Source organism: Ovis canadensis, chromosome 25, assembly GCF_042477335.2.
Source record: "Ovis canadensis isolate MfBH-ARS-UI-01 breed Bighorn chromosome 25, ARS-UI_OviCan_v2, whole genome shotgun sequence".
NCBI lineage: Eukaryota > Metazoa > Chordata > Mammalia > Artiodactyla > Bovidae > Ovis > Ovis canadensis.
The window spans coordinates 34977866-35049954 of NC_091269.1; the positions used below are offsets into that span (position 1 = coordinate 34977866).

At 37.5% G+C, this 72089-nt stretch overlaps 1 long non-coding RNA gene across 1 annotated transcript; it reads left to right on the forward strand.

The window, feature by feature from the left end:
* Positions 1 to 17160: 17160 nt before the first annotated feature.
* LOC138430044 (uncharacterized) lies at positions 17161 to 45461 on the forward strand. Its single transcript, XR_011252973.1, has 3 exons — positions 17161 to 17276; positions 28723 to 28905; positions 41287 to 45461. It is a non-coding gene; the product is annotated as an uncharacterized lncRNA (long non-coding RNA).
* The last annotated feature ends 26628 nt before the right edge of the window (positions 45462 to 72089 follow it).

A 72089-nucleotide genomic window follows, 5' to 3' on the forward strand; every position in this document is an offset into this window, starting at 1 on the left:
TACATGTCACCCTCTCCTCCCCCTCCCCTTGTCCATAAGTCTATTTTCTATGTCTGTTCCTCCATTGCAACCCTGTAGATAAATTCTTCAGTACCATTTTTCTAGATTCCGTATATATGTGTTAGAATATGGTATTTATCTTTCTCTTTCTGACTCACTTCACTCGGCATAATAGGTTCTAGGTTCATCCATCTCATTAGAATGGACTCAAATGTGTTCCTTTTTATGGCCGAGTAATATTCCACTGTGTATATATACCACAACTTCTTTATCCATTCATCTGTTGATGGACATCTAGGTTGCTTCCATGTTCTGCTGCTGCTGCTGCTAAGTCACTTCAGTCATGTCCGACTCTGTGCAACCCCATAGACCGCAGCCCACCAGGCTCCCTCTCCCTCCTCCCTGGGATTCTCCAGGCAAGAACACTGTTGTGGATTGCCATTTCCTTCTCCAATGCGTGAAAGTCAAGTCGTTCAGTCGTATCCGACTCTTCGTGACCCCATGGACTGCAGCCTACCAGGCTCCTCCTCCCATGGGGCTTCCATGTTCTAGCTATTGAAAATTGTGCTGCAGTGAACACTGACATACATGTGCCTCTTTCAGTTTTGGTTTCCTCAGGGTATATGCCTAGAAATGGGATTGCTGGGTGATATGGTGGTTTTATTCCTAGTTTTTTAAGGAATCTCCATACCGTCTTCCATAGCGGCTGTATCAGTTTACAATCCCAACAACAGAGCAAGAGTGTTCCCTTTTATCCACATCCTTTCCAGCATTTATTGTTTGTAGACTTTGTGATGATGGCCATTCTGACTGGTATGAGGTGATATCTCGTAGTTTTGATTTGCATTTCTCTAATAATGAGCGACATTGAGAATTTTTTGTTTGTTAGCCATCTGTATTATGTCTTTGGAGAAATGTCTGTTTATGTCTTTTTCCCACTTTTTGATTGGATTGTTTATTTTTCTGGGATTGAGTTGTATGAACTTCTTGTGTATTTTGGAAATTAATCCTTTGTCAGTTGTTTCAGTTGCTATTATTTTCTCTCATTCTGAGGGTTGTCTGTTCACGTTGCTTATAGTTTCCTTTGCTATGCAAAAGCTTTTAAGTTTAATCAGGTCGCACATGTTTACTTTTGTTTTTATTTCCATTACTCTAGGAGGTGGGTCGTAGAAGATTTTGCTTGGATTTATGTCATCAAGGGTTCTGCCTGTGTTTTCCTTTAAGAGTTTTATAGTTTCTGGTCTTACATTTAGATCTTTAATCCATTTTGAGTTTATCTTTGTATGTAGTGTTAGGAAGTGTTCTAATTTCATTCTTCTACATGTAGCTATCCAGTTTTCCCAGCACCATTTATTGAAGAGGCTGTCTTTGCCCCCATTGTATATTCTTGCATCTGTTGTCAAATATAAGGTAACTATAAGTGCATGGGTTTATTTCTGGGCTTTCAATCTAGTCCCATTGGTCTATATGTCTGTTTTTGTGTCAATACCATACTGTCTTGATGACTGTATCTTTGTAGTATAACCTGAAGTCAGGAAGATTGATTCATCCAGCTCCATTCTTCTTTCTTAAGACTGCTTTGGCTATTCAGGATCTTCCATATGAATTTGTGTTTCATATGTGTTTCCATATGAATTGTGAAATTTTTTTCTAATTCTGTGAAAAATGCCTTTGGTAATTTGATAGGGGTTGCATTAAATCTGTAGATTGCATTTAGTGGTATAGTCATTGTCACAATATTGATTCTTCCTACCCAAGACCATGGAGTATCTCTCCATCTGTTTATGTCATCTTTGATATCTTTCATTAATGTTTTATAATTTCCTGTGTACAGTTCTTTTGTCTCCTTAGATAAGTTTATTCCTAGATATTTAATTCTTTTTGTTGCAGTGGTGAATGTGATTGATACCTTAATTTCTCTTTCTGAATTTTCGTTGTTAGCATATAGAAATGCAAGTGATTTCTGTGTATTGATTTTGTATCCTGAAACTTTGCTAAATACACTGATTAGCTCTAGTAATTTTCTGTTACTATCTTTAGGGTTTTCTATGTACAGTATCATGTCATTTACAAACAGTGAGCACTTTACTTTTCCAATCTGGATTCATTTCTTTTTCTTCTCCGATTGTTGTAGCTAGGACTTCCACAACTCTGTTGAATAATAGTGGTGAAAGTGGACACCCTTGTCTTATTCCTAATCTTACGGGGAATGCTTTCAGTTTTTCACTATTGAGAATAAAGTTTACCATAGGCTTATCATATATGGTCTTTACTATGTTGAGGTAGGTTACTTCTATGCCTTTTTTTTTTTAAGAGTTTTAATCATAAATAGGTGCTGAATTTTGTCAGAGGCTTTTTCTGCATCTATTGAGATGATTATATTGTTTTTATCTTTCAAATTGTTAATATGGTGTATCACATTGATTGATTTCTGTATATTTAAGAATTTTTGCATCCCTGGAATAAACCTGACTTGATCACGGTGTGTGAGCTTTCTGATGTGTTGCTGAATTCTGTTTGCTAAACTTTCGTTGAGGATTTTTGCATCTACATTCATCAGTGATATTGGCCTGTAGTTTTCTTTTTTTGTGTTGTCTTTATCTGGTTTTGTTATCAGGGTGATGGTGGCCTCGTAGAGTGTGTTTGGAAGTATTCCTTCCTCTGCAATGTTTTGAAAGAGTATTAGAAGGATAGACATTAGCTCTTCTCTAAATGTTTGATAGAATTCTCCTGTGAAGCCATGTGGTCCTGGGCCTTTGTTTTTGGGGAGTTGTTTTGTTTTGTTTTGTTTTTTATCACAGCTTCCATTTCAGTGCTTGCAACTGGGTTTTTCATAACTTCTATTTCTTCCCGATTCAGTCTCAGAAGATTGAACTTTTCTAAGAATCTGTCCATTTCTTCCAGGTTATCCATTATATTGCCGTATAGTTGTTCACAATAGTCTCTTATAATCCTTTGTATTTCTGCATTGTCTGTTGTAACCTCTTCTTTTTCATTTCTAATTTCATTGATTTGATTCTTCTCTGTTTTTTTCTTGATGAGTCTGGCTAAAGGTTTGTCAATTTTGCTTATCTTGTCAAATAACCAGGTTTTAGTTTTATTAATCTTTACTATTGTTTCTTTCATTTCTTTTTCACTTATTTCTGCTTGGATCTTTATGATTTTTTCCTTTTACTATTTTTTTTCCTTCTTGTAAAGTTAGTCTGTCTATTCAATGTTTTTCTTGTTTCTTGTGATAGGATTATATTGCTCTAAACTTCTCTTTTAGAACTGCTTTTGCAGCATCCCATAGATTTTGAGTTGTCATGTTTTCATTGTCATTTGTTTCCAGAAATCTTTTGATTTCTTCAGTTACCTGTTGGTTATTTAGAAACATATTGTTTAATCTCCATGTATTTGTGTTTCTTATAGTATTTCTCTTGTAATTGATATCTAGTCTCATAGCATTGTGGTTGGAGAAGATGCTTAATACAATTTCAATTTTCTTAAATTTACTGAAGTGTGACTTGTGACCCAAGATGTGGTCTATCCTGGAGAATGTCCCATGTGCACTTGAGAAGAAGGTGGTTTCTTCTGCATTTGGATGGAATGTCCTGAGGATGTCAGTGAGATCCATCTCATCTAGTGTATTATTTAAGACTTGTGTTTCCTTATTAATTTTCTGTTTTAATGATCTGTCCATTGGTGTGAGTGGGGTGTTAAAGTTACTACTATTAATTATTGTGTTGCTGTCTATTTCTCCTTTTATATCTGTTAGTGTTTGTCTTATGTATTGAGGTGCTCCTATGTTGGGTGCATAGATATTTATAATTGTTATGTCTTCCTCTTTGATTGATCCCTTGATCATTATGTAGTGTCCTTCCTTATCTCTTGTAACCTTTTTTATTTTAAGGTCTATTTTTTCTATTATAAGGATTGTTATTCTAGCTTTTTTTTGGTTCCCATTTGCATGGAATATATTTTTCCATCCTCTCACTTTCAGTCTATATGTGTCTTAAGGTCTGAAGTGGGTTTCTTCAGACCTTATATAGACAGAATACACATGGGTCTTGTTTTTGTATCCATTCAGCCAGTCTGTGTCTTTTGGATAGAGCATTTAATCCATTTACATTTAAAGTAATTATTAATATATATGTTGCTGAACTGAACTGAACTGAACTGATGTTGCTATTGTCATTTTCTAATTGTTTGGGTTAGATTTTGTAGATATTTTTTCTTCTCTTGTATTTCTTGACTATATAAGTCTATTTAACATTTGTTGTAAAGCTGGTTTGGTGGTACTGAGTTCTGTTAACTTTTGCTTGTCTGAAAAGCTTTTTATTTCTCCATCAATTTTAAATGAGTTCCTTGCCAGGTAGAGTAATCTTGGTTGTAGATTGTTCCCTTCCAGTACTTTAAATATACCCTGCCATTCCCTTCTGGCCTGCAGAGTTTCTGCTGAAAGATCAGCTGTTAAGCGTATGGGGTTTCCCTTGTATGCTACTTGTTGCTTCTCCCTTGATGCTTTTAATATTCTTTCTTTGTGTTTAGTCTTTGTTAGTTTGATTAGTTTGTGTCTTGGCATGTTTCTCCTTGGGTTTATCCTTGGGTTATGGGACTCTTCATGCCTCTTGGACTTGATTGGCTATTTCCTTTTCCATGTTGAGGAAATTTTCAACTATAATCTCTTCAAAATTTTCTCATACACTTTCTTTTTCTCTTCTCCTCTGGGGTACCTATAATTTGAATGTTCGTGCTTTTGATATAGCCCCAGAGGTCTTTAAGACTGTCCTCAGCTTTTTTTTCATTCTTTTTACTTTATTCTGATCTTCAGAATTTATTCCCACCATTTTATCTTCCAGCTCACTGATTCGTTCTTCTGCTTCATATAGTCTGCTATTGATTCCTTCTAGAGTATTTTTAATTTCAATAATTGTGTTGTTTGTCTCTGAATGCTTATTCTTTCATTCTTCTAGGTCTTTGTTAATTGATTCTTGCATTTTCTCCATTTTGTTTTCAAGGATTTTGACCATCTTTACTATCATTATTCTGAATTCTTTTTCAGGTTGTTTGCCTATTTCCTCTTCATTTATTTTGACTTCTGTGTTTCTAGTTTGTTCCTTTCTTCATGCAGTCTTTTCATTTTCTTTCCTTTCATGTTTTTAAGTTATTGTGTTTGGGGTCTCCTTTTCCAAGGCTTCAAGGAAAGTTGAATTCTCTCCTTGAAGAAGGTTGGATTCTGTCTTCCTTTTGCTTTCTGCCCTCCTAAGGTTGGTCCAGTGGTTTGTGTGACCTTTGTATAGGGTGAGATTTGTGCTGAGTTTTTGTTTGTTTGTTTGTTTTTCCTCTGATAGGCAAGGCTGAGTTAGGTGGTAATCCTGTCTTCTGATGATTCAGTTTGTATTTTCGTTTGTTTGCTATTTAGATGAAGCATCCTGCACAGAGAACTACTTGTGGTTGGGTGATTCTGGGCCTTGTATTCAAGTGGATTTTTTGTGTGTGTGAGTTCTTACTATTTGATACTCCCTATGCTGGGAGGGATTGGGGGCAGGAGGAGAAGGGGACGACAGAGGATGAGATGGCTGGATGGCATCACTGACTCGATAGACGTGAGTCTGAGTGAACTCTGGGAGTTGGTGATGGACAGGGAGGCCTGGCATGCTGCAGTTCATGGGGTCACAAAGAGTCGGACAAGACTGAGCAATTGAACTGAACTAATTGTTAGTTCTCTGGTCGTCTAGGGTCTTGGAGTCAATGATCCCACTCCAAAGGCTGAGGGTTTGATCTCTGGTCAGGAAAGAAGATTCCACAAGTGGTTTGTTATGGCATTAAGGGAGAGTAAAACACATATCCAAAATCACTGCAGATGGTGATTTCAGCCATGAAATTAAAAGATGCTTACTCCTTGGAAGAAAAGTTTTGACCAACCTAGATAGTATATTCAAAAGCAGAGACATTACTTTGCTGACTAAGGTCCATCTAGTCAAGGCTATGGTTTTTCCTGTGGTCATGTATGGATGTGAGAGTTGGACTGTGAAGAAGGCTGAGTGCCAAAGAATTGATGCTTTTGAACTGTGGTGTTGGAGAAGACTCTTGAGAGTCCCTTGGACTGCAAGGAGATCAAACCAATCCATTCTGAAGGAGATCAGCCCTGGGATTTCTTTGGAAGGAATGATGCTAAAGCTGAAAGTCCAGTACTTTGGCCACCTCATGCGAAGAGTTGACTCATTGGAAAAGACTCTGATGCTGGGAGGGATTGGGGGCAGGAGGAGAAGGGGACGACAGAGGATGAGATGGCAGGATGGCATCACTGACTCTATGGACATGAGTCTGAGTGAACTCTGGGAGTTGGTGATGGACAGGGAGGCCTGGCATGCTGCGATTCATGGGGTCGCAAAGAGTTGGACACGACTGAGCAACTGAACTGAACTAAACTGAAAACACATATCCAAAAATGAGAAACCAAAGGTGAACTCCAGATAAATGGCAGTTACAAAATCAGGCAAATAATAATTAAAATAATGAAATATCAGTTCAGTTCAGTTCAGTCACTCAGTTGTGTCCAACTCTTTGTGACCCCATGAACTGCAGCACGCCGTACTTCCCTCTCCATCACCAACTCTCAGAGCTTGCTCAAACTCATGTCCATCGAGTTGGTGATGCCATCAAACCATCTCATCCTCTGTCATCCCCTGTCCTCCCACCTTCAGTCTTTCCCAACATCAGGGTTTTTTCAAATGAGTCAACAAATATGTTGAGAGGAAAGGAAAGAAAGAGAAGGAAGTAAGAATAGATATGCAAAGTTAAATAGAGGAAGATGAAGATTTATATAAACATTAAAGATTAGCTGCAAGGGGAATAGAACAGTAGAAAAGGAAAACTAAGGAATAAATGTTAAAAAAAAGTAGGTTTAAAAAGTTAAAATTATAAAAAAGAGAAAAGAGAAAAAATGGAAGAAGAAACAAAAAAGGAGGAAAAAAAGGAAAACTCCACAGAACTGCATAAGCCCCACGTAGAGGCAGAGGTTTATAACAACAATAGAAAGTGTGACTGAATATACACATATACATATATACCCATAAGCAAAATCAAAACAGTCCAGCAAAATTAAGTACAGTAGATTGACCTGGCAAACAAAGGAAACCAAAGTTTATATCTACCAGAACAAAACTAATTAAAGCAGAAACTGGAAAACAAAACTAAAGCAAGGTGCCAATTGGGGAACAAAGCAATGAAAATAAAACTAAGAAATATGTTGAGAGGAAGGGAGAGACAGAAAAGAATGAAAGAATAGATATGAAAACTTAAATAGAGGTAGATAAAAAATATTTATATATGTTAAAGATCAACTGCAAGGCGGAAAGAACAGTAGAAAAAGCATACAAAGGAATAAATGCAGAAGAAATAATAATAGGTTTAAAAATTTAAAATTAAAAAAAAAAAGAAAAGAAAAAAAAAAACAGGAAAACTCCATAGAGCTGCAAATGCCCAATGTAAAGGCAGAGGTTTATGACAACAATAAAAAATGTGACTGAGGAAAAAGAAAAAAAAAAAAAGCTCAAAATCATAATTAAATTTCCTAGTGCCAATAAAATCAACAACTACAACAGAGGGAGAGAAGGGAAAAGAAAAAGAAAAAAATCCAAAATAATCTGTAAAACAAGTCAAAAAATAAGAATAGTAAATATTTTTCTTGAGTCACTGCTGTCAGAGTCGTTTCTTGCACTGGGAATCACAGTCCACCTTACCTACCTAGGATGCTCTCCAACACTGTACTTATCTCTGGACCTACTGTGGGGGCTGCTCAGATTCTAATCTGGTCCTACTCCTGTGTGTTTCTGCAGATTTTCACTTTTTATTTGGTATACGCCAAACTAAAATGGTAGTGGTGTTGCTGGTACTGGTAATGATACTACTAGTATTACTTTAGAGTTATTTAAATGACCTTGCATTATTACCTCTGATTCATTATACTGTTTAATGGAAATAAAAGAAACTATAGAGAAAATAGCCGTTAACTTCATAAAATAATTTTTATTCTATAAATGAAAGAAAACATAATCTAAATTAAAATACGAAAATACCCTGGAAGCAATGTTATAAGTATGAAAGTGGGTTGAGATAATTTTTACATAAAACATCAAATAAATTATTCAGGTTTGTATGAGGGTTTCCATACTGACCAGCAATTCACAAAAGAAAAATTAGAAATATTTTCCTAGTGTTATTGTGATATAATTGACATATTTTTTTCACAGCTATTTGTAAGGCCTCTCCAGACAGCCATTTTGCTTCCTTGCATTTCTTTTCCATGTGGATGGTCTTGATCCCTGTCTCCTGTACAATGTCACAAATCTCATTCCATAGTTTATCAGGCAGTCTATCTATCAGATCTAGGCCCTTAAATCTATTTCTCACTTCCACTGTATAATCATCAGGTTAGTTCAGTCGCTCAGTCGTGTCCGACACTTTGCGACCCCATGAATCGCAGCATGCCAGGCCTCCCTGTTCATCACCATCTCCCAGAGTTCACTCAGATCACGTCCATAGAGTCAGTGATGCCATCAAGCCATCTCATCCTCGGTCATCCCCTTCTCCTCCTGCCCCCAATCCCTCCCAGCATCAGAGTCTTTTCCAATGAGTCAACCCTTCACATGAGGTGGCCAAGGTACTGGAGTTTCAGCTTCAGCATCATTCCTTCCAAAGAAATCCCAGGGCTGATCACCTTCAGAATGGACTGGTTGGATCTCCTTGCAGTCCAAGGGACTCTCAAGAGTCTTCTCCAACACCACAGTTCAAAAGCATCAATTCTTCGGCGCTCAGCCTTCTTCACAGTCCAACTCTCACATCCATACATGACCACAGGAAAAACCATAGCCTTGACTGGATGAACCTTAGTCGGCAAAGTAATGTCTCTGCTTTTGAATATACTATCTAGGTTGGTCATAACTATTCTTCCAAGGAGTAAGCGTCTTTTAATTTCATGGCTGCAGTCACCATCTGCAGTGATTTTGGAGCCCAAAAATATAAAGTCTGACACTGTTTCCACTGCTTCCCCATCTATTTCCCATGAAGTGATGGGACCAGATGCCATGATCTTCGTTTTCTGAATGTTGAGCTTTTAGCCAACTTTTTCACTCTCCTCTTTCACTTTCATCAGGAGGCTTTTTAGCTCCTCTTCACTTTCTGCCATAAGGGTGGTGTCATCTGCATATCTGAGGTTATTGATATTCCTCCTGGCAATCTTGATTCCAGCTTGTGTTTCTTCCAGTCCAGCATTTCTCATGATGTACTCTGCATATCAGTTAAATAAGCAGGGTGACAATATTCAGCCTTGACATACTCCTTTTCCTACTTGGAACCAGTCTGTTGTTCCATGTCCAGTTCAAACTGTTGCTTCCTGACCTGCACACAGATTTCTCAAGAGGCAGGTTAGGTGGTCTGGTATTCCCATCTCTTTCAGAATTTTCCACAGTTTATTGTGATCCACACAATCAAAGGCTTTGGCATAGTCAATAAAGCAGAAATAGATGTTTTTCTGGAACTCTCTTGCTTTCTTCATGATCCAGCGGATGTTGGCAATTTGATCTCTGCTTCCTCTGCCTTTTCTAATACCAGCTTGAACATCAGGGAGTTCACGGTTCATGCATTGCTGAAGCCTGGCTTGGAGGATTTTGAGCATTACTTTACTAGCATGTGAGATGAGTGCAATTGTGCGGTAGTTTGAGCATTCTTTGGCATTGCCTTTCTTTGTGATTGGAATGAAAACTGACCTTTTCCAGTCCTGTGGCCACTGCTGAGTTTTCCAAATTTGCTGGCATATTTAGTGCAGCACTTTCACAGCATCATCTTTGAGGATCTGAAACAGCTCCACTGCAATTCCATCATCTCCACTAGCTTTGTTTGTAGTGATGCTTTCTAAGGCCGACTGGACTTCACGTTCCAAGATGTCTGGCTCTAGATTAGTGATCACATCATCATGATTATCTGGGTCGTGAAGATCTTTTTTGTACTGTATAATCATAAGGAATTTGATTTAGGTCATATCTGAATGGTCTAGCGGTTTTCCCTACTTTCTTCAATTTAAGTCTGAATTTGGTAATAAGGAGTTCATGATCTGAGCCACAGTCGGCTCCTGGTCTTGTTTTTGTTGACTATGTAGATCTTCTCCATCTTTGGCTGCAAAGAATAGAATCAATCTGACTTTGGTGTTGACCATCTGGTGATCTCCATGTGTAGAGTCTTCTCTTATGTTGTTGCAAGAGGGTGTTTGCTATGACCAGTGTGTTCTCTTGGCAAAACTCTATTAGTCTTTGCCCTGCTTCATTCCGCATTCCAAGGCCAAATTTGTCTGTTACTCCAGGTGTTTCTTGACTTCCTAATTTGGTATTCCAGTCCCCTATAATGAAAAGAACATCTTTTTTGGGTGTTATTTCTAAAAGGTCCCATCACTTCATGGGAAATAGATGGGGAAACAGTGGAAACAGTGTCAGACTTTATTTTTGGGGGCTCCAAAATCACTGCAGATGGTGACTGTAGCCATGAAATTAAAAGACTGTATGATATCACATATATGTGGATTCAAAATCCACATATACGTGATATCATACAGTCCCTTTTTTTGAGTTTTTCCACTTAGCATGATGCCCTCATGGTCTGTTAATGTTGCGGCAAATGTTAGCATGTTCTTTCTCATGGTTGAATAATATTCCTTTGTGTGTGTATATATATATATGTGTGTGTGTTTATACGTATATATTTGACATAACTTTTCCTTGGAAGAAAAGTTATAACCAACCTAGATAGCATATTCAAAAGCAGAGACAATACTTTGCCGACTAAGGTCTGTCTAGTCAAGGCTATGGTTTTTCCAGTGGTCATGTATGGATGTGAGAGTTGGACTGTGAAGAAGGCTGAGCGCCGAAGAATTGATGCTTTTGAACTGTGGTGTTGGAGAAGACTCTTGAGAGTCCCTTGGACAGCAAGGAGATCCATCCAGTCCATTCTGAAGGAGATCCACCCTGGGATTTCTTTGGAAGGAATGATGCTGAAGCTGAAACTCCAATACTTTGACCACCTCATGCGAAGATTGACTCATTGGAAAAGACTCTGATGCTGGGAGGGATTGGGGGCAGGAGGAGAAGGGGACGACTGAGGATGAGATGGCTGGATGGCATCACTGACTCGATGGCCGTGAGTCTGAGTGAACTCCAGGAGTTGGTGATGGACTGGGAGGCCTGTAGTGCTGTGATTCATGGGGTCACAAAGAGTCGGACACGACTGAATGACTGAAGTGAACTGAACTGAATTGACATATAATGTGTTGATTTGATACATTTAAGTATTAAAAATGATTATTACCATAATATTAGGTAATACCTGCAGCATGTCACATAAATACCACTGTTTTTTTGTGATGAGGACATTTAAGATATATTCTCTTAGCAAGTATATTATACAATAGTATTAACTATAGTCACTCTGCTGTACATTAGATCCTCAGAACTCATTTATCTTATAATTGGACATTTATATCCTTTCACCAACATCTTCCCTTTTCCTCCACCCTCTAGCCTCTTGTAACTCCCCTTTTAGTCTCTATTTCTTAGCTTTGCTTTTTTTAAAAAAATCCACATATATGTGATATCATACAGTCCTTTTTTTGAATTTTTCCACTTAGCATAAAGCCCTCATGGTCTGTTAATGTTGTGGCAAATGTTAGCATGTTCCGTCTCATGGTTGAATAATATAGATCTGATAGATAGAGTGCCTGATGAACTATGGAATGAGGTTCATGACATTGTACAGGATACAGGGATCAGGACCATCCCCATGGAAAAAAAATGCAAAAAAGCAAAATGCTGTCTGGGGAGGCCATACAAATACCTGTGAAAAGAACAGAGGCAAAAAGCAAAGGAGAAAAGGAAAGATATAAGCATCTGAATGCAGAGTTCCATAGAATAGCAAGAAGAGATAAGAAAGCCTTCTTCAGCGATCAATGCAAAGAAATAGAGGAAAACAACAGAATGGGAAAGATGAGAGATCTCTTCAAGAAAATTAGAGATACCAAGGGAATATTTCATGCAAAGATGGGCTCGATAAAGGACAGAAATGGTATGAACCTAACAGAAGCAGAAGATATTAAGAAGAGGTGGCAAGAACACACAGAAGAACTGTACAAAAAAGATCTTCACGACCCAGATAATCATGATGATGTGATCACTAATCTAGAGCCAGACATCTTGGAACATGAAGTCAAGTGGGCCTTAGAAAAGATCACTACGAACAAAGCTAGTGGAGGTGATGAAATTCCAGTGAAGCTGTTTCAAATCCTGAAAGATGATGCTGTGAAAGTGCTGCACTAAATATGCCAGCAAATTTGGAAAACTCAGCAGTGGCCACAGGACTGGAAAAGGTCAGTTTTCATTCCAATCACAAAGAAAGGCAATGCCAAAGAATGCTCAAACTACCGCACAATTGCACTCATCTCACATGCTAGTAAAGTAATGCTCAAAATCCTCCAAGCCAGGCTTCAGCAATGCGTGAATGGTAAACTTCCTGATGTTCAAGCTGGTTTTAGAAAAGGCAGAGGAACCAGAGATCAAATTGCCAACATCCGCTGGATCATGGAGAAAGCAAGAGAGTTCCAGAAAAACATCTATTTCTGCTTTATTGACTATGCCAAAGCCTTTGTGTGGATCACAATAAACTGTGGAAAATTCTGAAAGAGATGGGAATACCAGACCACCTAACCTGCCTCTTGAGAAATCTGTGTGCAGGTCAGGAAGCAACAGTTTGAACTGGACATGGAACATCAGACTGGTTCCAAACAGGAAAAGGAGTACGTTAAAACTGTATATTGTCACCCTGCTTATTTAACTGATATGCAGAGTACATCATGAGAAATGCTGGACTGGAAGAAACACAAGCTGGAATCAAGATTGCCAGGAGAAATATCAATAACCTCAGATATGCAGATGACACCACCCTTATGGCAGAAAGTGAAGAGGAGCTAAAAAGCCTCCTGATGAAAGTGAAAGAGGAGAGTGAAAAAGTTGGCTTAAAGCTCAACATTCAGAAAACGAAGATCATGGCATCTGGTCCCATCACTTCATGGGAAATAGATGGGGAAACAGTGTCAGACTTTATATTTTTGGGCTCCAAAATCACTGCAGATGGTGACTGCAGCCATGAAATTAAAAGACGCTTACTCCTTGGAAGAATAGTTATGACCAACCTAGATAGTATATTCAAAAGCAGAGACATTACTTTGCCGACTAAGGTTCATCCAGTCAAGGCTATGGTTTTTCCTGTGGTCATGTATGGATGTGAGAGTTGGACTGTGAAGAAGGCTGAGCGCCGAAGAATTGATGCGTTTGAACTGTGGTGTTGGAGAAGACTGGAGAGTCCCTTGGACTGCAAGGAGATCCATCCAGTCCATTCTGAAGGAGATCAGCCCTAAGATTTCTTTGGAATGAATGATGCTAAAGCTGAAACTCCAGTACTCTGGCCACCTCATGTGAAGATTGACTCATAGGAAAAGACTCTGATGCTGGGAGGGATTGGGGGCAGGAGGAGAAGGGGACAACTGAGGATGAGATGGCTAGATGGCATCTTGGACTCGATGGCCGTGAGTCTGAGTGAACTCCGCGGGTTGGTGATGGACAGGGAGGCCTGGTGTGCTGCGATTCATGGGGTTACAAAGAGTCGGTCACGACTGAGCGACTGAACTGAACTGAACTGAACTGTGTGTGTGTGTGTGTGTGTGTGTATACATATATATTTGACATGGGTTTGATCCCTGAGTTGGGAAGATCCCCTGGAGAAGGAAGTGGTAACCCCATTCCAGTATTCTTGCCTGGGAAATTCCATGGACAGAAGAGCCTGGTGAACTATAGTCCATGTAATCACAAAAGAATTGGACACAACTTAGCAACTAAACAACAATGATAATAATATATATATGTTCAACTTCTTTATCAATTTTTCTTTCAATCTAGGCTGATAGACACTTAGGTCATTTTTGTATCTTGGCTATTGTGAATAATAGTCAAGTGTGCAATGAACACAGGGGTATAGATAATATTTTTGATATACTGTTCTAATTTCCTTCGGATATATACTCAGAATTGAGATTTCTGAATCATATGGTAGTTCTTTTTAAAAATTTTGAGGAAATTCCATATTGTTTTTCTAGTAGCTGCGCCAATGTATGTTCCTACCAATGATACAGAAGGGTTTTCTTTTTCCTACATCCTATACCCTGGTTGTTATTTCCACTCTATTACAGCTGTGAAGAGATATCCCATTGTGGTTTTCATTTGAATTTCTCAGATAATTAATGATGTTGAATATCTTCATGTACCTATTGATGAACCATTTCATGTACCATGGACCCTGATGGTTACTGATATTGACCACGTTTTCACGTATCTGCCATTTGTGTGTCTTCTATTCAGTTCCCTCTGCCCATTCTTATTCATATTGTTTTTTGGGGAGGAGGGTTGTTTGCTTTTTGTTTTGCTGCTTATTTGTATCAGTTCTTTGTGTATTTTGGATATTAACCAAATCAAGAGTGAGGAGTCAGCAGGGAGGTGGAGAAATCAGCGAGATGGGTCGTTTCAAAGCATCCATGCTGTAAGTTAAATTGTTATGAATTGTTATGTATTGTTATATTATGGTTGTTAGGCGATATTGTATGTAGCTATTACAGTTTTCTTATTCTTTGACTTGAACTTTTACCTCAAGGACTCTAATGAAATGAGCACAAATATTTGCTCAATGAGCACAAATATATGGGTAAAAAAGTGATTTTACACATTCCATAGCCATTATTCATAATACAACACAGAGGCATTATAACATACAGCAGTAGTAAATGGTATATCCATGGTTATCATATAGTCATTTGAATTTATATGGAGAAATGCTGAAGCTATAATTTTAAAAGAAAGCATGTTTTATGTATGCTTGATACCTTACTCATCTATGACCCTCGCCTTGTAACCTTAGTCCTGCCAGTATCAGCAATCAGATTTGACCTCAATGTAGCATTTCCACTTCAACCTTGAATAATCTTTGGCAAGCTCATTTACATTGCTGTCTACTTATCTCATTTCTCAGATCTCCAGCCACTACATTTAGGATGGGTGGAAATCATTGTTTTAAGGAAACCTGTAATAAAATTGAGGTACATTTGAATGCTGTAGTCAAATTGACCTTATATATGTAATAAGGAACACATTCCAGAGGAAATAAACTGTAAAGTTGGAACTGTAAGATAATCTTAAAATCTATGAAAAATAAAAAGAGAGATGCTATAAAGGTGAATGAAGATAGAAAAGAAAAACAGTCTGCAAGAAGCTAAGCAAAAAATAGAACTGAAAATTTGTACTTGTCAGTATATATAATACTCTGTCCTGTGTGTAACAGGCACTCAAAATCTGTCTGTCAGCGACAACGTTTAAGTTAGTTTTGTCTTCAAAAGCAGAGCATTTGAAGGCCCTTACCTACTAACTTACTTGTGGAGAAACTTACCTAGTATGGAACATTTTGCATTCAAATTGGGTATCCTCTATGCCTAAAACACCTAGCCTTGAGGCCAGCAGACTGAAAAAACAGACTGAAACGTGAAATGGGATTGGGGGAGAATAAAACAAGACAGTCACTCTTCCACGTCTTCAAATACTTCACTTTTTATAAGAAAACTCTGTATCATTTTTTGATAATTTTTTGTAATTGATATGCATTAATTATATTAAAAATAAATACACAAAAGCATATTACTACATCCTCCATGGTCTTTTGTTATGTAGCATATGAGAGGACCCCAGTGGCTCAGAGGTAAAGAACCTGCCTGCCAATGCAGAAGAGTCGAGAGGCTCGGGTTTCATCCCTATCCACTGGAACAGGGAATGGCAACTGGCTCCAGTATTTTTGCCAGGAATATTCTGTGGACAGAGGGTCCTGGCAAGCTACAGTCAATGGGGTCGCAAAGAGTCGGACACGACTGAGCACACAGGCACAAGAGGTATGTATGCACCTGGTTTATCTATGTGTTAATCATATGCAAACCCAGGATGAGAAATACCTGCCTGAAGCAAATCCAAGAGAAGAATAATGCTGTTCGTGGTGGGGGTAGCAATAATAGCAGCAGCAGTAGTAGTAGAAATAGTAGTAGTTGAGCCTTACATATGTGTGTTACAGCCCTTGTGAGTTCTAAACGACCTTCATTATCACCTTTGTTCAATGAAACAGCAGTGTAAAATCATTCCCATTTAACTAAAGGGAAAAATGGGGCTCAGTGTTTTTGCCTAACAAATAGTATACAGCTAACAAATGATAGAACTAATATAAAATTCTGTCATTTGACTCCTAGACCTTTGTTAGTTTCACTGTTTTTCTAGGCATTTTATATTCAACCATCCCAAATCAATATAGACAACAAGTTGGCACAAATATTTAGGCCAGTGGCATATTATAATTTCAAGTGTTGTATTTCTCAGTATGAAAAATATAATCAAATAATTTTTCATTATTTAATCGATTTATCCTAATCATTGAGCCTAATAATAGCAGGGATGACTCACCGGATCTTCTGATTTTATTTATCTCATTGTCAATGACCTTTTTCACAGAGAAAGTAAAACTAGGCAGGTATAAAAATAAAGTTCAGTGTGTCCTTGGGACACATTATAATTCTGAAGTAGTTCTGAGTAGGAAATGAAATGATTTACTGTAGTGGCTAAAATGAAAATTACTTGCAAGGTCATCTGGATTTCAGAAATTAATCTAAAGAACCCTAAGCTTAATATAAACTTTATGTGAGTTATCAACTTATAGTCTTTTGTGCTAACAAATGTCATCCCTAAACAATATTATTTAGTGACAACTAATAAACCTTACTGAAGTTTTGTTCCTAAGCAAGTCACCTCCTCCTAAAGAAACTGTAAATCTACACTTTACAGTTTCTGCTGAGACACACACTTCCGGAGTTACATTGATGACCATTTTAGAATTGTGAGTTTTTGCATCCATGAAGTGTGCCAGTTTGTTATGTTCATCTTGCTGTGAATCACTTCTGAACTGTCATTTCCTCTTACTTTTCCCGGCATTCCTAAAGATTTGCAATAATCTAATACTCACTGGGGTACTTAACATGCTGTTTTTTCTCTAGTGGCTACATCCTGTTTTCTGTGATATGGGAACTTGTCCACGACTCTATCATCATCACCACCACCAGCACCGCCATCAGACGAGAGACTCTTACCCAGCACTTTCTTTGGAGCACAGTCTGGGTAAGACCTTCTTCTTTCCTCGTACTGGGGTCCAGACCTCTTCTTTGAATGCTCAAATATCTTATTTTTCTTTAAACTATTTCAATAGCAGCTATACATTTCTTTTTTGCATCAATGGACTATACTTTCCAGTTAGATTTTTAGCTCATGGAGATACAGGAAAAGGTGAAACTAAGACTTACTGATGATTTTGAGATGCTAATATTGTATACCGAGTATTTTACCAGGACTAAACATTTACCCTGTGTGTTTAATTTGAGCAGAAAAATGAGAAATTGAAGTATCAAGACAGAATGCCAGGAACAAGAATTCTTAAAGTCTGGAAACAACTTCCAGCATAAGGCCTTTCAGAAGGGAAAATTTGAGATGCAATAATATCTTCCTCCTTAATTAATTCAGATATAAAGCTCTGTCTTGGATAGTTGACACCAGTGGTAAAGAATCTGCCTGCCAATGCAGGAGACACAGGTTCAATCCTTGGATCAGGAAGATCCCCTGGAGAAACAAATGACAACCCACTCAAGTATTCTTGCCTGGGAAATTCTATGGTCAGAGGAGCCTGACAAGCTACAGTCCATGGGGTCGGAGAGTCGGACACATCTGAGCACACGTGCATGCCTGGTTTGGATAGTATATTTTTTTTAATCTAGCATTTTGAGAGGGGATATACCAAGAACACTTCCCAATATTTTACATTCGATGTCTCTTATAAATGTCACAATAACTTTAAAGATAGATACTGTTATGCATATTTTATAGGTTAGACACAAAGGCTTAAAGAATTTAAATAACTTAGGCAAATCAAATCGCTATTAAGAAACAAGAGCCAAGACTTAGTTACAGATCTTTCTCTAAAGAGAATCCAAATCTTTAGTCAAGTGTGGAAAAAGGTACCAGAAACTTCTACTAGATTCAATAAAATTTTTTTGATGGGACATATTGCCTAAATCATGTTTGAGTTATTTCATCAGTAAACAGATCTTCACCACCTGTTTTGTACTGGACACTGCGTAGGTATTGGGTTAAAGTCCCAGCACTCCGGGTACAGAGAAAAAGTAAACAGAAAGAAAATTACATAAGGTCAACCCTAAGGGGTTTCCCTGGTGGCTCAGTGGTAAAGAATCCACCTACAATGCAGGAGACACAGGTTCGATCCCTGGGTTGGGAAGATCTCCTGGAGAAGAAAATGGCAGCCCACTCCAGTGTTTTTTCCTGGGAAATCCCATGGACAGAGGAGCCTAGTGGGCTACAATCCATAGGATTGCAGAGAGTAAGACATAACTTAGTGACTAAGCATGCAGGCATGCATACCATACTACTACTACTATTAACTGTAAGGCAGTAAAAATCACAAAATATGTCATGAGAATAAGGCAAAAAACTGGCTACACAGAAAAACAATGGAAATGACATGGGGCTTGGGGCAGATTGCAGGTTAACGTATCAGTCAGAATTGCAGTGCCATTTGACAGTCACACAGAGACATAACATGCAGTAACTGCAAATAATCTTCTGGCTATATTTAGTTTTGGCTGAGCTTTCACAAGGACAAGTCATTCCACTGTGACCACATTCTAAGCAAGATGTGGGAAACTTGGAGAGGGTCCAAGAGGTCGCTAATGAAAATAATTAAAATTTAAGAAGAAAAGAAGTCCTTGAAGAAATACTGAAGGATGAGGGGTTATTTGGTCTGAAGAGAGGGAAGATGTGAGCAAGGTGAGTCTTAGTAACTATTTCAGAATACAAAAAAAGGTTTTTTTCCAACGATGGGAAACAGCTGTTCCCCTTGTACACTGAAGAAAGAGCGAAGAAACTGTGTGATCCTCGGAGGATAATACCATAAAAGTGATAAAGAGGTCATTTTTTATCCTGTTTAAGAAGAGTCATCTTAATTCTCCCTCTTGGGACTTGTAAGTAGGCAAAAACAACAACTTGAAGATGGTCAGAGGACAAAAATTTCTCTTGGCAAACTTTGCGTGAGACACACAAAGCCAGGGAGTGTCCGTCTACCAACTAAAGACATAAACAAATCCATAAGCAGCGTAGATGTTGCATATTCATGGGGTTTCCAGGAAGAATGTACAGCATAAGCCAAAGGTCTGAAACTCTTTTGGCTGGCCACACATTTTATAAATAAAATTACTAAAATTAAACTGGGGGATTGGGATTGACATATATACACTGTTGATCCTGTGTATGAAACAGATAACTAACGAGAACCTACTGTATAGCACAGGGATCTCTACTTATTGCTCTGTGGTGACCTAAAGGGGAAGGAAATCCAAAGAAAGTATATATGTGTACATACAGCTAATTCACTTTGCTGTACAGTAGAAACTAACATAACATTGTAAAGCAACTATGCCCCAATAAAAAAATTTTGAATAGTTTATTTTATTTTTTTAGGTTTATTTATTTATTTATTTTTTTAAATTTTAATTTTTTTAATTTTAACTTTATTTTACTTTACAACACTGTATAGGTTTTGCCATACATTGACATGAATCCAGCACAGGTGTATATGCGTTTTAGATAATAATAGAAACCCTTATGTCTCTAATTTTAAAAAAAAATCAGAATACCTGGCAAATCTGGACCCATTCTTACTGGACTGGAGGTGTGTAGTGCAACCCATATTCACTAGTACACGGGCCTGCATTCCAAGAATTTCCTACCTGGCCTAGTTCACTCTTTCTTGCCGCCTGCTTTGTCCCTTTAGACATTTGAGTGCAACTATGGGCTTAAATTAAAAGCATCAATGAAAGAGAGACTGTTCAATCGCTTGGCCATATCTATCACACTTACAGAGTTTTTCCCCACCCCAACCCTCTTACTGTCATATTATTTTAGAGCTGTGTAACCAAGATTGTACCTGTATAGGGTCCCTAGGTAAAAGTGCAGGAAGAAGAGGTACAAAAAGGAGATAATCCTCCAGAGCCTTCCAAAAGTATTCTCTGGAGCCAGGCTTCTCTAGGATTGGGACAGTGTGGTAGGAACCATTTCAAGACACAAAGAACTTCAGTGACTGGGTCTTCTTGGAGCATCATTTTTTTTTTCAATGAGGAGTAATTTGAAATACAGTTTCTGTATTAAAATATAGTTTATAGTTTGTAAAATTCAAGAACCTTGACATGATAAAGCATGGAATTTCAGACATTTGTCACTAGGACCAGGAACCAGGGTTCTCATACTCCTGCTATTGGTGGGTTTTTTGTTGGCAGAATTTGAGGGGCATTACCAGATTTCTTGGAAGAAAAGCTTTGACAAACCTAGACAGAGTATTAAAAAGCAGAGACATCACTTTGCTGACAAAGGTCTGTATAATCAAAGCTATGATTTTTCCAGTAGTCATGTATGAATGTGAGAGTTGGACCATTAGAAGGCTGAGTGCTGAAGAATAGATGCTTTCAAATTGTGGTGCTGGAGAAGACTCTTGAAAATTCCCTGTACTGCAAAGAGATCAAACCAGACAATCCTAAAGGAAATCAACCCTGAAAATGTATTGGAAGGACTGAAACTGAAGCTGCAATACTTTGGCCACCAGATGTGAAGAGCTGACTCATTAGAAAAGACCTTGATTCTGGGAAAAATTGAAGGAAGGAGGAGAAGTGGGCAACAGAGGATGAGATGGTTGGATGCCATCACTGACTCAGTGGACATGAGTTTGAGCAAACTCTTGGGGTAGTGAAGGACAGGGAAGCCTGGCATGCAGCAGTACATGGAGTTGCTAAGAGTCAGACACTACTGAGTGAACAACTAGATTTCTGCCAGCTCAAAATCACTGCAGTTTCTATCCCCTGTATCTTAGTCTTTCCAGAATCTTTTCTCAGAAGTTTTATAAGGATAAGAGTATTTGTTCAAAGCTCAAGTAAATTCTAACTAAGATTGTCCACCAAAATTAAGTAACGGTTCAATTGAAATATTATTTTTAAAATTATCTCCTTAGCAATATTTCAGCATACTGTCCTGGTTAATGACACATCTCTGGAGTCAGATTGTCTGGACTGTCTAACATGCAAGAGCTGTGTGACCTTGAACAAGTAGCTTAACCTCTATGTTCTTCAATTTCATTGGCCCATCATATGATCATTACAAGACTTACACGGGTCAGCATTTGTGAAACATCAAGACAAATACTTGGATATAATAAGTGGACAAACCTTGTTGTGCAGAGCCCTAAAGTTTTATTTTTCTAAAGCTTTATTTTCAGAGGAGCAATATGCCTATTTATGTAAGGAGTTTCATAATCTCATCTTGAGGTGAATAGCCATGGGTAGAATATATATATCAGTCAACTTTCTAGTGATCCAACCTTTAGTAACATTAGAAAGGAAGGCAAAGTGCCAGAGAGAGAGAGAGAAGCTTCTAACTCCAGAACTATTTAAGGGTATTTTGACATCCCAAAAAGCAATAGAAAAACTAGGACAAATGGAAGCCCTGCCAAATAGCATTTATTTCAGAAAAGTGAGAGACTTGATCTCTAAATTTTATTTTGAAGAATCACATATTAAACAAAGGCACAAACATTAATGCAACGTTCTAGTCAGTGGCATTCAAATAAGACCAACTATATGTATTGCTACTTAAGGGTGTTTGGGAGAGGTTGTTTTATTTTTTGTCTGAACAACTCTAGAAACAGATTCTATTCCAAACACCATATCTAGGCTTCCATCCAACTAGATGATACAGAAGCTCATTCTAAAATAAGGACTCATTTTTTCTCTATTATAATATATTCATAATTAAATGGCAGTAAAAACCTAGCAATCTCAAGTTTTTCTAATAAACCTTGCCTAATAATTCTCAAACCTTTCAATCTCAGAACCAATTTACACTCTTAAAAACTATTAAGAACTTGTGTTTATGTGGATTATATCAATAAATATTTATAGAATTGGAACATATGAAATGGAAAAATTTTGTAAGTTCTATTTTAATGCCATTAAAATAACATTAAATCAAATGCATGCTAAAATACATGACATGCTTTTATGAAAAAAAATATTTTCCAAAGCCATAAATAAAATCATTAGTGACAAGAGTGACTTTATTTCACATTTTTACAAATACCTCTAATGTCTGACTTCAGAGAATATGGCTGAGTTTTCATGTCACCTACTGCATTCAATCTGCTACAATATATGTTTGGTTAAAGTATAAGAAAACAATCTGGCCTTCACAGATATACTATATATTTTGAAATGCGAAGAATATTTTAATAGCATTTTTTTTAATTTCTGCGTATTCTTCTTTGATACTACACTCAAACCTAACAAGTGGTAGTTTATTACAGGTTTATTACAATATAGGATCTGAAACTGTATCAGTGATATATTTATACATGTTATGGTTAAATCTATAAGTCTGTCTTGCACTTTCATTGGGTTTTTTACCCATTCATAGTTTTGTAACATTATGCATTGGCCATCTGGAAAATTTGACTTGCTAAATTATGTAAACCATCGAAATGATGACACAGCAATGTCAAAAATTCCATTTATTAATATACCTTCAATTTTACCAGAAAAGCCTTTAAAAATTGAGATGCTATAAAGCTCATAGTGACTGAGAAACATTTCCAAAAGTTCTAATTTTTGCTTGAGAGCTCAAATTTCATTATTAAAAAAATGAATGCTATCATTTGTTTTCTTGAAGCAGTAGGCCCACATGTTCACTTTCATGATGTACAAATACCCACCTAGAATAACTGTAGCTTGACTGCTAGTCACTCTTTCGAGTAAGAAATGTTTTCAATGAAAAAAATGTGGTTACTTCAGCTTGTAGCTCAAACAATCATACAAATGCTTTTCTTCCTGACACCATTCTATTTGGGAAGCAGCAGAATTATTCTATGTGTAATTCAAGCTGGTTTCAGAAAAGGCGGAGGAGCCAGAGGTCACATTGCCAACATCCGCTGGATCATGGAAAAAGCAAGAGAGTTCAAAAAAAACATCTATTTCTGCTTTATTGACTATGCCAAAGCCTTTGCCTGTGTGGATCACAATAAACTGTGGAATATTCTGAAAGAGATACCAGACCACCTGACCTGCCTCTTGAGAAACCTGTATGCAGGTCAGGAAGCAACAGTTAGAACTGGACATGGAACAACAGACTGGTTCCAAATAGGAAAAGGAGTACGTCAAGGCTGTATATTGTCACCCTGTTATTTAACTTCTATGCAGAGTACATCATGAGAAACACTGCACTGGAAGAAACACAAGCTGGAAGCAAGATTGCCAGGAGAAATATCAATAACCTCAGATATGCAGATGACACCACTGTTATGGCAGAAAGTGAAGAGGAACTAAAAAGCCTCTTGATGAAAGTGAAAGTGGAGAGTGAAAAAGTTGACCTAAAGCTCAACATTCAGAAAACGAAGATCATGGCATCCAGTCCCATCACTTCATGGGAAATAGATGGGGAAACAGTGAAAACAGTGTCAGACTTTATTTTTTTGGGCTCCAAAATCACTGCAGATGGTGATTGCAGCCATGAAATTAAAAGATTCTTACTCCTTGGAAGAAAAGTTATGACCAACCTAGATAGTATATTCAAAAGCAGAGACATTACTTTGCCAACTAAGGTCCATCTAGTCAAGGCTATGGTTTTTCCAGTAGTCATGTATGGATGTGAGAGTTGGACTATGAAGAAGGCTGAGTGCCAAAGAATTGATGCTTTTGAACTGTGGTGTTGGAGAAGACTCTTGAGAGTCCCTTGGACTACAAGGAGATCCAACCAGTCCATTCTGAAGGATATCAGGCCTGGGATTTCTTTGGAGGGAATGATGCTAAAGCTGAAACTCCAGTACTTTGGCTACCTCATCCGAAGAGTTGACTCATTGGAAAAGACTCTGATGCTGGGAGGGATTGGGGGCAGGAGAAGAAGGGGACGACCGAGGATAAGATGGCTGGATGGCATCACTGACTCCATGGACATGAGTCTGAGTGAACTCCGTGAGTTGGTGATGGACAGGGAGGCCTGGCATGCTGTGATTCATGGGGTCGCAAAGAGTCAGACATGACTGAGCAACTGAACTGAACTGAATTCCCATTTTGTCACAAAAATATTAAAAAGACTGAATAAAATCCAGGGTCTTCATAAAATTAATAGCTTTTACTGCTTCACCAAAGTCATTCTTAAGTGAAAATGGCATTTGTTTTCCATGAGAACACAGTCATGATAAATACTGTGACCACTGTACAATTTGATGCCTCTCCCTTGATTCATGCCAAGGTGCCATCTGTTTGATTAATCATTACTCTTGTATGATTACTACATATACTAATAAGAAAAAGTCAAGTAATGTCTCAGGATTCTCATTAAAACAATTTGACCTTATGGACCTCTTAAAAAGGTCCCAGGTCAAACTGCAGACCATAGTTTGAAAACTGCTAAACTTCCACACAATTGGACTCATCTCACAAGCTAGCAACATAATGCTCAAAATTCTCCAAGCCAGGCTTCAATAGTACATGAACCATGAACTCCCAGGTGTTCAAGCTGGATATGAAAAGGCAGAGGAACCAGAGATCAAATTGCCAACATCCCCTGGATCATAGAAAAAGCAAGGGAGTTCTACAAAAATTTGTACTTTTCCTTTATTGACTATGCCAAGTCTTTGTGTGGATCACAATAAACTGTAGAAAATTCTTTAAGAGATGGGAATACTAGATCACTTGACCTGCCTCCTGAGAAATCTGTATGTAGGTCAAGAAGCAGCAGTTAGAACTGGACATGGATCAACAGACTGGTTCCAAATAGGGAAAGGAATACATCAAAGCTGTATATTTTCACCCTGCTTATTTAACTTATATGCAGAGTACATCATGAGAAAAGCCAGGCTGGATGAAGCATAAGCTGGAATCAAGATTGCTGGGAGAAATATCAATAACCTCATATATGCAGGAGGAGAAGGGGACGACCAAGGATGAGATGGTTGGCTGGCATCACCAATGCGATGGACATGAGTTTGAGTAGGTCCTGGCACTTGGTGATGAACAGGGAAGCTTGGTGTGCTACAGTCCATTGGATGACAAAGAGTTGAACATGACTGAGCGGCTGAACTGAAGTGAGCTGAAAATTCCTTAAGGAAATTCTCTCTTCTTTGAAATTCTAAGGTACCTATGGCCTTTAAAATTTGTGACTTTCCCTTTTCCCATGTCTTTTGTCATTGCCTTAATTACCTCATGCACTTTTATTATTACGGTTATCTTTCCACATGCTTACCTTGACTCCCTTAACAGGTAGTATAGTGCTTTGCTACTTAAAGTGGTCCACAAAGCAGCAGCACCAGGAGTTTATTAATACGTTATTGACCAGGGGAATTTTGCAGAAACTAACACCTGTGGCCAGCAATTTGTTATGTAAGTGAATATTGAACTATCTCTGGTCCAAAATGTTTGGGTAACAAAAAGCATACTAATATGTCTTAGGTCAAATTGCAGAATTTCAGAACTTACCCTCATATTACTGAATCAGTTCAGTTCAGTCGCTCAGTCGTGTCCAACTTTTTGCGACCCCATGAATCATAGCACGCCAGGCCTCCCTGTTCATCACCAACTCCCGGAGTTCACTCAGACTTGCGTCCATCGAGTCCATGATGCCAGAGTCTACATTTTAACAAGATCCTCAGGTGATTGGCAAGCACTGATGCAATGGAGATCTGATATATTTACCTATCATTCTTTATTTTAGAAGATCTATCATTTTCCCATTTCAAAAAATACCCCAACTCCAACACATGAAGATGGCTCCACTTTTCCTACCACAGAGGTGGATGTATATAACTCAGGTAAGTTGTTGAGGACCCTATCCTCGTGAATAGAGTGGTCCATGAATAGGCATGGGAAAGCCAAATCCGTTTCCAGATTCATAAGGATGCTGGGAGACAAGACATGATCCTTTCTCTGGGATTATACTAGTAAAGCCCATTTCTTGTAGAGTTGCTACTGGCTATCTTTGGTGCAATATGAAGGAAAACTCTATGAAATGATTTCAAAAAGAGAAGGTCAGAAGTAAGAGAGGGAGATAGACCCTTAATGATATCATTTGAGCTCCTGCATCCAGCTTGGTCTGAAACTATACCATTCCCATTATCAATAGATTCTCCTTTGGCCAAAATGAGTTTGAATTTGTTTTCTGCTCTTTGCAACCAAAAGAGTTCCAACAAAAGGAGGAAAATGTAAGAAAAAATGTATAATTTATGTTTTTGCAACCTCAGAATATTAACAAGTACTTTGAACATGATGGTCACTGTTGTTTCACTATCTTAGCATCCATTTAATTGAATCTCCTCATTTTATACCTTTCTAAAATGTACATTAGATTAGGTCACACCTGGATCAAGTGCTTCAATTGTTCCTTACCATGGTGAGAAGTATCTTTTTAAAGTTTCTCACAATGCAGTACTATCCACCCTTACAGCTTCTCTGTTCATTCTTCTCCACTCAAGCCCTACATCCCTTTTTCAGGTTCTTGAAGGAACCCTAGCTTTTCTTGCCACAAAGACTTTAGACCTGCTTTTCCTACTAAACCCTGGATATCTACTTGGTGATCTCTTACTTGTTCTTGAAAGGCCTTTTCAAGGATCAACTATTCAGGAAGTCTTTCCTAATGCCCACTCATTTCCCTCTCGGAGATTGTGCTTTCTCTGTGTTCTTTATCAAGCCTTTCAGTTCAGTTCAGTTCAGTCACCAGTCATGTCTGACTCTCTGTGACCCCATGAATCACAGCACGCCAGGCCTCCCTGTCCATCACCAACTCCCAGAGTTCACTCAGACTCACGTCCATAGAGTCAGTGATGCCATCCAGCCATCTCATCCTCGGTCGTCCCCTTCTTCTCCTGCCCCCAATCCCTCCCAGCATCAGAGTCTTTTCCAATGAGTCAACTCTTCGCATGAGGTGGCCAAAGTACTGGAGTTTCAGCTTTAGCATCATTCCCTCCAAAGAAATCCCAGGGCTGATCTCCTTCAGAATGGACCGGTTGGATCTCCTTGCAGTTCAAGCAACTCTCAAGAGTCTTCTCCAGCACCACAGTTCAAAAGCATCAATTCTTCAGTGCTCAGCCTTCTTCATAGTCCAACTCTCACATCCATACATGACTACCGGAAAAACCATAGCCTTGACTACTGTATTAAAAACCATAGCCTTTACAAACTGTATTAAAATTGCTCATATATTTGTCAGTTAGTCTGCAAGATTGTGAACCTCTTGAATGCAGAATTTTCAAGTTTTATCCCTTAATTTACAGGATTAGTACAAAACCTGATGCTTAATAAGCCCCCTTTAAATGTTTATTAAAATCAAAGAATAACTGGAAATAACAGAAGGTCATTTAGTCATTACTCTTGGATGCTGTTGATTACTTGCTCTGTGACCTAGATTAAACCACTCACACACTGAGATCCTGTATTTCTTCATCTGTAAAGCTGGGATAATAGTGTTCTCCTTGCCTAGTATGATAATTCTATGAAATAATAAGCAGAAAAATGTCCTATACCCAAAGATGACCATGCCTTGATCCCTGGAGTCTGCCAATATGTTATGTTTTTCTCAAATATTTCTTTATTTATTTGGCTGCACCAGACATAGTTGCAGCATGCAAACTCAGTTGCAGCATGTGGGATCTAGTTCTCTGACCAGAGATTGAACCTGGGCCCCCTGCAGTGGGAGGACAGAATCTTAGTCACTGGATCATCAGGGAAGGCCCATGAATATGTTCAGTTCAGTTTAGTTCAGTCGCTCAGTCGCGTCCGACTCTTTGCGACCCCATGAACCGCAGCACATCAGGCCTCCCTGTCCATCACCAACTTCCAGAGCTTACCCAAACCCATGTCCATCAAGTCGGTGATGCCATCCAACCATCTCATCCTCTGTCATCCCCTTCTCCTCCTGCCTTCAATCTTTCCCAGCATCAAGGTCTTTTCAAATGAGTCAGCTCTTCGCATCAGGTGGCCAAAGTATTGGAGTTTCAGCTTCAACATCAGTCCTTCCAATGAACACCCAGGACTGATTTCCTTTAGGATGGACTGGTTGGATCTCCTTGCAGTCCAAGGGACTCTCAAGAGTCTTCTCCAACACTACAGTTCAAAAGCATCTCTTTGGCGCTCAGCTTTCTTTATAGTCCAATGCTCACATCCATACATGATCCCTGGAAAAACCATAACTATGGCTAAATGGACGTTTGTTGGCAATGTAATGTCTCTGCTTTTTCATATGCTGTCTAGGTTGGTCATAACATGTTCAAAAAGATTTCTGAGATATAATTTTGATTACAGACCTTGATATGGTGAAATTCTGATTATCCAGCTATGCCCAGTCTAATCACATGAGCCCTTAAAAGAGGAGACTTTTCTCAGGTGGGAAGCAGATGAGTGATGAGACAGAAGGGGAAATCAGAAACATTTAAAGCTTGAAATGACCTTATCTACCATTTCTGGCTTTGCAGATGGAGAAAGGAAGCCATCAGTGAAGGAATGTGGGTATCTGTGAAACTAGAGAACAATCCCCAGTCAACAGCTCCAGGGAAGCAGGTACCACAGTCCTACAACCACATGGAACTGAATTCTGCCAGCAACATGAATGAGCTTGGAAGTGAATATGTTGCCAGAGCCTCAAGAGAGGGCCACAGGTATCTTAATTTCCGTCTTGTGAAACTTGATGCAGAGAACCAGCTTATCCAACCTTTGCCTATATATATTTAATATTTATTTATTTGGCTGCATCATCTTAGTTGTAGCTCATGTGATCTTTGATCTTCACTGTGGCATGCAAGATCATTTTGTTGCAGCATGCCAACTCTTTGATGCAGCATTGGGATCTCTGACCAGGGATTGAACCCAGGATCCCTGCATTAAGAGTACAGAGTCTTAGCTCCCTGGAAACACCAGGGAAGTCTCCAAACTGTGCCTCTATTTTTGACCTAGAGAACTGTGAAATAATAAGTAGTTGTTTTAAGCTGCTAAATTTATGGTCATTTGTTATGAAAGCAGTAGAAATCTAATAGGTATGTAATATAGAATTTTATAAACTAAAATGTCCAACAAGTATGTGCTCTTATAAACTGATACTGCTATCTCATAGAGATTTTGGATTAAAGAATATGCTGACCTAATGCTGTATCTTACAGGGAAGATAAGGGTGAGAGAAGAAAGGAAGTGATATTAAAGTCATGAATTTAGTTTGCTCTTCAAATGTTTAACTTTGAGGTTGCCTTTTCCCAAATCCCTGGAGATTTGGCCTTTCTGCATACAGAGATGTTTTATTAAAGCTCGAGTCCCTTGTAAAAGCTTTTAATAGCTTTCTTTAAAAAAAAAAAATCATTCTTAACTCTCTCTTCTGTGCTATTCCCCTAAATGCAAGAAAGCACAAAGATACTAAAGAAACACAGGAGACAAAATTAAATCAGGGGCCCTCCTAGGTCCTCCATTATTCAAAGGAGGAATGGACTATAAATGTCCATTAGTGGACTATACATGATTTAAGAGGGATACAACAAGACATCCCAGAGTAAATAATTTTCATTTTCCTGATTGGTATACAGGAGAAAAAAAGATTCCATATTCCCATTGGCAAAGATTTTGAGTCATCTTTTGCCACAAATAAGAGAATATCTTTCTTGCTGTCTAATCTACTTTTTAAAAAAATACATGAAGGCAAATCAAGAGAAAAGAAGATTACAACTTTATTACTGCTTTTATTGGACAGTTATGATATGCCAGCAGGCTGCTGGGCACTGCACAGAATATAGAAATGAGCCCCTGAGTACTTGATCTGTGATGTAAATGAAGCAAATCAGAACGCAGTATTACTACAAGGTTCAAACTAAAGCTTTGGTGTTTGTTACAACTGCACTTGGTACTTAGAGCAGTTGAGGCAACATGCTTTATACATATTAATTAATGACACTGGGCTTAAATTAAATTCCTCCAGTGGATAGAATGTACATCCAAAACATGTAGAAATCACGCTGCAAGCTGGCATTCATTCTAATTCTGGATTGTAGGATCAGCTAATAATAGTCACTATAATAGCTGACACTTGTCACCTTCAAAACACCATTTCAGCATTTATTAATCAACGATCACCCCTCCATGCAGGAAAGATAAATACTATTCTCTTTATTAACAGCCTAAGAAATTGTGGCTTCTAGTGGTATGGTTTTGCCCAGGACTCCCATAAAAGAACTAAATTGGGGCGTCAAGAGTTATAGTCCCTGAATTGACTAGTAGCAGACCATAAAGGTAATCAGTACCACATTACGAGGGGAGCTTCCAAGGGGTGAAACTTACAGAGGGCTTTTGTTACTAGAGAAGTGTCCTCGGGTTCATCTGGAAAAGAGGGAAAAGGGCAATGGATGAGAAAGTTTTGGGTGCTCCCAGGGAGAGTCTCCTGCTCAGAGAGTTTTCTTAGACTGCAGTGCACATTGTCTTAGTTTATCCAGCACAGTCAGTCCTGGAATGTCTACTCCAGGCTTAAAAGGGGGTTAAAAATACTTCCAGCCCAAAGGCCTCATAAAGCCCACAGATGTATCTGTCTGGCCTACATAATGGTTGATAATTTTTTTTAATTAAAAAAAATTTTTTTTTTCAATGTGGTGGTGGTGGTTTCGTCGCTAAGTCATGTCTGACTCTTGCAATGCCATGGACTGTAGCCTGCCAAGGTCCTCTGTTCATGAGATTCTCCAGGCAAGAATACTAAAATGGGTTGCCATTTCCTTCTCCAGAGAATCTTCCCAACCATTCTCAAGTCTTTATGACTTTGTTAAAATATTGCTCCTGTTTTATGTTTTTGGTTTTATGGCTGTGAAGCATGTGGGATTAGCTCCACAACCAGGGATGGAAACTGCATGGCGTGCGTTGAAAGACGAAGTCATTTTTTTTTAGCGTGGACATCCAGAGGTCTATTTACTTATTTATGGTTGCACTGAGTCTTCTTGCTTTTGCATGGGCTTTCTCCAGTTACAGAGAGTGGGGGCTACTATTCTTTGCAGTATGTGAGCTTCTCATCACAATTGCTTCTCTTGTTGCAGAGTACAGGCTGTAGGCACATGGGCTTCAGTAGCTGCAGCCCGTGGGATCAGTAGTCGTGGTGCACGGGGTCAGTTGCTCTGCACCATGTGGAGTCTTCCCAGATCAAGGATCAAACCCATGTCCCCTGCATTGGTGAGTGGAGTCTTATCCACTGTGGGGAAGGAGAAGTTCTTAACACTGGACTGCCAGGGAAGTCCCAATAGTGTTTTATTTTTAGTTGAACATAGGGTGCAGATGTACTTGCACTCTTTCCACTGGGTAGGAGACGATGCATTTGACACCCCTGGTAACCAACATGTGTAGAGCACCCTGGATAGAAGATACCTTCTTACACCAGAACCACCACCGGCTCAGGGGAGGTGACAGTTCCTTTCTCGGCACCCTCCTGGGAAAGCCTACTGAGGATGCTGGAGCATCTCCAACCTGCTGCCAGCGATGCGCCTCTTTCTCTGCCCTGTGCCCCACTGCTTGTTTGTTTCCTTTTCAGCCTGGAGCTTTCTTTCCTTCCCTGTGTCTGGCCTTACTCCCAGTTCTGAGCTTTCACGCTGACTTTTCCTTCTTCTAGGAATGGTCTTCTCCCTTTATCTATTCAAATGTCTTTACCACATACTCCCCTGCTTTGTTACCCTGCTTTCTATTTCTTCATAGCAAGTATCATCCCTGAAATTACATTATGTATTTGGTTTTCATTTTTAATTTTCTGAATCTCTCACTGTTTTATACACTGCTGAAACAGATCAGAGCCTGACATATAACAAGCATGCAACAATATTTGGTAAACCAATGAATTAAGAAGTGGTGAACATATTTCCATGTATATATATATACACACATGGAAAAACATATTTCCATGTGTGTGTATATATATATATATATGTATACACATATGTGTGTGTATATATATATATATATATATATATATATCTTCACTATTATTTTCATAGTGGCATAATATTCCCCTAACTTTATTAAACAATCATTGGTTTTTGGAAATTGAGATTATTTTCTGCTTTTTTTTTTAATTTAAACTGGTATAACATGAAGATCATGTTGGGGAAGAGTAATTGTAACAAAGAGGAAGGGATCAGGGTGAAAAAGCCAAGCCACCCTGTTTCTTGGCAGTTAGAGCCTGTCCTGCTCCCTATGATCCAGCTGATTTCTAGTGACTATATCTCTTTTAACCCTGAGTTCCTGCAGGAGACCTTCCAGATCCAAGGCCTGCCTTCTGCTACTTGGGTCCCTTATCTGGCCATCTGGGTCCCAGTTGCTTCTTCTTTTTTTTTTAATATAAATTTATTTATTGTAATTGGAGGCTAATTACTTTACAATATTGTATTGGTTTAACCATACATCAACATGAATCCACCACGGGAGTACACGTGTTCCCTATCCTGAACCCCACTCCCACCTCCCTCCCCATATCATCCCTCTGGGTCATCCCAGTGCACCAGCCCCAAGCATCCTGTATCCTGCATCGAACCAGTTGCTTCTTCAAGATGATGAGGAACCACAGGCGTGAGGCATGTCCCTTTCCCACCCACAGTGATCAAAGGGAGGGCACTAAGTTCGTGATTCCTTTTCCCTCTGGTCTCATCCTGTGTTTTATCCCTTTCGGGAGCTAATCATGGATAGAATAACCTCATTACACTAATTTAGGATGATGTATTAATGCAAGAGGTTTTGAACAGTGAAATAATTATCTGCTGAATTTGGAGCCTTCTGGAGAGATTACCAAGCATTGTGATTTTCAAAAAACAGTTCTGGGAGGGATAGGAGTAGCTAAGGGGCTGAGTGAGGGTGTTTGTGATTATTATCTGGAAAATGGGAGTGCTGAATTCACAGAACAATCCAGTGCAGCGTTTCCCCAGCTCCTCACAGTATGTAGACTCAGCCTTAAGAATATTTCAGGCCTGTCCTCAGTTCTGCCTGTTTCTTGACTGCGGTTCAGCAGGGCAGTAACTGACAGGAGGTTAGTGCTATGTCTATGCCTCACTGAGAATGGATTTTAATCTTACATTGCGAAGAGACCTTGCCATTCCACAGTGCATACTGAAGTACAGTTTCTGCTCCTTTTATAAAATGCAAGATTGCTGGGTCTCCTTCCTAGAGGCAAACAGTATTAATCTGCATACCTGAAATGCTGTTTCAATATTCATCTTTGTAAAAGCATCTGTAGGTTTTGTCATAAACACATAGCATTTAAGGAAACTAAATTAATTACTTGTACTTTAATATTAAAGTACAAAATAACAAACTTTACCTAGTATGCATATTTTATGTCTTGCTAAGAGGAAAGACAGATGAAAGAAAAATGTGTACTTAAATATTCATTTAATAGTGTATGTAGATGGTGAGGGGCAAACGTGTGGATGAAAAATGAATTCTATAATCAGATATTTTTGAAATAAATGAAATAGAAATCTTTGTGGCTAAAATATAAGTATAATCTCAGGAACTGCTGAAACAAATATCATTACTAATAAGATCTTCCTTGAGGCTCACAAAAAATATAATCAATTTTTCAGTTCATAAAATTTCAAAAAATTGAATTTACATTTTGCTAAGCCAATTAACAAATTCTAATTTACACAGTGTTGGTGCTTCTAATTGGCAGCCGTGCATTTTTATGAGTCTTCTTGTTAATCTCTTATGGTAATCAAACTCACAGATTTAAAATTCATTGGTGTTCTTGATACATGCAACTAGTTAAAATTCTTAATTAAATTAGGGTGACTAAAAGAAAAGTTGTTTTAAAAGTAAAATCATAAAGTGTTATGACTAATGCTGTACAAATTAGCATAAAGTAGGTTTGGGGAGGATCATTCTGAAGACTTTGCAATTAGAAGCACCTGCTATTAGTGCACTTGTTAAACTTTTATCAGTTAATCACTACTCTCTCAAATAGCAAGAAAAATTGAATGTTGTGAATATGAAGAGAGTGATTAATTGCAAGTGGCACATTGCTGACTGGCTCCATTATTACCTGTGCTTTAAGGATTTTTAGAAATAGATGTCTATTATCAGTTATATGAATACATAAATTATACTAATGTGTTCAGTACTGGTTGGTTTTCTGTCTTCCTTATTCAGTAATAATTGTTTTCTTAAAGTTTTAAAGATGACTCGTAGAACATGGATTCTGTAATTAGATAATATTATGGCCTCATCAAAAACATTTAATGGTTGCATTACTTAATCTTATTCTCTAAAGATATACCATCCATGTTTTTTATTAAAACAAAGCATGGGAAGAAATCATGCATTTTTTGCTATAGTGTAGAAATCAATCCCTATTTGAAGTACAATTTAGGATTAAGCAATGTAGCACTACGGCTTCAAAATGTTAATTAATTCTCAATTTGGCCTGCTGTTCTCAACCTAAGCATTTAGATTGCAAAGGGTGCTTTTGTTAAGACTCATTTTATTACAAGTTAAAATTGCAGGGGAAAAAAAATTGATCTAGAAATGTGCTTCTAAATCAATGCAGCAATAGCAGAATACCTAAAATATTTGCTAGAATGTACTTTTCATTACTCCAAGATTCATACAAGGATCTCTAATGGTCCCTGAAAATCCAGAGATTATCAGGAAATGTGACTGTAAGTACCACAAAATTGCCATAGCTACTTAGCTACTCATAGATAAAGCCATATAACTGTTAGATGGAAAGAGTCTCAAACATAGGCAAGACTTCAGCTGTATATTTTTTAATTGTTAAAACTGAGGTATAATTTATTTACACTACTGTGTTAGTTGCAAGTGAACATAATCTCCAGGTATATTTTGTATTTAAAAAAACAATAGGACATTGTTCTAAATTAACAAAAGGTGTGGAGAGTAGTTGGGAGATAACTATAAACCAAACCTTTACAAATTCCAGTTTCACCAAAAAGTAATATGTAACAAAGGAGAATGCTGTTCTTACCTTCTGGGAAAAAATATCCCTCACTGTACTGCCTTTCATAGAAGCTCTGGGATCATGTGCCGCCTCTACTCCTACCTGAGCTCTTGTACTGGCCTTTCAGGTCATGATTGTCCAGGACCACCTGAGCCATTAGAACAGAGCCCCTAATTCACCGCAGAACTGCTCTGGTACGGAAAGACAGGTCTAGATCAGGGTTTCTCTGTTGACATTTTGGACCAGATCATTCTTTGTTGTGGGCGTGCGGGTGACCTCTGTTTGAGAGATATTCAGCAGCATCTGTGGTTTCTGTAGTACCTGTGAAGTTGTGATATCCACAGATGTTTCCAGATACTATCAGATATTCCCTGTGTGGCAAAATTGCCCTCCATTGAGAACCACTAGTTCAAACTGATTTAAAATTCTGGACATTTTTTGTGTGATAGTGTTAGTTGGACTTCCCTGGTGTCTCAGACAGTAAAGAATCTGCCTGCAATGCAGAAGACCTGGGTTCGATCCCTGGGTCAGGAAGATCTCCTGGAGAAGGGACAGGCTACTACTCATTGAGAACCACTGGTCTAGACTGATTTAAATTCTAGATATTTTTTAATGTAGTAAATCAGTTAGATTCAGCCCCCAGGAATGGTGTCCCACTTTCCATGTTGGCAACTATACTGCAAGATTCAGTGTCTAGTTCTGCCACTCAATATCCGTATGACTTTTATCATTTCTAAACCTTGGGTCTGTTCCTTTGTAAAATGTGGATTAAAAAAAGTTCCAACTTAATAGGATTGTTGTGGAGAATAAATAAGATAAATATAAATGCATAACACAGTGCCTAGCATATTATTAGTCCTAATAATTATTAGCACATGTTGGTTGTTGTTCTTTACATTATTATTTGGGGTTGTTATTGTTACAGTATCAGTCTAAAATTACTGGATCCCGTGTATCTTCTTGAGGGATCCTGTGTATCTATTCTTGAGATGTACTAGAGAAAGTATCAGCATACATAAAAGATGGTAAGAACTTACATTTCTTTAGCATTTTAGAGGGTTTAAATCCTGTCTGAATTTTTTTTCCATCAAATAATATTTTTAGGATCAATATCCCCCATAATCCATTGAACATAGTGAAGATGATCAAAGAAAATAAAAGTCTTTGAGGGTATCCAACTAACTTAAAACCTGGTGAGGAAAAAATCTTCTACATAAAATCATTAAAGAAAAACAGATGCTGTTATTTCGTATATATTTACTGGATTGCAAGCTTGTTGAAAATAGTAGTAGTGTCCTAGACATCTCTTTAATTCCTCTACTGGTACTTTAGATATAGAAGCAGCTCCATAAATATTGGTAAGAAGAAGGCAAGGAAGGAACATCAGAATAAAAAATGTATTTTCTTCCAAATTGTCCCTGACTTATTATGTGGCCTTGTTGAAGTCAGTTCTATGAGTTGGCCCCTCAATAAATGGAGAAGATAATACTGCCTAACACTTGACATTTATATAGTTCCAAATAGTTTGCAAAGCACTTTCATTTACATTATTATATCTCATGATAGTATATCATCAGCCCCATTCTCCTTGGAGAGCTCAGCAATTTAATTACTGCAGCTATATCATGGGTCTTGGCCCTGGAGTGTTTCTCAGCCTAGGATATACTTCAGTCCCTAAATGACCTTGATCCTAGCAAGACTATGCTTAATGACACCCACCAATTTTATTATACTTAAGATTCAGTTATAAATATAAACCCCTTAGAATCTTTATCTGATGGCACAGAATCATGGAACTAGGTAGAGCCCCAAGAATAAGCTTCATCTTATCCTTTGAGAGATGAGGAGATGGGGGTTCAGAGAATTTCACAAGTCCTCTTGGTGAGTCACTAGCCAAGTCAGAATTAGAAGCTGACTACTCTCTCATTGTCTCATGGTATTAATCATTACAAAAGACTGGATTTAAATCTAACTCAAATTAGTCAGGCTTCCTTTGGCTCTGGGAAAATATTTCACATGTAAGAGCATGCACATTTTTTAGCCTCTCATTTATTAACCCAATAAACTAATGAGCACATAATTTAGCTAGCCAATATGGAAAGTAGTAATGTCATGCAGCTGACATTGCTTTACCAGTCATTCACTTATCAAGTCCAAATGGAATGTCTCTTCAGTTTCTGCTTTTACATCTAATATGTATCTTCATTGTAGAGAAATATAACTATCATTAAGTGAAAATGAACCAACTGTTTTCAAGCATTTTATTTATATATGTGTGTGTGTGTGAATAAAGCGAATATAGTGAAGTCACTCAGTCGTGTCCGACTCTGCAACCCCGTGGACTGTAGCCTACCAGGCTCCTCTGTCCATGGGATTTTCCAGGCAATAGTCCTGAAGTCGATTGCCATTTCCTTCTCCAGTGTGTGAATGTATATATATATACATACATTGAGAACCTTGGTTTTTTTTTACTCTCACTTGATATTTTTGGAGACCACATCAGTCATGCAACAAGCCTTCCATGCTGCCTGTGTTATGTAGCTCATCATAGATTTAAACAGTGAGTCGGTTATTTTTTTGGACACGGGAATGTCAGAGGTGGCTGATAAATGTTGGAAATATGGGTAGCTGTCTGCTCAGACTTAAGGAACCACCAACTGTGATTATGCACTTGGTGAGGTGAGCCATCTTCTTATAATTTGAATGTAAGGTTCTGTATATAGAAAGGCTTTAATAGTAAATATGTAAAATGAGAGATAAGTCAATTAGTGGTAATTATATTCAAGTGTAGAATGAAGGAGCTTAGTGAGTTATGTAATCATTGGTGAACTATGGAGCAGAAGTTGAACTTTATTCTAGCACTTTCTGAAACTGGAAGCACTCTTCACAGTCAAGTGTGGCTGAAAATAGGAAGATAATGACTAGCCATAATTTCTAAAGGATGAAGACCATCTTGTATCCATTTCTATATATATTAGCAGGCAGAGGCATTTAATACACTTTTGTTAACTGAACCAGTGCTATCTCTAGAATAGTAAGTCAGCTGGTAGTCCTTCCCTGAAATCTAAGGGTGACACAACTTCCAAGTAATCTTGTGCTTGCACCTACATATTCAACTAGGCTTAACCATTTGGGTTACTTATGTGTATGCTGGTTTCCAAATGACCTGCAGTTTCTAGAAGCTAGGCTGGCTAATCTTGTGCCTTCTCACACCTTCCCACTGTTTTTCAAGCCAAGACAAATGACCTTTGTAAATAGAAAATCCCAAATCTTAAGCCCCAAATTGAAAGAAACATGATAGTCTCAAAAATATCTTGACACCAGGGCCATTGGTTACAGGTACCTCAGCTGTACCAGTAGTTGCTAAGGAGCATTTAAAAAGATTGAAATCTTAGTAGAATTTTGTAAATGAGAGCAGTTGTGGAGGCCCTCTTAATTTGTCAGAGTCCGTGATAGACCACTCAAGAAAACACACATGATCAAAACTTAAGGAGAAGAAATCCATTTTGTTAGTCAACAGGCTTGCCTCTCTCAGGAAAAGGAGATAGCTTTGGCTGGTGTTTGCCAATCATTGTTCTATGCCCCTAAGGGAGAGTACGGAGAAGGTGATGGCACCCCACTCCAGTACTCTTGCCTGGCAAATCCCATGGACGGAGGAGCCTGGGCTGCAGTCCATGGGGTCGCGAAGAGTCGGACATGACTGAGCGACTTCCCTTTCACTTTTCACTTTCATGCACTGGAGAAGGAAATGGCAACCCACTCCAGTGTTCTTGCCTTGAGAATCCCAGGGACGGGGGAACCTGGTGGGATGCCGTCTATGGGGTCACACAGAGTCAGACATGACTGAAGTGACTTAGCAGTAGCAGCAGCAAGGGAGAGTAAGTTAATGGCCCATGGAAGTTGCCTTCTCTGAACAGTGATTTTATTCTAATTAACTAATTAATTTTTTGGCTGTGCTGATCATTGCAGCATGCAGACTTTCTCTGTTTGCAGTGCTGGGGCTTCTCTTGAGTTGTCACATCGGCTTCTCGAGTTGCAGCACTTGGCCTTTCTCTACATGCCATGCACAGGCCCTAGAGGGCATGGGCTCAGTAGTTGCAGAGTGCAGCCTTCTCTAGTTGTGGCATGCAGGCTTAGTTGCCCTGCGGCACGTGGGATCTTAGTTCCCTAACCAGGGATTGAACCTGCATCCCCTGCATTGGAAGGCAGATTCTTAACCACTGGACCACCAGGGAAATCCCTGAAAGGTGATTTTAAACAGCCTTTAATACCTCTATGCTGGTGTGCTGCGCTTAGTCACTCAGTCATGTCTGACTCTTTGTGAACTCCTCAATGGACTGTAGCCCGCCAGGCTCCTCTGTCCATGGGGATTCTCCAGGCAAGAATACTGGAGTGGGTTGCCATGACCTCCCCTGGAAGATCTTCCCAACCCAGGGATCGAACCCAGGTCTCCTGCATTGCAGGTGGATTCTTTACCAGCTGAGCCACTAGGGAAGCCCAAGAATCCTGGAGTGAGTAGCCTATCTCTTCTCCAGGGGATCTTCCCAACTCAGAAATCGAACCAGGGTCTCCTGCATTGTAGGCAAATTCTTTACCAGCTGAACAACCTTAAGGAAACCCTTAATATCTCTACCCTAATTGTAATATTCATCTCATCCAGAAACTTCCTGTCATGTCTCCTTGTAAGATTCCACCAATGCAGAGGCTTGCTTTTTCCTATGAAAGCTCTGTCACATGATTGGACCATACCTAGCTTCAGAGCCCTGAAGTTTCAAAAATGAAAACTCTTACTTAGAAATATGACCCATAGACAAAATGAGATTGGTTTGCTAGGTCCAAGATAAGCTTTCCACTAGGAGCAGGGGGTCAGGGAATGCCCACTCATAGTACATCCAACTGTTTCAATGCTTTATGTCTGGTAGGCTCACTTCCAGGTACTTCTTGAAATGTAAAGTTTCTGTTAGGTAAGTCAGCATATTTTGGGTCCCAGAATTAAGGAATCCAGTGAATTAAACCTGATGGTTACTCACAAATTCTGTACAAGAGATTTACACTTTAGAGCAACCGTCTCTCTAGAATCATAGTATTTCTTTACCTGTTGGGGAATGATATTTTTAGAGCATCGTCCATTCTTATTCCTGGTTTAAGAGCACTTTCTGGTAGCAGAGTAAGCCACTAGCAATGTTGGGAGGAACAAACTTAAAGGGACTTCCTTTTGAGCTGCCTGTCTCATGTAACCGGCACATCTAGTCAATGTGTTTTATCTGGTATGGTAAGTGCAATTTGTAATAACATATAAATTCCCTTGTCAAGAAAAACATCACCTCCCTATGTGAGTTATTTTCCATCTTGACTGCACATTAGAATCACCTGGACAGCTTTAAAAAATACTGATGTCCAGGTCCCACTCAAACATTTTTATTTAATTGACCCGGGGCAGTGCAAACCCATTAGTATTATTTTTTTTTCTAATTCCCCAAGTGATTCTAATGGGTGCCCAGAATTGAGAACTTCCACCTAGATTTATAATCTCTCTTTGATAATCTTTTAAATTTATTTAGCTTTACAGTGTTCTACAAAGATAATCTTCCCTGGAGGACTAAAGAGTGAGATTGATGATGAATTCAGTAATTTTCCTACCTGACGCCATTGGGGAATGGATTGGTCATCACTTCCCACTGGGCCACTATTTTAGATATAGAAAAATTAACCTAAAAGGGATATTTATCATTAGATGTGTTCATGAACTGAACTTGGTTGTGCTAAATGGTGGATATAAATCTAGAGGAAATATTACACTTGCCTCCAGATCAAATATTCTCACTTATCATTTATCATCTAAAGACATACTTAAAAATTCTGCCTTAGTTACTCAGGGAAAAAGGTTTCTTCCTTCACTTTCTTGCAACAGATTAATGATGACTTAAACCTGGTCTGCCCTTGACCTTCTGGGGTCTAATTTGACAAGGAGGTTCGGGGATCCAAATGAATCCCTGTCCAAGTTCAAATGCAATGTGTGAAGTAAAAGAAAATAAAGGTTGGTTGTGATTTTTTAAAATTTTCAATCTTTCTTTTCTGAAAGGTGTAAAGAAGTATGGCTGCAGAGGGACCTTGAGATTTGAGGAAGAACATGGTGGTGCGTTCCCCATGTATCCTTACTGCTGCTTACATACCCCAGACCAGGCCATGCAAAGCCTGCAACAGGCAAAGAGAAAAAGAGCTTCTGGAAGACCTTTCTCACCCCAAGCCAAGGGACCAGAAGACATGTGACCTAACCTTAGAAATCTTCTGGGCAAAACCCTCCTTACCCAAGCCAGACACCCAGGGGGAAGCCACACCTTGCATGCCTGCAGTGCCGCCTGGAGTGGGAAGCACCGGAGCCTACAGGTGTTGTGTGGGGCCAGGTCTTGGCACTAACTAGCCAATATGGCGGTCGCCAGGAGTGTTCATACAGTTGAATGTTCCTCAGTATGTCTGGCCCCAGTGTTTTTCTCCCCCAAATAAGCTACAGCCTCATCACACTTCTCCTGCAAAACCAGCAGGTAGGTCTGGCCCAACCTCCTATCAGATGACAGCTCTTGCCCTGGGGCCTAGTATATGTGGAATTTTGTGTGCAGTGTTTAAGGGTAAATATCTATTTCCCCCAGGCCTGTGGAACTCATGCAATTAAGCCTTCAAAAACAAATGCTCTGAGAGTTCATCTTCCCAAGCCAGAGCCCTGGGCTTGAGCCTGATGTGGATGGAGCTCAGGACCCTCACTCCTGTGGGTGAACCTCTGCAATATAATGATTCTGCAATTTTCTGGTTTGCCCGTCCCAGTGGTTTGATTATATCACAAGTCCAGCCCTTGTACCCATCGCATTGTGGTTCCTTCTTTATGTCTTTAGTTGTGGGAGATCTTTGGAATGAACCAGGAAGGTTCCGCACTGGTAGGTTACAGTTTTGTTTTTTTTCAGTTGATGGTTGTTCTGCAGATAGTTGTAATTTTGATGTGCTCATGAGAGGAAGTGCACTCAGGGTCTTTCTACTCGTTCATCTTCATTGCTCCCCCCAACTATTAAATTTTTGAATAATTTGATAAAAGATTATTCAAAGTGGTAACAAGCTGTTGTTTTATTAACATTATTATGTTATTATATTTTCTTTGTGTCCATTTGTATTTTGTAAGATTTCTTCAATAAGCATGCACTGGTTTTATAATAAGACAAAAATGCCAAGTTTCCATTATAGAGTGGCCATTAGCAAGTTCTTGTTTCTCCATGCATCAGTTCAGTTTAGTTCAGTCGCTCAGTCGTGTCCAACTCTTTGCGACCCCATGAATCGCAGCACGCCAGGCCTCCCTGTCCATCACCAACTCCCAGAGTTCATTCAAACTGACGTCCATCAAGTCGGTGATGCCATCCAGCCATCTCATCCTCCATCGTCCCCTTCTCCTCCTGCCCCTAATCCCTCCCAGCATCAGAGTCTTTTCCAATGAGTCAACTCTTCGCATGAGAGGGCCAAAGTACTGGAGTTTCAGCTTTAGCATCAGTCCTTCCAAAGAAATCCCAGGGCTGATCTCCTTCAGAATGGACTGGTTGGATCTCCTTGCAGTCCAAGGGACTCACAAGAGTCTTCTCCAACACCACAGTTCAAAAGCGTCAATTCTTTGGCACTCAGCTTTCTTCACAGTCCAACTCTCACATCCATACATGACTACTGGAAAAACCATAGCCTTGACTAGACGGACCTTTGTTGGCAAAGTAATGTCTCTGCTTTTCAATATGCTATCTAGGTTGGTCATAACTTTCCTTCCAAGGAGTTAGTATCTTTTAATTTCATGGCTGCAATCACCATCTGCAGTGATTTTATATTCTCCCACAAAACATACAAATTAAGGAGAAAAGCAAATTACAAATAAAAATAATATCACAGAGGAAAGAAGGAAGATATTCAAATTATTTTTATGAAATGAGTATGACATTGAAAATTAAACCTAGAAACTCAGTTAGAGATAATGTATTCCTAAATATCAATGTAAAACCCCAAGATAAAATAGCACATTAAAAAATAATAATCCTGACCAAGTTGGGTTTATTATAGTAATACAGGAATGGTGCCACATTTTAAAAAAGCATTAGGGTTATTCAGTATATCGATATATTTAAGGAAATTATATCATACATCTCCACAGATGTTTAAGAGACAGTTGAAAATTCAACATCATTTTCTAATTTTGAAAACACTTTTAAAAATGAGATTAAATGAATTTGTCTTTAATAAGACTTATCCTTAACAAGAGAAACACTGGAAGAATTCTTAGACAGGAATAAGGCAAGTTTCCCTAACATTTCTATTACTATATACTCTTTTATCGTATACAGTATACTATATAGTATATAATGGAGAAGGCAATGGCACTCCACTCCAGTACTCTTGCCTGGAAAATCCCATGGACAGAGGAGCCTGGTAGGCTGCAGTCCATGGGGTTGCTAGGAGTCGGACACCACTGAACAACTTCACTTTGACTTTTCACTTTCATGCATTGGAGAAGGAAATGGCAACCCACTCCAGTGTTCTTGCCTGGAGAATCCCAGGGACAGGGGAGCCTGGTGGGCTGCCATCTCTGGGGTCGCACAAGTCAGACACAACTGAAGCGACGTAGCAGCAGCAGCATATAGTACATAATATGCAGTATACTGTTTTAAAGATATCCAATGTCATTATTTTTAATGTTTTAACATTTTTATTGGAGTACAGTTGATTTACAATGTTGTGTTAGTTTCAGACATACAGCAAAGTGAGTCAGTTACACATATGTATATATTCTGACTTGTACTTGGTGTTCTGTTTCTCCCTCTTTGTTGTATGCAAAGATTTTGTTGTTGAATTTACCAAATCATAATTGGAAAGGCTCCATACCTAATGCTTTGTAATGAACTATATGGGGAAAAACTCTAAAAAAAGAGCATGCACATTCACAAGAAACAGAACAGCAAATACAAGTCAAAATATAATTATATTCACTGGCTTTTGTAAGGTTATTTTGTATAACAAAGTCTTGGATAGCGGCAGCAAAGGTTTATTTTTCATTTTCCTTACTGAACAACTCTAGATTGCTCGTGGCTTTGTTCCACGTGGTCCCTCCAGACACTAGGCTGATAGAGCAGTCCCTTTCTGACTCACTGGCACTCTCCTGTGACATTGCTTCCCAGGTGGTGCTAGTGGTAAAGGACCCACCTACCAATGCAGGAGATGTAAGAGATGCAGGTTTGATCCCTGCGTCAGGAAGATCCCCTGGAGGAGGGCATGGCAATCCATTCCAGTATTATTTTTTATGATCTGCCTTTGACTTTTTATTTTTTAATTTGATTTTTAATTGGAGGATAATTGCTTTACAATATTGTGATGGTTTCTGCCATACATGAACATGAATCAGCCATATGCATAAATGTGTCCCCTCCGTCTTAAACCTTCCCCATCCCATCCCTCAAAATTATCACAGGGCAGATATTCCCATGGACAGAGGAGCCTGGTGGGCTATTTGGTTGTCTTACTATTGAGTTGTAAGATTTGTTGGTATGCTGAGTCCAAGTCATTATTAACATATGTTCTTTTCAAATATTTTCTCCCCATTTTGACTTGTCATTTAATTTTCTCCATGATAATTTCTGACAAGCAAAGTTTAAATTTTGGTAAACTTCAATTATAAAATACTTTTCTCTTGTGATTCATATATTTTGTGTCCTATCAATGCAAATGTGCTTTACCCAAAGTCATAAAGGATTTCTCGTATTTTTTTTGCTAGAAGTTTTAGGGTTTTAAGTTTTTTAAGTTCTATAATCCATTTTGAATCAAATTTTGTGTGTAGGGTGAGGAAAATGCTAAAGCCCCCTTTTCTGTACAGATATCCAGTTACCCCAGCACCATTTATTGAGAAGACCATTTCACCCCACTGAATTATCTTGGTAACTTGTCAAAAATTAATTGACCATATAACCGTATATCCGTTTAATTCTGTTCCATTGATCTAAATGTGTATTTTTATGCCAATTTCATATTATCAATACTTTGATCCCTGTAGATATGAAGTAAGTTTTGGAATCAGGGAGCATTAAGTCCTCCAGATACATTCTTTTATTATAAGATTTCTCTGTTTTCTGTATTTCATATAAACTGCAGAATAAGTTTGACCATATCTTTGAAAATGTCTGTTGTATTTTAATGAGTGTTGTATTAACTCTGTAAATAAATTTAGGGAGAATCAATACCTTAAAATAATATTGTCTTTAAATTCATTAACATTTTGTAGCTCCCCCATTATTTATTTCTTTAACTTCATTCAGCAATCTTTGATAGTTTTCATTGTACAGATATTGCACATGTCATTCAGATCATCTCCAAGCATTTTGTATTTTTTGATGATGTAATCTTTCATCGCCAGTATCTAGAAGCACAGTTGATTTTGGTATACTGCTCTTTTGTCATGGGATGCTGCTGTATTCACTTACTAGTCAGGTAATGGGTTGTTGTTTTTTTTTTAATTTGGTAGTGTCCTTACTAATTTCTATGTATATCATGATGCTACCCAAGCAAAAGCTGTCTTTCTTTCCTGTATATATGTGTGTGTGTGTGTTTACCTCGTCTGCTTTATTGTACATGGTGCAACACAATGGACAATATCTTAAGCATGTGTAACTTTCTGACTTTATTCCCACTCTTAGAACAGGAAACTAACCTTTCTCAGCAAATATGATGTCAGCTGAATATTTCATATTGTTGCCTTACTATTTACATTTAGCTGAGAGTTTCTAATAGGTGATGCATTTTGTAAAATGTTTTAATATATCTATTGTGATGTTCATATGTTTTTCTCCATTACATGGAGAATTACACTGTTTACAGAAGGTTAAAGCAACCGTGAAATCCAGGAATACCACTTGATCATTGTGTATAATTTGCTTTTTGTATTACTTGGTTTGGTTTTTGGTATTGGGTTGAGGATTGAGTCCAGTTTGGGGATTGTTCCCTAGGTTTTTCTTCTTACAGTGTTTTTCTCTGGATATATTATAGTATCAGGCTAATGCTGGACTCAGAGTACTTTGGACAGTGTTGCATAATCCTCTATTTTCTAAAAAGAATTGTGCAGGATTATTATTCCTTAAAAATTCAATAGAATTCTCCTCTGAACCCATCTGAGCCTAGTATTCTTTTAGGTGAGTTTTTAAGAAATTCAACTTTAATAAGGTATAGAAGATAAATATACATTTATCTTTTTCTCTGAATTCTAATTTATGCCCTTCAAGGAATGTATTCAATCTGTTTAAGTTCTCCATCTTATTGGAACAAAATATTCATTATATTCCCTTATAATTCTTTTAATGACTGTCAGATTAATAATGACATTTCTTATTTTATTCTCGATATTGGTAATTTGTGTATTCTTTTTTCCTTGATCCATCTCCTAGAAGTTGATCAAAGAATTATACTACTTGACCTTTTCAAAAACTCAGCTTTGAATTTTGTTGCTTTCTATTATTCCTGTTTTCTTTCTTGCTTAAGTTTGTTTTCATTATTATTTACTTGCTTTAACTTAATGTAGGTTTTATTCACTTGTTTTTTTTCTTAGCTTATTATGATAGAAACAAACTGCTAATTGTGTACTTTCCAAATTATTAATAGAAGCATCAGTTCAGTTCAGTCGCTCAGTCCTGTCCGACTCTTTGTGACCCCATGAATCGCAGCACGCCAGGCCTCCCTGTCCATCACCATCTCCCAGAGTTCACTCAGACTCACATCCATCGAGTCCGTGATGCCATCCAGCCATCTCATCCTCGGTCATCCCCTTCTCCTCCTGCCCTCAATCCCTCCCAGCATCAGAGTCTTTTACAATGAGTCAACTCTTCTCATGAGGTGGCCAAAGTACTGGAGTTTCAGCTTTAGCATCAAATCCCAGGGTTGATCTCATTCAGAATGGACTGGTTGGATCTCCTTGCAGTCCAAGGGACTCTAAAGAGTCTTCTCCAACACCACAGTTCAAAAGCATCAACTCTTCGGTGTTCAGCTTTCTTCATAGTCCAATTCTCACATCCATACATGACCACTGGAAAAACCATAGCCTTGACTAGATGGACCTTTGTTGGCAAAGTAAAGTCTCTGCTTTTCAATATGCTATCTAGGTTGGTCATAATTTTCCTTCCAAGGAGTAAGCATCTTTTAATTTCATGGCTGCAATCAATAATTACAGAGAAATTGGCGTCTTTTAAGAATAGAAGCTTAAAAGATGTCAATTTCTCTGTAATTATGCTTTAAAGCTATAACTCACAAATTTTGAATGTGATTGCTGTCCCCAATATTTTCTAATTTTATATGTGACTTCTTCTTTGACCTAAAGACAGTTTAGAAACATGTTCATTATTTAAGTAGTTGAGGAATTTTCAGTAATCTTTTAATTTTTATTTCTATTAATATCAGAATTATATTCTATATGAATTCAATTCCCTCAAATTTGTTATTAATCTACTCGTTTTATGACCTTGTGTGGTAGACAGAAAGTAGTATCCCCCTCCAAGGCATCCACATCATGTTCTCCATGAAGAATTATACTGTTTTACATTGTTACCAGCAATGTATGTGATTGTCTATACCTACAGCCTTGCCAGTAGATTATGTTGTCAAATTTTGGGATTTTTATCAGTGTAGGTAATTCAAAGTTTATACCTAAATAGTTTTAAATTCCATTTGACTTCTATGCAGAGTACATCATGAGAAACACTGGACTGGAAGAAACACAAGCTGGAATCAAGATTTAAGGGAGAAATATCAATAACCTCAGATATGCAGATGATACCACCCTTATGGCAGAAAGTGAAGAGGAACTAAAAAGCCTCTTGATGAAACTAAAAGAGGAGAGTGAAAAAGTTGGCTTAAAGCTCAACATTCAGAAAACTAAGATCATGGCATCTGGTCCCATCACTTCATGGGAAATAGATGGGGAAACAGTGGAAACAGTGTCAGACTTTATTTTTCTGGGCTCCAAAATCACTGCAGATGGTGACTGCAGCCATGAAATTAAAAGATGCTTACTCCTTAGAAGAAAAGTTATGACCAACCTAGATAGTATATTCAAAAGCAGATACATTACTTTGCCGACTAAGGTCCGTCTAGTCAAGGCTATGGTTTTTCCAGTGGTCATGTATGGATGTGAGAGTTAGACTGTAAAGAAGGCTGAGCACTGAAGAATTGATGCTTTTGAACTGTGGTGTTGGAGAAGACTCTTTAGAGTCCCTTGGACTTGCAAGGAGATCCAACCAGTCCATTCTGAAGGATATCAACCCTGGGATTTCTTTGGAAGGAATGATGCTAAAGCTGAAGCTCCAATACTTTGGTCACCTCATGTGAAGGGTTGACTCACTGGAAAAGACTTTGATGCTGGGGGGGATTGGGGGCAGGAGGAGAAGGGGATGACAGAAGATGAGATGGCTGGATGGCATCACGGACTCAATGGACGTGAGTCTGAGTGAACTCCGGGAGATGGTGATGGACAGCAAGGCCTGGCGTGCTGTGATTCATGGGGTCGCCAAGAGTTGGACACGACCAAGCGACTGAACTGAACTGAACTTATTATGATCAACTTAAGCCTGTTTTCATATATTAAGATTTATTTGCATTTATTAGGTAGGTTAACTTAATATCTAAACCATGTTTCCATTGTTTTTTAATATATCTAGTAGTGGTTTAGTCAATAAGTCTTGTCTGACTCTTTCAACCTCATGGACTGTAGCCCGGCAGGCTCCACTGTCCATGGGATTCTCCAGGCAAGAATACTGGAGTGGGTTGCCAATTCTTTCTCCAAGGGATCTTCTCAATCCAGGAGTTGAACCCAGGGCTCCTGCACTGCAGGCAGATTCTTTACCAACTGAGCTATGATGGAAGCCCCATATATCTAGTAGGTCTGGGATATTAACCATTTGCTTGTGACAGAAACCACACTGTTTTTCATATTCATAATTTCTCTCTACTTATACTTTTTGCCAAACAAATGTTTAAATTACTTTTGATCTAGTACTCTAACTATACATCCTAAGTTCGTATACACAAAGGAAAAGAGAAATCAAATAATTTTAAACTATATTCAGAATTTTGTTGGTAAACATTGAAATTTTATTTTGTAACCATTTTATGCATATCATAAAGTAAATGTGCTAATTATAAACCAAGGATTTCAGAATGAAATATAAATTAAAAAATCAAAGTAATTAGGAAAGTCACTTTAATGTTCAATTTGAATTGGAAATAATAAAAATATAAAGTTTATATATCTTTATATATATACCCTAGATTTAACCACTGAAATATTCTGAGAGCAATAACACCTCAGTAAAAATGAATACTCCTGATCAGTTTCTGCTACCAATTCCTAGTAAAAGAAATCAGAGATCTTTGAGGAAATTGTTGAATTCAGATCTGGAGCACAGAAAATACAAGGTAATGCTATAATAGATTATTATGTCATAAAGCAAATATTTAATCAAAACTGGAGTTATATCAAAAGGACACAAAAGCATTTTTAAGAGACTTAAACACTAGTCAATTTTGAATGCTTGAAAATTGAGATTTGAGTATCAAAAGGGATAATTATTATGTTTTCATATAAAAGATTTAGATATCAAAAGATTTAGATATAAATTGTGAAACACTGAATAAACTAACATTTAGGATTGTCAAAATGAGAGATTGAGATTTTGAGCGAGAAATTCAAGGTGACTAATACATGGAATGTTCTCATAATTTATTGTTTAATCTGTTAAATTATATGAATGGCAGCATGTGTTTGTGTTGTCACATCAGTTGTGTCTGACTCTTTTTGAGACCATGGACTATAGCCTGCGGAGCTCCTCTGTCCATGGGATTCTCCAGGCAAGAATAGTGGAGTGGGTTGTCATTTCCTCCTCCAGGGGGTCTTCCTGACCCAGGGACTGAACCCTCCACTCTTACATCTCCTGTGTTCCAGGTGAGTTCTTTACTTACCAGTGCTGACCTAGGAAATCCATGAATGGGAGCACAGCAGTATTTCTACAAGGGACATAATCAGGACTGTCCTGGATGAACTGGAATATATCTTACTGTTATACCAGTTTCTTACTCTGACAGTTGGTTGTTAAAGGGAAGGTGGTGAGCAATTGTTAAGAGGAAACACACTTTTTTTTTTTTTTTTTACAAAAGACCATCAGTTAATAAACATAGAAAGAATAAATGTATTAGGAAAAAAATCAGTTCTCACCTTATAAAATCAGTAATCCAGGCAGAGTTCCTTTATAAAGGCTAAAACCATTAAATAAAATGTTGCTGGAATAGAAGATAAATGTATATTACCAAAGAAAAGCACAACCATATAATGGAGAGGTCTGGTGGTCATCAAATCAACTGGGTGATTACATTTAGCATCACCAATACTGGGATGACCTGAAGTTGTGTGCTTCTTGATATGAGGCAGAATAAGGCACACAACATCACCAATGAAATTATTTTCCAAAATGTTTACTGTGAATATAGACCAAGCTTTGAGTTCTCTAGAAATAGAGGATAGAGAGATAGAAAAGGTAAAAACATCAAAAGAAAGTTATATACTCAAAATTTAGTATAATCCTTGAGAAAACAGACTTGGTCTTTTTGAGAGTCAATGAGATTAAATACACAGGAAATTAAAAGCTAGGACACTATGCTAGATTTAAAAATACTAGAGATAAAGCAAGCAAATGCCTATGAGTACTAGCTGCTCTGTCCTGATGGTGAATATTCATTTTTGTTCAATTTTTTGAAATTTTTCATAATACAAAATAAATTCCATTTTTTATATTATTGCCTTAATGGAAATTTACCAGTTCAGTTAAATGGCTAAAATAATAGTATATAAACTTTAAATATTCAATTTTCTTCTCTTTCTGATCATCTAATTAGTTAATAGGACATACCATTTTTAGTGACTTGCTTCATCAATTTACTCATATTTGCAGAAGATATAGCAACGGTCCTATCTAAAAGATATAAAATATTCATTACATTAATAGGAATTTATGCTTGATTTATTTTGCAGTGATGATGGTAGGGTTATAATTTGGACAACATAAAAAGGAACAGGAAGCCAGATAAGTAAATCCTCTAGTCTTTTATTTGTGTTGTTTTAATTGTGTAGGTCACCCACAGTTCAAACCAGCTGGTATGTTGAACTCAGAGCAAAATAATAACATTAAGTATCAACTCTGTTTGACTCTGCAAATCAATTTTTGTCTCCTTACTTAAGCCTGGCTTACAACTGTTAAAGAATGTCTACAGTATTCATCTCCCTTCACCCCCAAGTTAAATAGGATGACCTTTCTGCTGACACAACCTCCTGGTAAGCAAGTTTCAGTACAATTTTAAGTTTTGCTATTTGTAATTTTCCATCAAATTTTCATGGAAAATATCAAAAATTTCTGGTCAAAAAGAAATTCCGGTTTCCTCTTTCATTATTAGCAACTTAGTTATTAATTTTAGCATGTTCATTATAACATGTTGTTTTAGTTATCATGTGTCTTAGATTGTGGATACTATAAAGCAGGAATAGGCTATGCTTCACAGAACACCATACAATAGAGAAGCTTAAAAGTCAGTTTTATATTGATTGTCATTATTGATGAGTGAGGTCAACTTTGTTATGGATATGGGCTTTCATGATCTACTGGGGCTAGGATTTTCAAATCACTGTATTTTTAGTCGATCTTTCTCCGAGCATGAGTAGTCATTTGCAGAATGAAACAAGATATTGACCACAGGATAAAGAATAGCTTAGCTTACTTATCATCCATGGTGTAAGGACAGGTATCATCTTCATAGACTAAAGGTTGTATTCTTTTTTTCTGAAAATGGCTACAGAGTAAATAATATGGGCTTTGTGGACCAGAATGTCTGTCATAACTACTGAACTCTGCCTTTGCAGTGCAAATGCAGCCACAGAAAATACATAAATGAAGGGATGTGGCTGTGTTTCAATGAAACTTTTTTTATATTCAGCAGGCCTGAATTGACTTGCAAGCTATCATTTGACAACCCCTATTATAGATGATCAAATCATTTAGGCAGAAGGTGGCACACGATATGTCATCAGAATTTGGTTCCTGAAAAAGCAGAATTGAGGAAGTTAAATTATTTTCAGAAAATAAGAAATTACTTACTTTTTCCAGTTTTATCTTTTTTATGAATTAATTCTTACTTGCTATTAGTATGAAGGTGCACAATATCAAACCATAGAAGGCTATCCTATAGGACAAAGGAGTCAATGAAACATATATAACTGATTTGTATATTTCATTCTTTTTGTCCCATGTAACCATGCGAAGTTAACATTTTTTTGAAAGAGGAAAATAATACATTCTTGATTATTTTGCTCAGAACTTGCTGGACAAAGGTCAAACACTGAGCACAGAAATTACTTATAGGTTAATACCATATGTTGAAACATAGCAAAAAAAAAAAATGAATAGGACACTTGTTTCCTAATGTGCAATATTGAAATTTTCTGATTGATGAGTACTTATGGAATAATCCCACTGGAAGCCTGGCACACTAGTTTTTAAGGGCCTACTCTGTCTGAAACTCTGCCTCAATACTATGTGTCTATGTCTGTGTATACTGGTTAAGAGTAGGGATTCTGGAATCAGGCTGACTGGGTACAAATCCCAGTTGTGTGCTACTGGGCAAACATTAATATATAGTTTAGTTACAACAGTTAAGATACATCTTTATCTTAACTTCCTCATCTATAAGTAGGGATGAAAATACTGACCTCTTCAGATTATCTTGAGAGATAAATGAGCGAATGTGTATAAAAAACTAAGAAACACTGATGTGTAGTCAAGAAAGTATGGGTTTGAATGAATTTAAATCAGAAAGTTTTTCAGTCTGTATTCTAAAGCTTGAAGACCTGTAAGTAGAAAGCATTAGCCATGTGATTAATGCTTATACATTTTCTATTCATCCCAAAATATTGGGTTGGCCAAGAAGTTTGTTTGGGTTTTTCCATAACGTAGTACTGTAAAACCCAAATGAACTTTTTGGCCAACCTAGATTTTTTTTTCATTTGCAGTAGATATTACTGTTGCTTACGGAAGGACTGTACTTCTCTTCTCACTTGAAGTTATCCGTACACATGCCAATTGAGTTATCAGGGAAACCAGATATGCAGATGACACCACCCTTATGGCAGAAAGAGAAGAACTAAAGAGCCTTTTGATGAAAGTGAAAGAGTGAAAAAGTTGGCTTAAAACTCAACGTTCAGAAAACTAAGATCATGGCATCCAGTCCCATCAATTAGTTCAGTTCAGTTGCTCAGTCATGTCCTATTCTTTGCAACCCCATGAATTGCAGCATGCCAGGCCTCCCTGTCCATCACCAACTCCTGGAGTTCACTCAGACTCACGTCCATCGAGTCAGTGATGCCATCCAGCCATCTCATCCTCAGTTGTCCCCTTCTCCTCCTGCCCCCAATCCTAACATCAGAATCTTTTCCAGTGAGTCAACTCTTCGCATGAGGTGGCCAAAGTACTGGAGTTTCAGCTTTAGCATCATTCCTTCCAAAGAAATCCCAGGGCTGATCTCCTTCAGAATGGATTGGTTGGATCTCCTTGCAGTCCAAGGGACTCTTAAGAGTCTTATCATTTCATGGTAAATAGATGGGGAAACAATGGTTTCCATTCTTGACAGACAGACTCTTTCCTTGGGCTCCAAAATCACTGAAGATGGTGACTGCAGCCATGAAATTAAAAGATGCTTACTCCTTGGAAGGACAGTTATAACCAGCCTAGACAGCATATTAAAAAGCAGAGACATTACTTTGCCAACAAAGGTCTGTCTAGTCAAAGCTATGGTTTTCCCAGTAGTCACGTATGGATATGAGAGTTGGACTATAAAGAAAGCTGAATGGCAAAGAATTGATGCTTTTGAACTGTGGTGTTGGAGATGACTCTTGAGAGTCCCTTGGATTGCAAGGAGATCCAACCAGTCCCTCCTAAAGGAAATCAGTCCTGAATATTCATTGGAGGGACTGATGTTAAAGCTGAAACTCCAATACTTTGGCCATCTGATGTGAAGAACTGACTCAACTGAAAAGATTCTAATGCTGAGAAAGATTGAAGGCAGGAGGAGAAGGGGACAGCAGAGGATGAGATGGTTGGATGGCATCACTGACTGAATGAACATGAGTTTGAGTATGCTCTTGCAGTTGGTAATGGATAGGGAAGCCTGGCATGCTGCAGTCCTTGGGGTCGCAAAGTGTTGGACAGGACTGAGTGACTGAACTGATACATACATACATACATATTTAAATTCCTTAGAAACAGACTACTTGATTCTCCCATTTGGTGGTCACTCAGATATTGTACAAAGAATCTGAAATTCCTGATCCAGGTACTACTGGCTTTCAGTCTACTCTCTTGAATACAGAGGTCCAAAGTTGTTTCATGTGCCCCATCTTGACTTTCTTTTCCATCTCCCTTTAATACTGCACTAACTCAGGTAGGCTTTTTGCAAAAAACAAAACAAAACCAATCTTCAGTTGGAGAAGCAAGATGTAGATTTTTAATTTTTAAGCAAAAATTAGTACCCCCCCAAAGTATATAGATTTCTTCTGCCTTCTATAACCATAAAATGATTTATTGATTCTACTGATAGTTAGCAGTTAATACTCTGGGTTGGAGATGGTAATGGCTACCCACTCACTTCATCGAGGAGCCAGGCAGGCTATATAGTGCATGGGATTGCAAGACTCAGGCACAACTGAGTGACTAAAAAACAGCAATACTCTGGGTGGAACTGAAATAAACTGTGTCCTGTGCTGTGCATAGTATTTATTTCCACACATTCAACAACCCTACTTGAGAGCATTTTTTTCAAATATGGACATGAATAGCATTTACTGAGCTCCTAATATGTGCTAGGCACACAAATACGGTTGCAGCTGTTTTACGTGTTCTTTCATTTAATCCTACAACCCTTTCAGTGGTAGTGTTACCATATTTTCTGATGAGGAAACTGAAGCTCAGAGAAATTTATTTGTCCAAAATTTAGAGACTTAAATTTGATACAGTCTGGCTGGTCCTTCTCTCTGTGTCTTCTACATTATTAGACTCTATCATTTAAAATAGACTTTTATTTTAAATCATTTTCTTATATTTCTTCCCCTTCCTCATCAGATAAGAACCTTTAGGGTAATTTATTATTCAGCAAGATAACTAATATACATATTAAGCAGATGAAATGCTGCAGAACTGGAAACTTTTCATCTGTTTCCATAACTGATTTTAAAAATATATGTTGAGGTTTAACATGTCAATCATGAGATATTGTCCCTGTCCTCAAACAACTTCTCATCTGATGGGAGGAGAGAATTTTAAATTGATATTTCAAAATTAAACTGAAAGTAGTTAAAAGAATATAAATATTACAAACAGAAAATAAATAAAAAATAACAAACACAAAAGTTAATTCTCCAGTAGATTAATATACTTGATTAACCTATACCTAGAATGATGAGGAAAGAGACAAAGAATAATAACACAAATAGCAGTATCAGAAATAAAGGGGACATCAATACAGATCCTGCAGATAATTTTTAAATAGATAAATGAACTATAGCATTAAAAGTGCTTAGTCATAAGTTTTGGGCTTACCTGGTGGCTCAGACAGTAAAGAGGCTGCCTGCAATGCAGGAGACCCAGGTTCTATCTATGGGTTGGGAAGATCCACTGGAGGAGGGCATGGCAACCCACTCCTGTATTCTTGCCTATGAAATCCCATGGACAGGGGAGCCTGGCATGCTACAGTCCGTGGGGTTGCAAACAAGTTGGACACTACTGAGTGACTAACACTTTCACTTCTAGTCATAGAGTTAACAGTATATGTTCAAGACTTCTACAATGAAAGCTACACAACACTGTTGGAAAAAAATTAAAGCAGACCTGGAGATCAGCCATGTTAGTGGAGTAAAAAGACTCTGAATCTATCTCCTTTCACAAGCATGCCAAATCCACAATTATCTTCAGAACAGCTATCTATGAAAAAGACCAAAACCTATCAGAAAATATCTGTTACAACTAAAGATAGGAAAAAGGAGTGGACTCATGATATAATCAAGTCCCATACCCCTGGGTGTACAGCCCACAAGCTGGAAAATATTTATATTGCAGAGTTTTTCCAAGAGGAGTGAAAGCTCTTAACCCACATCTGGCTTCCAGCCCAGAGGTCTGGCACTGGGAGGACAAGCTCCTGAAGCATTTGGTTTTGAGGACCTGTGGGGCTCAATTTCAGGAGTCCCATACGACCTCAGGAAATGGAGACTTCATTCTTAGAGTGCACACAAATCTCATCCTCACCAGGACTCAGTGCAAAGTAATTTGATAGACATCTGAGTCAGATCTACCTGCTGGTCTTGGAGTGTCTCTTGCAGAGGTAGAGGGTGGATGCAGCTCACACTGGGGACATGGATAGATGGCAGCAGCCATATTTGGAGCTCATTCTACTCTGTGAAAGCCACTGCTGGCAGATGCCATTGTAGAATCCTCCCTCTAGTTCATTAGTGACAAGACCTGGCCCCACCCAATAGCTTGTAGGTGCCAGTGCTAGGATGCTTCAGGTCAAATAACTAGGTAGGGACACAGACCCATCCATCAGCAGATAATGATCCCAGAGGGAGGAGAGAGAAAAGGGCTGAGAATTATATTTAAAACATAATAGCTGAAAAGTTCCCTAACCTGGGAAAGGAGACAGTCACCCAAGTCCAGAAAGCACAGAAGGTCCCATGTAGGATGAACCCAAGGAGGAACTTCCACACCAAGATATATTTGTAATCAAAATGGCAAAAGTTAAGAGAGAATATTAAAAGTAGCAAAGGAAAAGCAGCATATAACATACAAAGGAACTCCTATAAGGCTATCAACTGATTTTTCAGTAGACAATCTGCAGGCCAGAAGGGAGTGGAACTATATATTTAAAGGATGAAAGGGCAAACCTTGAACCAAGAACACTCTGCCTGCAAGGTTATCATTCAAATTTGAAGAAGTGATAAAGAGCTTTCTAGACAAACAAAAACTGAAAGAGTTCATTACCACTAAAACAATCTTCCAGGAAATGTTAAACACATTATTGACCAGAGACATATTAATACATCTTTTGTTACCTGGTCATTGACTGGAGATGTATCAATATGTTTTAGAGCATGAAACAATTAACATCACCTTGTAAAGTCGTTAGACCTTAAAATTGATCAATGCTTCATTATATAACTTACGATTGTCATTATCATCCACATTTTGTGCTGTTAGGTTTTTGTTCCAAACTTGTGTATATTATTAACATATTTATTAAGATAAAATTTTCAAAAATGACGCATCACAAAATTTTGAGTGAAGAGTTTGAGTGAATTTTATGCAGATGCTTTATCTAATTGTCTGACATATATACTAGTGTCTCAGAATATGATAGTTCTTCAGAATATAGTTCTGATTCAGACAATGTGAATATAAGACCAACAAAAAGACAAAAAAACATAGTGATTGATTCTAATATGGAAAGTGAAAATAAAACTCACAATGCTGGAGAATGCTCCTTTGCATCTATAGATGAGTGGATTGAAGACAACATTTCATGAAAATTGGAACGTTTTACAGGTGTTTCAGGAACAGTTATATAATTATTGAATGTAATAATCTGCAAAGCGTTAGTGAAATAGCAATTTTTGGCAAGGAATTTTTCAAGTTGGTCACTACTCAAATTTGTATCACCTGCAGAATGACAAATTATATAAAAAGTATGATACAGTTTTTAAATGGATTGAATGTAACTAGTAGTGACATGAAGAAGTTTCTTGAATTAATAATTTTGATGGGACAAATAAAGTCACACTGGAAAGAATATCAGTAGACTGACCCCTCACTTGAAACACATATCTTTCCAAAGATTATAACGAGATTAACCTTCAAACAAATAATGACATTTCTTCACTTTAACAATAACTTGGGGACTCCATTTCCTGCAGACAGAATTTCAAAAGTTAAACCTCTTTTGAATTATTTTCTACCAAAATTTTAATTGATTCATTTATCCAAACAAGAGCAATCATTTGATAAGGCGGTGATAAAGTGGAAAGGACAATTCAGATTCCAAACATATAATCCTGGAAAACTTAGAAAATATGGAAATGGGATATATATGCAACCTTGAGATTTACAGAGATGAAGGAAAGAAACTGCAGAAAATATTATCAGTCCTACAACCTTATCTTGGTTCATGGAACCATATTTATCAAGACAATTATTGCAATAGTGTGTTCACATCTGAAATATAAAACCAGAGTGTGTGGGACTATCAGAGATACTTGTGGCCTACCAAACCAATTAAAGGGGGAATCTAAAAATCTACAGAGGGGGAAAATGACATTCTTACAGAAGGGAGAAATGGTTCTTTTTATATGGAAAGACAACTTCTCATGGTGACAACTATTCATGACACCTCTATAGCATCTACAGGAAAAGACAACAGGAAGACTGGCTATCAGATAACTAATCCCACTTGTATATTCAGTTCAGTTCAGTTCAGTCGCTCAGTTGTGTCCGACTCTTTGTGACCCCATGAATTGTAGCACTCCAGGCCTCCTTGTTCATCACCAACTCCCGGAGTTCACGCAAACTCACGTCCATCAAGTCGGTGATGGAGTATAATAAATATATGAAAGGAGTTGATGGATCAAATCCAATATCTGGCAAACTTCAATATCCTCCAGAAAATTCAAAAATGGGTTTCTAACTGAGTAATTACAGTTTATTCAATGTGTTTAAAATTTATTGTAGCCTTAAAGCACAGAATAAAATGACTTACAGCAATTTTTGTTAGCAGTGGTGAGAGAATGGGTGAACTGACCGTTCTGGTGGTGTAGTGGTAGTCCTGCACCTGGTCTTTCTTATGCTGTTTCTAGAAGAGCCCCCCACAAAGATCCACATTGTTGACTATCAGGTAAAATAAAAGAACATGTCCTAGAGGCAATAATCCCCACACAACTTTAAAAAAATTCTGCCAGAAAGTGTAGTCTGTTCTTCCAGGGGAAGGCACAGTGAAACGTGATATATTTGTAATACATGTTCTGATTCCCTCCACACAGGTGCCTGCTGTAATGCCCATCACATTCTAAATATTAGAATCCTTTAGTAAGACATGTGCAAAACTTCAAATAAATACATTAAGTGCACAAAAAGTTGTTGATACTTACTCAGTGTGGGTGTTTCAATATTCCCTTCCATAACAAATCACTGGCCACTGGAGTTAGTTTCTGCAAAAATCCTCCAGTTGGTAATGTGTTAAAGGAAACTCTTTAAGCTAAAAAGGGTTCTAATTAGTAGCAAGAAAACATAATTAAAAATCTCACTGGTAAAGATAAAAAATGTAGTAAAGATAATGGATCAATTACTTATCAAACCAGTATGAAGGTTAGAGACAAAAGAGGTAAAAGATTCCTAAGATTCCTTATTCCCTACAGCACAGCCAATAAATAAATATATGAAATCAAAACTACAACAGGAAGGGTAATAATAAGCTAAGTTTCAGAATACATCCAAACTTAACTTGCTATCAACTTACAATAGATTGTTACATATATATCCTGTTATATCTGAGTCTCACGATAACCACCAAACAAAAACACATAGTAGATACCCAAAAGATAGTGTGAAAGGAATCTAAGCATAACACTTTATAAAGTCATCAAACCACAAGGAAAGAAATCAAGAAGAAGGAAGGAACAGAGAATTAGCCAGAAATAGCCAGAAAACAGTTAACAAAACTGCAATAAGTACATGTCTATCAACAATGACTTTAAATGTAAATAAACTAAATATTCCAATCAAAAGACAGAGTGGCTGAATTGATTAAAAGACAAGACCCACATATATGCTTACAAGAGACTCACTTCAGATAAAAGGACACAAAGACTGAATGTGAAGGAGTAGAAAAGGTATTCAACAAGATGATGTAATATTTGTAAATATTTATCCATCCAACCTAGGAGTACCTAAACCCATAAGCAAATATTAATAGACCTAAAGGGAATAACTGACATCAATAAATAGTAGTAGTGGACCTTAACATATTCTTATTCAACATTCCCTGGTGGATCAGTATAAAGACTCTACCTGCCAATGCAAGAGATGCATAGGAGACAGGTTTGATCCCTGGGTTGGGTTGATCCCTGGGGTTGGAACAATCTGCTGGAGAAGGAAATGGCAACCCACTCCAGTATTCTTGCCTGGGGAAGCCCATGGACAGAGGAGCCTGGCAGGCTGCAGTTCATGAGGTCACAAAGAGTCCGACACAACTTAGCAACTAAACACCAGCAGCAGTACTGAAATTGCTAGCAATTTGGCAGGAAAAATAAGAAGGCATCCAAACTGGAAAGGAAGAGGTAAAACTGTCACTATTTGTGGACATTATTTTATATATAGAAAACCCTAAAGACCACCAAAAAACTGCTAAAATTAGTAAATGCATTTAAACAAATTTGGTAAAGTTTCAGGGTACAAATGCAATATATAAAAATAAGTTGTCTTTTTCTAGACTAACAACAAATTATCAGAAAAAGAAATTAAGAAAACAATCTCCTTTACAAAATACCTTTGATTGCATCAGAAGAATAAAATACCTGGGAATGAACTTAACCAAGGAGATGAAGGACCTATACACTGAAAAGTACATTAGTGAAAGGAATTTTAAAAGACACGGATAAATGGGAAGATATTCTTTGTTCACGAACTGGAAGAATTAATATTGGTAAAATGCACAAACTACCCAAAGCAATCTACAAATTCAATACAATCTCCATCAGAAGTCCAATGGCATTTTCCCCCAAAATAGAGTCAATTCTGAAATTTGTATAGAACCAAAAAAGATCCCTGATAGCTAAAGCCATTGTGAGAAAGAAGAGCAAAGCATTAGGTATCACACTTCCCAATTTCTAATTATACTACAAACCAAAATAGTATGGCACTGGCATAAAGACAGACGTATAAATCAACAGAATAGAATAGAGAGCCCAGAAATAAATCAATACCATATAGTCAACTACTGCTGCTGCTGCTGCTAAGTCGCTTCAGTTGTGTCCGACTCTGTGCGACCCCATAAACGGGAGCCCACCAGGCTCCCCCGTCCCTGGGATTCTCCAGGCAAGAATACTGGAGTGGGTTGCCATTTCCTTCTCCAATGCATGAAAGTGAAAAGTGAAAGTGAAGTTGCTCAGTTGTGTCCGACTCTTAGCGACCCCATGGATTGCAGTCTACCAGGCTCCTCCGTCCATGGGATTTTCCAGGCAAGAGTACTAGTTTATGTCAAAGGAAGCAACAACATACATGGGTAAAAGTTTTTCAACAAATAATTTTGGGAAAGCTGGGCCACCATCTTACACTATACCAAAAAATTAACTCAAAATGAATGAAAGACTAGAAACCATAAAACTCCTAGAAGAAAACATAAGCATCGAACCTGGACTGGCAATTCGTTTCTTATATGATATTACAGTCCAGGTTCGATGCATGATACTGGATGCTTGGGGCTGGTGCACTGAGACGACCCAGATGGATGGTACGGGGAGGGAGGAGGGAGAGGGGGTTCAGGATGGGGAACACGTGTATACCTGTGGCAGATTCATGTTGATGTATGGCAAAACCAATACAATATTGTAAAGTAATTAGCCTCCAATTAAATAAATTTATATTTAAAAAAAGAAAACATAAGCAGTACACTCTTGGCCAACCTTGGTCTTAACTATACATATATATACATATATCTAGTTATATATATACATACACACATATGTTTATGTATATGTATATATAAATTTGGATCTATATATAAAATTTGGGATATGGCTCCAGAAGCAATGGAAACATAAGCAAAAATAAACAAATAGGCCACATCAAACCAAAAATCTTTCCATACAGTAAAGAAAATCATCAGCAAGGTAAAAATGCAATCTACTGAATGGGAGAAGATATTTGCAAATGATATGTCTAATAAAGAGTTCCTAACCAAAATAAAGAAGGAACCCATACAACTCAGTAATAAACTAACCATCTGACTAAAAATGGGCAGAGGATCTGAATAAACATTTTTCCAAAGAAAATGTACAGGTGGCCAATAGGCACATGGAAAGATGCTCAACACCACTAATCATCAGGGAAATGCAAAGCAAGTCACAATAAGTTATCATCCCACATGTGTCAGAATGGCTGTTATTAAAACAAGAGATAGATTCTGAAAAGGATGTAGAAAAGTAACGTTTGTGGATTGTTTATGGGAATTTAATTTGGTACAGCCATTATGGAAACTGGTATGGAGATTCCTCAAAAAATTCAAAATGGATTTATCATATGGACCCAGCAATTCCAATTCTGGCTGTTCAAAGCAAATGAAAACACCAACTCAAAAAGGTATATGCACCCCTATGTTCACTGTAGTAGTATTTACAACAGTCACAAAATGGAAACAACCCAAGAGCCCACTGATGGATGAATGGAAGGGAAAAGTGGAGGGCTGTGTCTATGTGTGTGTATACACACAGTGGAATATTATTCGGCCATAAGAAAGAAATCTTGCCATTTGAGAGAACATGGATGGATCTAGAAAGTATTGTATTTCATGAAATAATCAGAGAAAGACAGAAATTATATTATTTTATTTATATGTGAACTTCTAAAAGTAGACTTCTAAAAACATTTATATGTTTCACTTCTAAAAAATGCAACAAGCAAAACTCATAGATAAAGAGAACCAGACCAGTGGTTTCCAGAAGTGGCAGGGGGTGGTTGGGAGAAATGGGTGAAGCGGATCAAGAGTTACAAACTTCCAATTATAAAATAATTGTCATAGGAATATAATGTACAGCATGGTGACTATAGTTAATAATACTTTATTGCAGAACTGAAACCTGCTAAGAAAGAAAATCTTAAGAGTTCTCATTACAAAAAAAATTGTTTCTGAAACTTTCTATGATGACAGAGGGAAAGTAGACTTATTTTGGTGATCATTTCACAATGTATACAAATGTCAAATTATTATGTTGTACTCTGAAAACTAATGTTCTTTCTCAACTATACTTCAGTAATAAAAGAAATTTAAAATGTACATAGTAAAAAATATGCAAGATATCATTTCCATCAGAAAACTATATAATAGAAGTATTTAGCATATCCATCGGAGAAGGCGATGGCACCCCACTCCAGTACTTTTGCCTGGAAAATCCCATGGATGGAGGAACCTGGTGGGCTGCAGTCCATGGGGTCGCCAAGAGTCAGACGCAACTGACCAACTTCACTTTCACTTTTCACTTTCATGCATTGGAGAAGGAAATGGCAACCCACTCTAATATTCTTGCCTGGAGAATCCTAGGGACGGGGGAGCCTGGTGGGCTGCCGTCTATGGGGTCGTGCAGAGTCGAACATAACTGAAGCAACTTAGCAGCAGCAGCATATCCATATATATATATGTATATAAAGAGAACAGATTGGTGGTTGTCAGAAGTGAACAGGGTGATTGGGGGAAGGGGATCAAGATGTTTATACATATGTTATGTATAATGATATATGATACATATATTATTTATATAAAGAACACCTACAATTAAATAATAAAAGGACATACAACACAGTTATTTTTTAATTTAGTAAAGGGACAATGATCTTCTATATGGTGCTCCAGTAGGTCTTATTGAAGCTGGAACAAAAATTGACTCCACTTTGTGCTAGACCAATAGAATGGTGGGGCAGGTACTTGGAGCAGTGGAAGCTTTACCTGAGATCTTCACAGAATTGGAAATGACCTGTTTAGACGGCTTCTACATATAGGCACTGAAGAAGACAAGAAGGCACCAAAAGTGCAAAGGCTGTCTAAAAATGAAGTATGTATGGTGAACATAGGATCCCTGTCTACAGGAGGAAGACAGTGCAGTCAGGCCCGATTTGGGCAGAATTGTTTTGACTAGTCCTGTGAGCATAGAAGTAGGAGAAAAAACAAACAAATAAAAAATGCCCTTATTTAAAGAGTTGAGAAACACTGGCATTTAATTGGTTGGGGTCAGAAAGAAGAGGACTGACAACCAAGCCAATAGTAGATGATGACTGAAGAATTAAATAACAGATTTGGATGAGGCCAGAATTTCTCTTAACCACCTCGGGGTATATTTTCCAAGCAATAGTGGGGAATTAACTTCACAGCTTATTACCTTATTAGTAGCTATAAGGTTAGTCTCATTTTTTGGTGATGAAAATTTAACCTCTAGTACTAAAAGGGTCTACAATAAATGTAAAAATTGGTGTAATGTTAGATTGAATCTACATTTTACCAGAAATTAATCATTCCCAAATAAAGCCTAATGTATACATCAGTGCAGGTTTGAAAAGAGATTGCTACAGTCAGCCTTTGCTATAGCATGCATATCACTGAATCCGGTTGAAAAAAAGTTTTTCTTCTTAAAAAAAAAAAATTAGTGAAGGAATACCCACATGCAAAAAAAAAAAAGAGAGATGAAACCCTATCTTACACCACTCACAAAAATTAACTAGATGCTTAAATGTAAGGCCTAAAAACCATAAAACTCTAAACAAAACCTAAAGGAAAACTCCTTGACATTCGTCTTGGCAATGAAATTTGGGTATGATACCAAAAGCAAAAGTAATAAAAGCAAAAATCAAGTGGGATTCCATCAAAGTAAGAAAGTTGCTATACAGGAAAAGAATCAACAAAATGAAAAAGCAACCTGCGGGATGGGAGGAAATATTTGCAAGTCATAAGTCTGGTAAGAGGTTAATATCTAAAAAATATAAAGAGCATATACAAATCAATAGCAAAAATCCAAAATAATCTCATTAAAAATCAGGCAAAGAAACTGAATAAATGCTTTTCAAAGAGAACATATAGGCCAACAAGTGCAAGAAAAGGTAATAAACATCACTAATTATCAGGGAGATGTAATCAAACCTACAATAAGATCTCACATAGTTTAGAATGGCTATTCTCAAAAAGACAAGAGATAAGTGCTAAGGAAAACGTGGAGTTAAAGGAACTCTTTTGCACTGTTGGTGGCAATGTAAACTGGTACAGCCACTACGGAAAACAGTATGGAGTTCCCTCAAAAAAATTGCAAATAGAATTACCATATGATCTTAGTTCCTGGTATTAATATATATCCAAGGGACAAGATATCACTACCTCAAAGAGATCTTTGCACTCCTGTGCTCATTCACAGCAGCATTATTCACTGTAGCTGAGAAGTGGAATAACATTAGTGTCTATCAAGGGATGAATGGCTGACTGAAGAAAATGTTATATATATATATCATATATATATAATATATATGGTACATATATATCATATATATTGTATATGATGTATATGTTTATAAAATCATAATAAATTATATTTATAAAAATAAATCTATACATCTATAATATATAATATAATCATAATTATATATTATATATATAACATTTTCTTCAGCCATTCATTCCTTGATATATATATATATATATACACATACATATATATATGTAACATACCTATATATAATAGAATACATGTATATATATATTTTTTACCTATAATTACCTGAATATAATGTGTGTGCTAAGTCACTTCTATCGTGTCCGACTCTGCGACCCCATGGACTACAGTCTGCCAGGCTCCTCTGTCTATGGCATTCTCCAGGCAAGAATACTGGAGTGGGTTGCCGTGCCGTTTTCCAGGGGATCTTCTGACCCAGGGATCAAATTTGTGTCTCTTATGTCTCCTATGGGCAGGCAGGTGCTTTACCACTAGCACCACCTGCTAAGCCCCCCTATGTATAATATGTATGAATATTTATAAGCCATAAAATAATAACAAAATCCTGTCATTTTTGGATGGACCTTAAGTGCATTATGCTAAATGAAACGTCAGACAGAGAAAGGTAAATACTATATGATCTAACTTAAATGTGGAATCAAAAGAACTGAGCTCATAGAAATAGAATAGATGTTTTGTTTCTAGGGGCTGGTGGGTGGGGGAAATGGAGAGATGTTGGCCAGAGGGTACAAATTTTGAGTTGAAATATGAATTTATTATCTTTTATACAATATAGTGTGTATATTACAGTGTATGCTATATAATATACAGTACAGTCACTATAGTTAACAATACGGTTCTGTATACTTGCAGGTTGCTCAGGAAGTAGATTTTAAATGTTCGCACCACCATAACAACAAAAATTGTTAATTACGTGATGTGAGGGTGATAGACGTGTTAACTTCATTGTGGTAATCATTTTGTCATATATATGTGTATCAAATCACCATGTTGTACTCTTTTAATTTACACAAAGTTATATGTCAGTTGCATCTCAAAATAGCTGGAAAAAAATTTAATTTGGTAAAGGACTGAAATACTTCAAAAAGGAAGATAAGTGAATGATTAATAAGGATATGATGAAGTATTCCATATCATTAGTCATCAGGAAACTTCAGGCTGAAACTTTGGTGAGATAGCAATTCCTACCCTCTAAAAAGGCTGAAAATCTTTAAATAACTGGCATAGCAAAAGTTAATAAAAATGTGAAGAAGAATGAATTTTCATAAATAACTGCTGAGAACATAAAATAGTAAACATCTTTGGAGAAAGTTTAGGTAGCTTTTGAGAGAGTTAAACATAACCTAACCCTGTGGTCCAGCAATTCCACTCCTAGCTAAGCATCAAAGAGAAATGCAAATACATGTTCCCTTAGCTCCATAAAATGCATCGTCAAAAGCTACACTAATGAAACCTGTGTTTAGTATATCTGAGATTGACACGTGTTTTAAAACACTGCCTTTTCAAAATAATCTTTAACTTCAAATAAGTATAAAAATTTCATGTCTACTGGGAGATTATTTCTGACTGAGTCAAAGCAAAGTTTTTTAATTAATTAATTTATTTTAATTAGAGGCTAATCACTTTACAACATTGTAGTGGTTTTTGCTAAACGTTGACATGAATCAGCCATGGGAGCACAAAGACTGATTTTTCCCAGTTTTTCAGAGCATTCATTCCACTCAACCAACATAATTTAATGTCTCCTATGTATAGCCCATTGTATCAGAGTTCAAAAACAATTACCAGCCTTCACTGCACCCATACTTTAATTGGGCAGATGAACACAAATATCTCATCTAAGGTAGACAATGATAAGTGGTACAATGGTACTAGGACAGATTTGCTATAACTGTGGAAACAGATTAATTTGTCTGAGAATACAGGGAAATTTTTCTTTGACAATTTGGAATTGGAAAACTTTAACAGGCAGATATGGTGACAAAAATAAAAGGCAATTACTCAAAACTTAATCCAAAGTTGTCTTAATTTCTTAAAGCTTAAATATTGAATGAATTCATGAAATAGATATTAAATCAAAAAATATTTATTATCTGACAACTAACACACTAGATACTTAATAAATACTTACATTTCATATACTTCTTTCCATTTCCATTCTATGGTTTCCTGCCTGGACTAGATGACTTTCTAAGTGGCTTCCCCTTCTTTTCATTTCCTCTGCATTCTCTTCATAGCAGAGTGAGCCTTTAAAAATCTAATAGGAACCTGTCATAAGGGCTTTTATTTTTTAATAAGATACTTGGTCTTAGAATGGTCTTTCCCTGCTTTTATATGACTGTATCCTTCTAACACTTCAAATTTTACCTAATGTTCACATCCCCAATGTACCTTCTCCTGACAACATGAATTTGGTGTTTCTAACACAAAACACATCTTTACCTTAGTGCCATTTCCATTGTTAACTTGTACTTAAGTATTAGTCTGTTTCCAAATTAGTCCGTCTAGCCAAAGCTATGGTTTTTCCAGTAGTCATGTACAGATGTGAGAGTTGGACTATAAAGAAAGCTGAGCACCAAAGAATTGATGCTTTTGAACTGTGGTGTTGGAGAAGACTCTTGAGAGTCCCTTGGATTGCAAGGAGATCAAACCAATCCATCCTAAAGGAAATCAGTCCTGAATATTCATTGGAAGGATTGATGCTGAAGCTCTAATACTTTGGCCACCTGATATGAAGAACTGACTCACTGGAAAAGACCCTGATGCTGGGCAAGATCAAAGGCCATTGGAAAAGGGGACAACAGAGGATGAGATGGTTGGATGGCATCACTGACTCAATGTGTATGAGTTTGAGCAAGCTCCGGGAGTTGGCGATGGACAGGGAAGCCTGGTGTGCTGCAGTCCATGGGGTTACAAAGAGTCGGCCCTGACTGAGCAATTGAAATGAACGAGACTCAGCCACTCAAGGGCAGGGATTTTGCTTTTTCAGCTACCCAAGGTATATCTAGCATCTTGTTTACAAACTGGACATAGTAGACATTGAAAAAATATTTGCACAATGTTGTATTGTGGGCAATGGAGAAAGCAATGGCACCCTACCCCAGTACTCTTGCCTGGAAAATCCCATGGATGGAGGAGCCTGGTAGGCTGCAGTCCATGGGGTCGCGAAGAGTCAGACATGACTGAGCAACTTCACTTTCACTTTTCACTTGCATGCATTGGAGAAGGAAATGGCAACCCACTCCAGTGTTCTTGCCTGGAGAATCCCAGGGACGGGGGAGCCTGGTGGGCTGCCGTCTATGGGGTCACACAGAGTCAGACACAACTGAAGTGACTTAGCAGTATTGTGGGCAAAATCAGACATGATCCCTGACTTCATGGCACTAGCAGCCTAGTGAGACAGGCAGATAGTCATCAAATAACCACAGAGGTAAGTGGATAAGATAAGTGCTTAAAATAGAGCATGTGACTTTTTAAGAGCATAAAATAGAAGGATGAGACTTATTGAGGTCTCAAGAAAGACTTCCCCAAGGAGGATGCAGTTGAGCTAGGATCTGAAAGGTGAAGAAGAGTTACCAGGAGAGGAGAGGTGAGAAGATCGTTTAGTAGGTGACAATAGTTGGTAAAAAAGCTTTGTTGGGAGATCAGACATGATGCCTTGGAGCAGTAGTTCTCAGCTAGTGGATGTGTGGCAAAGTCTGGAGGTATTCTGGGTTATCATAACAGAAAAAGAATGTACTACTAGAATCTAGTGTGTAGAGGCCAGAGACAGTGGTAAACATCTTAAAGAGCATGACAACTTTCCACCATAAAGGATTATCCAGCCAAAATGTCAATAGTGCCAAAGCTGAGAAATCCTGAGTTAGAGTACTCCTTCTCAAACATGTTTTACTCCAGGAAGAATTACATTTTGCACATAATCCAGTAAAGAAACACATAAAGTGAAACACATTACATAAAATAACATTTACCCTTTTTTTACTTGTGATGTTCTTTACCTCCTATCCAGTGTTGTTCTGTTTCATTTTTTTAAATGCTCATTTCAACTCACTAAATTTCTTTCATGAGACACTTGAAGTCTCAATCTGGAGTTAGAAAAATCTTATGTTTAAGGGCTTGAAAGAAGGTAACTTGCTGGACCTCAAGAAATCAAAGAGAAGACTGGAACATTGTAGAAATGGTGAGATAGGTGAGGCTAAGATTATTCATGGGCTCCTGGGCCACATTAAAGGGTTTTGTTCTTGTCCTAAGAATAATAGGAAAACACTGAGAGCTTACAAGCAGAGGTATGACATAATTAGATTTTTACTACAGTAAAATCTAAATAGAGCAGCACTCTTCAACAGAAGAATAAAGCACGCCACATATCTAATATCACATTTTCTGGTATCCTCATCTTTTTAAAAAGGTAAAAATAAATGGGTAAAATTAATTTTAATACTATGAGTTATTTAACCCAGTAAATCATTTCAACTTGCTATCATAATGTATATCACTTGACAGTTGTATCACAGAGTTTGAAAGTCCCTTAGTTACTGGGTATTATGAACCAGTAGCATTAGTCTTTCCTCATCAGCTTTCCCAAGCTTCCTTGGCAGGCAGTTTTTTCCTCTGTTTATGTACATATATTTGTGTGTTCTAGATTAAAAATCCTATCCATGTATTTGTATTTGTATCCCAAATACAAAAAAGTCTTACATTTCTTATCTTTGAGATGCATTAAAATCAGATGAACTTACACCATGAGGACTACATGATCACTCTGGGCTCTGCCTCTGGAGCTGTAGTTTACTCACAGGTCATTCTATCTCAACAAGAACAAGCATTCAATTATCTTGAATGATCTTATGATCTTTCCTATTGTTACATTTTACAGTAGAAGTTCTTACCAGAAACTTTTCAAATCAGTAGGAAATAAAACATCTTTTTAAATTGTTTTATTGCAGAAATTATGTTTTTAATAGTGTATAGAATGCAGATATATTATAGTTATGTATATATGTGTATTATATATATATATATATGAGAGAGAGAGAAATAAAATGAGATATCACAATATAAATTGCTCTGAACCCTTGTTTTTCCACTTAACAAGAGCCATCACCATCCTTCTGTGTTAATAAGGCATCTTTGGCATCTGTATATATCTATCAAAGGGTTGAATAAATTCCTCATCCCTGGGATTTCAGATTGCTTACAGCTTTTTTGCTATTATGAAAATGCTGCAATAAATGTTTATGTTAGTGTTTCCACAGTTGTTATTTTTATATAAAAAAAAGAGTTCCCATGTTAAAGGTTATGCAAACACTAAGGCTCTTAATACAGTGAAACTGCTTTGAGAGACGTTGTGCCAAGTTCAACTCCTCCCAGCAGTTTGCAGCACCAACACCACACATCTGTCTAATCAAATTCAGATGAGGAAATGTCATCTCATCTTTATATTAATTTGTATTTATTACTAGCAAGTGTGGATGAACTTTTCTCCCATGTGTATGTTGGTAATTTGTATTTCCACTGCTTTATTTGTGCATCATTTATTCATGTCCATTTTCTCTCAGAAAGATTTTATCATCCATTTATAAATGCTCAATTTATTAAGAATTTAACTCTTAATAACATGTATTTTAGATATCTACCAGTTGGCCATAAACTTGGATAAAAGAGTCCTTTTGCAATATTGTGATATAACTTTCTATGTCTTCAATGCTATCAGTGTTTTTAATGTAGGTTCTGAATTGATATCACATGAGGAAGTCATTCCTTATCATAGATTATAAAAATTCATCAGTATTTTCTATTATATTGCTTTTATGGCTTCATTTTTTATAATTAAATATCTAATCCATATAGACTGAAGTTTGGTATACAATGTTCTAACGGTTAGCCAATTAAAACAAAGGCATAATTATTTGTTCAATTATCTGATTTTCTAACTTTATTATAGAAAAATATTCCATTCAATGAGGTAAAAGTTGACTGAAAAAAAGGGGAAGATACTTAACAGAGAGCTAGGCATAGTAGAAAGCTCTCTAAATATGGTACATAAGGCTAGTTTTTCTAAAACTTTGTTAGGCAATGTGTACGCAATTGCCAAAGTCTAGATTAAATATGAAATTAAACCATAAAACAAATTTCCAAAGTTATTTCTTATCTCTCAGTTATAATTTCTAGTCCCCTCAGCTTGCTTGAAACAACTTTTATGAAGCAGAGGAAATTGATTGGAAAGAAATTTGCCAGTGTTAAGCTCGAGCAGATAATTGAGTTTCTAACTTTAATGGTATCTTATTAACTTCTTTGAAATATTAATCAAGAAAAATCAAGCATCTAAATTCTTCTCTTGATAAAGGAGTTCTTATTGTTGCTCTTAGAAACTATACAAATTTGAATTAATGGAAACATTTTTTGACTTTTTATTAAGGAAATTAAAAACATAAACAGAAGTAGAAAAAATAATATGATTAACTATTCCCAACATCCCACTTCACCGATATTTT